This window comes from Chiloscyllium plagiosum, unplaced genomic scaffold, assembly GCF_037043375.1.
Source record: "Chiloscyllium plagiosum isolate Xiang-an unplaced genomic scaffold, Cpla_swu_hap1 HiC_scaffold_23, whole genome shotgun sequence".
NCBI classification, from domain to species: domain Eukaryota; kingdom Metazoa; phylum Chordata; class Chondrichthyes; order Orectolobiformes; family Hemiscylliidae; genus Chiloscyllium; species Chiloscyllium plagiosum.
This window is the reverse complement of record NW_028270161.1, coordinates 20,368,293-20,440,381: the sequence shown is the minus strand read 5'-3', so window position 1 is coordinate 20,440,381 and position 72,089 is coordinate 20,368,293.

Here is a 72,089-nt window from a genome sequence, read left to right as displayed (position 1 = left end):
ACAAGTATCCCCCGAGTCCCTTTCTGTTACAGGTTTCTGCAGTTTTTTCTCCATTTTAATAATTTCTGTGCTTTGTTCTCCCTTCCAAAATTAACAACTTCACATTTTCCCACAATATAGTGCATTTGCCAACTTTTTGCCCACTTACCTAACCTGTCAGTATCTCTTTGTAAACCATTTGTATCCCTCTCACAATCTGCCTTTCCACCTATTTTACTGTTATCTGCAAATTTGGCTTCAGACATTCACTTCCTTCTTTCAAGTCTTCTTTGGGCGGCACGGTGGCACAGTGGTTAGCACTGCTGCCTCACAGCGCCAGAGACCCGGGTTCAATTCCCGACTCAGGCGACTGACTGTGTGGAGTTTGCACATTCTCCCCGTGCTCCAGTTTCCTCCCACAGTCCAAAGATGTGCACATTAGGTGAATTGGCCATGCTAAATTGCCGTAGTGTTAGGTAAAGGGGTAAATGTAGGGGAATGGGTGGGTTACGCTTCGGTGGGTCGGTGTGGACTTGTTGGGCCGAAGGGCCTGTTTCCACACTGTAAGTAATCTAATCTAAAAAAAAAGTCATTAATATATATCGTAAGCAATCATGATTATAGAAATGGAGAAAAGCTAGAAATCTGCAATGCAAAGGGACTTGGGGTACTTGTTGACAAAATATAGAAAGCTAGCACACAGATAATCAGGAAGGCTAATCAAACGTTGGTCCTAATTATAAGAGGGTTGAACTGTAAGAGTAGGGAAGTCTTACAGACACTGTGTGATGTGCTGTTGAGACCCCATCTGGAGTGCCGAGAGCAGTTTTGGTCGCCTGATTTAAGGAAATATATCATTCATTGGAATTCACTAGAATGAACCCTGGAGAGTTAGTCATAAGAGCAAAGGCTAAACAAATTGAGACTCTACTCTTTGGAGTTTAGAAGAATAAGAGGTTATCTCATTAAAACATATAGGATTTTTAAGGGGCTTTACATGGTAAAAGCTGAGAGGATGTTTCCCCATGCATCCCAGCACCGATCCCTGCAGAACCTCATGGTTACGGGTCACTGACCTGAAAAAAACCTCTTATCCCCACTCACCATTTCCTGCATATTAGAAAATTCTTACCCACGTCAATATACTACCTCCAAAATCCTGTGCTCTTATCTTATGACTTAACCTTTTGTGAGGTACCTTGTTGAATGCCTTCTGGAAATCAAAATACAACATATTGACTGGTTCCCTCTACCCACTCATTGAGATTTCCTCAAACAACTCTAATAAATTGATCAGACACTATTTCCCTTTCATGACTCTGCTTGATTAGGTTATGATTTTCCAAATGTTTGCTATTACTTCCTTAATACTTTCCCAACAATAGATTTTAGGTTAATTGGCTTATAGTTACCTGCTTTTTGCCTCCCTCCCTTTTTGAATACAGGTGTTAAATTAGCAGCTTTCCAAGTCTCTGGTACTTCTCCAGAATCCAGTGTTCAGCCTCTTTTAGGGTCCTAGAATGCAAGCCATTAGGGTTGGGGACTTACTTGCCTTTAGCCCCATTAGCTTGTCTTGTACTACTTTAGTGATGGTGATGGTACTTAATTCCTCTCCCAACTTCCTTTTATAATATTAGAATGTTCGAAGTATTTCCCACCATATAGATTGATGCAAAATATCTATTTAAATCCTTTGCCATTTCCTACTTCCCATAAACTGTCTCCCCAGATTCATTTTTAAGGCACCTTTCTTCACTTTGAGCTTCATATATATTTAAAGAATCCCTTATTTTCAGTTTTTATATTCCTCATTACTTTGCCTTCATAGTTTATTTTCTCTATCTTTATTATCTTTTCAGTCCTCCTTTATTGAATTCTGAATTTATCCCTGTCTTTGGGGCTGTCACTGACTTTGACCTCCTTGTATGCTTTTTCTTTCAACTTAAATACTCTCCTTAATTTGCTTGGTTAGCTATCGTTGGTTTATTCCTCCCTTAGCATCTTTACTCCTACATTTTTGCTGAGGGTCATGAATTGCTTCTGCCACTACTTGCTTACTGTCATTATTGCTAATCCATCCACCTAAATCACTTTAGCTAACCCTATCCTCATGTAATTGTAATTCCCTTTGTTTAGCTTAAACACAGTTGTTTCCAACCCAAGTTTCTTACTGTTGAACAGAATATTAAATTCTATCATGTTATGTTCTTTACTTCCTAGGGCATCCTTTACTATGGGGTCATTTAAGGGATCCTTACCCGTTAACAGATCCAAGATAACTTGCTCCATGGTTGACTCCATGACATACCTGCTACAGGAAGCTATCTGTAATGCACTCAATTTTTTTTTGTCACAGCTACTCTTTCCAATTTGACTAGCCTAATCAATATGAAGGTTGAAGTCACCCATAATTATTACACTATTCTTTTTATCTGCTCCTTTATTTGTTGATTGAAAGCTATTCCCACAATATAGCCTCTGTTTGGGGGCAAGTACACTAACCCTACCAATATCTTCTTTTCCTTGCTGTTTCTCACCTTCTCCCAAACGGACTGTACATCAGGCGAAAGTGAGGATTGCAGATGCTGGAGATCAGAGTCAAGATTAGAGTGGTGCTGGAAAAGCACAGCAGGTCAGGCAGCATCCGAGGAGCAAGAAAATCAACATTTCGGACAAAAGCCCTTCGTCACCCGATCATCTTTCTCAACTGTCGTCATTTCACTTCTTATTAACAGTGTTACCACACCACCTTTTCCATCTTTTTTGTTTCTTCAAAAAGTCAAATATTCCTGAATGTTAAGTTTCCAGTTTTGACCTCCTTGTAACCATGTTTCTGTAATGGATATGAGATCATATTCATTTCTCATGATTTGTGTTGTCAGTTCATCCACCCTATTCTGAATGCTTCATGCATTAAAATACAAAGTCTTTACGTTTGTTCTATAATTGCACTTGTATGGTTCCTTGGTGCAGTATGACATTCACACCTTCCTTTTATTTTCAGATAACAATCAAACGCATAACTATTCTGCAAACTACCTTCTCCTTTACCTTTTCATTTTCTAGTTTTCCATGCAACGGAACAACCCACCAGCAGTACTGCTATTTTGTTTAAAGCCCTATCTACACCCTAATCAAGTTTAGGGATTAAATTTTCAAGGTTATACAGGAGGAGAGGTTACTTTATTGATTAAAAGTATTAAAATATAGCATTAGTAAGGAAGGATGTTGACAAGTAAATTAAATAATCGGAGACTCGATGATCAGAATTGAGGAATGAGGGTGAATTTAAATCTATAATAGGAATTGTGTATAGACCTCCTGATAGTAGCAATGAAGTAGCAGAATATATTATTTTACAAACTAGATCAGCTTTAATGGAGTTGCTTTAATGGAAAACTTTAATTTTCACATAAATTGGGAATTTCAGGGTAACCAGTCAGAAAGGTAGTCAATTTCTTGAGTGCATTCAATTTAGTTTTTGGAGAAATATGTTCTAAAACAACAGGCCATTTAGTAATGAATCCGACTTACTTAGTAATCTAAAAATAAGGAAGCATGCATCTAACTGTGACTGTAATGTTTGAAAAGGGGGAATGTAACACAGTTATGAAGATTCTAGATGTTGGTATGGTTAACAGAATGCAACAGAGACTGACAACAGCAAACTGTTTAAAATTGTTATCAGGTAAACTATTGAGGAAATAGTGGAATTTGTTCAAAAATGGATTTTAGTTTAATACAAAAACTGTATATGCCCCATGTGTGAATCCGCTACTCGCCAATTTATATACCCTCTGGTTGATTTTAAAAAACAGGTGAGAGATGACATAACACTAAAGGACAGAGCATATAAATGTATAAAGACTAGTATTGATCCAGAGGGTTGGTAATTACAGAAAAAAATGAAGGATGACGTAATAGGATAGTGAGAGCTTCGAAAAAAGAATGTGAAAAAACTTACAGGTGATATCAGGGTTAACACAAATAGTCTTTAAATGATGTTAGAAGAAAAAATGTAGATGAAGCTAATTTGTTAGTCTGCAGAGTATAGGAAGAGGATAACATCCCTAGGATTCCAGAGAAAGTTATAATGAATCAATGGCTAGAATTAAGAGATTATGGTTTGTATCTTAGGTGCATCAGTCAGGGGTAAATGTAGGAGAATAGGTCTGGGTGTATTACTTTTCAGAGGATCGGTGTGGACTTGTTGGGCAGAATGGCCTGTTTTGACACTGTAAGGATTTGAAGATATCTGATAATGTAAGCAAGGCAACAGTACTGGAAAAATAATAGCACTAAAAACCGACAAATTTCAAAAAGTGATGATTTCCAACTCTTCGCTTTAAAATAATTAGATGAAATTGTAAATGTTTTAGCCGTAATCTTGCAAAGCTCTCTCAATTCAGGAACTATCCCTTTAAATGCAAACTTACAAACGTAACTTCTTTGTTTAAAAGGGGTTAGAGAAATTACAGAATTGTTGTTCTGATATCTAGGATGGTGTAAATGAGAGCATGAAATTACAAAAAAAAGGGTTATTTTGTAATTAATCAGATTTATTTAATAATCTAATAATAAGGAAACATATATCTAACACTGCTCATAATAGACTTAATGAGGGGGTAAAATTTTAAAAGATGGAGTTCATCCATTTTACACTAATAAAGGATGTATATGAATATTATTTAAGTGTTGGTAAGCTTAGGAAAATGAAGGTGCAATGTGATTTAACAGCCCACGTACACTGATCAGTTTAATGTAACTGTCCAGTACAATAGATATTTGGAAAATCTAATGAAACATTTCCCTTTACAACAGGCAAACTAGAATATGGACTGTAAAGGGAAGAGATTTCACTGTAACCTGATTAGATCACATCTAGAATATTGTTATCATCCCCGGGTACCACACTTCAGACTGCAATGGATGCAGGTCGATTCGCCAGGTTGTGAGCAGGGCACTAAGATTTATTTATAAAGATTTGAATAAACCAAACTTCATTCCCTAAAATATTGAATAGTAGGGAGTGATTTGATTCATTTTTTAAAGATTTTGTAAACAAAAAATGATAGATTATGTAGCGCAGAACCTTTTCAGCCTGATGGACAAGTGTAACCTTTAAATCAGAGGAGAAGATATAAGAGAAGGTGGGTGCTAGTTGTGGAACTCTCATGCACAAAATTCAGCAGATGCTCCTCAATAAATAATTTTGTATTTGAGATTGATAGATGTTTACTAAACAGTGATGTTAGATAGATGGTTAGAGTTAAGATACGGATCAGTGAAGATCTCAGTGAATGGCAGTGTAGGCAAGATGGTTTAAATGCTTTCCCAACTTCCTGTGTTGACCTCTCTTGCCAATTCCCCTAAGTGAAACGGAATTTGACTGTGAAACTATCTGATAATGAATAGACAGATCAATCTGATATTCTGCAAATTTTACTTTTGAATTGCTGAAGCTTTCCCTCTTGCACTCATCAGAACAATTCGCAAGAACATCAATTCAAGGGGAAAACCAATATTTATACTGCATGAAAGGAGAGTGCTATTTGTGGTCAATTGAATTCTGATTGGTAGAGTGTTGCCATGGGAATATACCAATTAAAGATCGACAGCTGTCTGGCTCTGTTTAAATTTTAAACAGGCAGATTGACTCTAATTGATCAGCGCATTGCCTGAAGCAATAAATGGCTATTATCTATTTTGTGGAGTTTAAATAGATGCAGCACATGTCCATTCTTTTTGTTTGCAAAGACCAGGCCTTGCATTTTCATACTTAGCTTCAGTCCATGTAGGATTGCCACACTGTGAGCCCAACTGGCTATCCTAAATTGGTTGTTACCTTAATTCTACACACACTCATAGTTATCCAGCAATTGCAGAATCAATTGTAAAGTTGGATACAGTACTGTGAATTTTTAAAATATGGGCAGGTTGGATATAGACAGCACCTTGCTTATTGCAACCAGCTGAAGGGATAGGCTCAATATGATCTGGCCGTCTTTGGGACATGCAGGTCTAAATATCTGACATTACAACAATACTGAAATTCACATACCACATGACCTTTGTGGGTGATAGGCAGAATGTCCTTTTCGCTGGCAACAATTTTACTTTTTTTTGAACTTAAAGATAATTTAAATACATCTGTCACACTTAATGTGAGAGTAATTGGATTGCTCAACAAGTTTGAGTCTGAGAAATGAATATTCATACCTTTGATATTTCAGAAATAATGTGAGAATTCATCTTTGTTTTAGAATTAATGACACAATCCTGTTTTAATCCATCCTCTAGACATGCTGCAGAAACCTGATAAGCTTCATTGACAGCTCCTCCCAAACTCTCAATCTCTATTGCCTCGAAGGTTGAGGGTAGCAGGCACAGGCAAACACTATCACATCTTGTTCATATACACAAACCTGAATTAGAATTATATTGCTAAACTCTGAATGATGCTGTGTTGACTACCAGAACCTTTGACCTAAGATTATTGTGGGAGTACTTTCATCACACTGACTGCAGTGATTCAAGATGGCATGTCAATATCTCTGGCTCAGTAATTACTGAGGTAGCCATTTGACCTTAAAAATGATTTTGACACCATCAAAATCTTTGGCTAAAAAGTCTCATGTGAAAGAAGCCCATTCACTTTATCCGCAGTCCCCTGAATTGTACCATGACTTGTCAGCAGCAAGAGATCTTTGTGACGGGCAAGGCATATCTGTAAGCATCTAAACCAAGTCAGTGAGTTGCTATGGCAATGAAAAAAGTTACTCCTTAAATGCAGTTTATTCTTTCCTAGCCAATGAGACAAGGAAAAAAAAAGTAAAGGAATAAGACTCACAGGAACTTACAAGAAGGTATTGAACAGGCTAAATGGAATGGAAATTATTCATTCTGAGCATAGAATGATATCATCATATAGTCCTCACTTTCTCCTGATATAAACATCTGGTACAGAAAAGGCCCTTTGGCCCATCAAATCTGTACCACTGAAAGTATACTACTACCTGCACTAGTTACTTTTTTCAGCACTAGTACCATAGTTATGACATTCCAAGTGCTCATCCAAGTACTTTCTAAAGGTGGTGAGATTTCCCACCTCGACTACCCTCCCAGGCAGTGAATTGCAGGCCTCCAACACCCTATGGGTAAAACAGTATTTCCTCAAATTCCCCTGTAAACCTCCTGCCTTTCACTTTAAAATTATGTCCCCTTTTTGTTGAGCTTTCAACTAAGAGGAACACCTGTTTCTATTCAGCCTGTCCATGTCCCTCATAATCTTATATACCTCTATCAAGTCCATAATTTTAAGTTTATGTTTGACTTCAGAACACACATAAGAATTGAGAAAGGTCAAGTTCAGGATTGATCGTGAAGTACTTATACATTCAGAATGATTAATATCAGCAACAAAATCTGTGTCAGGAGTGAAGAAGCGTTTACAAATTAATTAAAGCACATTGTGATAAGAATCATGTTGGAAGGTCACCCTTAATTTTATATTTTATTGGAACTGGGGGAATGGGTGCACTCTTCTTGATATATCTACTACTTTAGTGTAAGTAATCAATTCTAACAAGTGGAGGATAGGGTAAAAGGTAATCAACAAAAGATCTTTTATGAGTCTCAGGTACCAAGCACCTCCATTCAACTGTGACCATAAAGCTTTTTCATCTCCAAAACCTTGTGCTACATTTTGTCAAGCGTTTGACATTTTGGGACAAAGACACTGCTTGTTCAGGTATAGAGGTATCTATTGATATGTGTAAATTTTGAGGTGAGAAACCATCTAAGTTACACAAACCACGAAGTATGAGCAAGCACATTCCACCTATGGTTAAATCAATGTTCAGTCAGCCCTGTAGCAGAGTCAGAAGGCAGCTTCAACTTCTTGGTCCTTCTATTGTTTCCACTTATTATTTTATGAGAAGTGGTATAGGGGCTGTCAGTGTAGATTTATGAGAGCACTTTGTTACACTGATCCTAACTCCCCTTGTACAATTGCTCAGACACATTCCACCTTTGTGTTCTCTTCCTAGCTTGGATCATCTCAACTCAAAATATATTTGTTATTTTTACAATGTGTCAGACAAGGACATTGCAACCATTGATGTGTTCAGAGTCTTACTTTAACCAGTAGCTCTCAGCTTCAGATGAGCAATACAATAATGACAGGGCATGGATGGATGCAGAAGTAAGCAAGTGAGTGGTTAGCTTTAACTCTTGGTTCACTTCCCTGTAACCTCCTGAATATGGATTTAAATTCAGTAAGACAGAGGGATGATGGTTTTACCTCAACTGATGGATACCTTGTGGTGTTGTGGATTGTCAATTTCTTTTAGGGAACACACGCACAGGTCTTTCACTATGTTCTAAATGTTTCCAAACCAAACTAAGCAGTCTACATTGTTAGAATTTCAGTTTGCTTGATTGAGATATAAACTTTCTCCTAGTGTGAACATTTAACCAATTTCAAGGTTCACAATTTTGCCATGATGGAGACCATCTTCACCATACTGAAAATGCTTAAAGTCAGAGTCCCAAGATCCACTGAACGCAACAACTCTCATTCTCACAGTGGTAGGACTTTGGGCAGGTTATAGTTCACACGAGTGGTATCTGGAGCTGGCTAGCCATTTAAATTACCAGAAGTATGAAAATATAGTGATGGCTACAGAAGCACAGATTGTCATGGAGAAAATGGGTGCATGGGCATGGGTATAGAGCATTATGTGGCATAGATTGGCATATTTGGGCATGGAATGAGGAAGTGAGAGCAGGAAGAATGTTTTAAATTTGAATATGAAACTTTTAGCACAGTGCTGGAGTATCCATACACACTTGCCACACAGCCTGCCATGAAACTTAAGAGCCTGTCTGTATTGGTTCCACCAGAGACACCTGGACCAACTCCTAATCCAGTCTAGCATCTCCTACCCCGGATTTCTCTTTTCTCTGTGCACCTGACCTGGGAATAAATGTTTGTGCTCTGGTTTTGGATAGCTGCGCTAATACATTATCCCATTCAACCTGCCAAATTCCCCTATCCACCACATACAGACGCGCACACATGCACACACACATACCCCCTTATCAGGGCCAATTTAGTGGCCAGTTTATTATGTATCTGTACCTGCTCTGGGAGTGTTTGATGGGGACTCTGTACAAAGTGTAAAGTGTACCACTTTCCAAATAAGTTTGATGTTTAAGTTTGATGATCTTTTGACAGAACTGAGTGTTTAGAAATCAGGAAAGTCAGGAGGACAGGCAAATGGGAAGGTCTTTGATGGTGTGGAAGGCAGGAGACGTTAAATTTAAAACGCAGGATATTGGGGAATGTAAAACCAAATGTAAAAAACAAAAGCTGTGAGTGTAGAGGGGTACACAAGAGAGTAAATCACTTCCAAGAGCTACCATTCAAAAGGATGGTGCAAAGGAAATGCTCTCAAATTAGTGAACTATGTTTAGTCATGAAGGCTGTAAAAAGCCTAGTCAAAAGGCATTTGGATAAATGTAGAAGACCAAGGACAGACAGGTGAGAATGTGAGGGGAGAATTAAATGAGAAGCAATAAGAAACTCGGGATTACCCAGTGAAACAAAGGTGTTCAGCAAAGTGATAACTCAGTTGGTGTTTGGTCATCTCAATGTAGAACAGATTGTCCCTTGAGCAGTCAATACCACATGCTAAATGGAAAGAAGTGCAAGTAAATCACTGTATAACTTACAATGAGTGTTAAGAGTCATGGACAGTGAGGAAAATGGGCAGGTGTTATACCCCCTGCCACTGCTTAGAAGGATGTTGAAGGAAACAGGAGAGGGTTTAGGGATAACTGAACAGTGGATCAGGGCAGGGAAGGAAATTGTTACTTTTGAATACTGAAAGGGGAGGAGAGGGAGATGATCCATGGTGTGCGGAGATTGGTGGAGTGAAAGGGGAGACAAGGGGAACCCCCCTCATTGTTCTAGGGCAAGAATGAAAGCAGAAATGTGGGAAATGCAATGGATATAGTTGACATAATCTCATGTTCTGAGACTATCTCAATTCTTTAATATATTTTCAAATCATCCTGTTCAGAGATGTTGTTACACACCTCCTGAAACAGGTAGGACTTAAACTTCAATCTCCCGTCTCAGAGGTTCCACTACATTTCCACTACACCACAAGAACCCTCAAAATTTTTTGTTTTAAGTTAAGCAATGAGAATTAGATGCGAGTACTTAAATAAATGAAAGGTAGTTCTCAGTCTCACTCCACCCACTACTCATATATATAGAATTGTGATTTTACTGACCTCATGCTTGGCTATATTACCCTCTTGTCCTCTAGTAAGAACCCAGAAGGTTTGTGAAAGAAAGCTTCATATAAATCATTCACTCTAGAACTGAACCTCCACACAACCTGCAGAAATACTGAACAGAATTTAAGAAAGTTAAAAGCTAGCAGAACTACCTGACTGCACTAAGTGTTCTGAACAAGATATAATGTAACCTTTTGGTCCAGCAGCTAGTGTAGTGGTTGCCTGGAGACAAAAACAAATTTGAATTAGTTTGAATTCAGTATATTGACAATATTAAAAGGCAATGACAATCTGATGCTTTGGGAGTATAAGACAGGGAAAAATTGAACACTTGTGGGAGACCAACAGATGTAGGCTGCTAGTAAGAACTCTATGAGAGGTACCTGTCAAGAGAAGGAGTTTGCACAGAGAAAAACATTGATACGGACCTAGAGACCAAATCTACAGAGGAAGATGTAAAGAGAAGATTCAACCACTGGCTGGTATTGAAATTTGAATTTTTCAGTAAATCTTATTCGGGGGGGTTTATTGGATTGGTATTATAGAAAGGAAAGTAAAAGGTAGGTTAGAGGAAGGAGTTGCAAATAGTTGTTAGTTAATTATTCTCCGATATACTTTAAGAAATAAAGTTGTTAATTTTTACTTTAAATAGTTCTTGGCCTCTCGAATTTTCCCAGATTACCGCATGGGATAAATCTTTTTTGTGTTGCTGGTTTAAAATTAACAGAAGGGGTTTACCCTGACACATAACAATATCTTGGAGTTAATGGGAATGGGAATTTAAATTTCACCCTTGATTATCATGACTCCACTCTGTAGATCTGTATTGTCCATGAAGTTGTTGGATGCTGTGGTATAAAAGCAAATCAATGAACACATTGGAACCAGAACTCAGTTCTCGGAATGCACTCAGTGTTACTCCAACTTTTCAATTAATGTTGGATTGGTCATAGCACTGCATTTTTACTGTCATACCCCTCGTATTTACATGGAGAGCCTGAGGAATACAACAGAATTTCAGGAGAAAACAGAAATTGCAAGTGTTTTGAGACCAATTCTGAAGAAGGGATCACGGGACCTGAAACATTTACTCTGTTTCCTCTCACCAGAAGCTGACTCTCCAGCAATTTTTGTTTTTCTTTGTCCAGGTGTCCAGCATCTGCAGTTTTTTTTGTTTTACAATTTCAGGAGAGTTATTTACTGTTTCTTATCTTCCTCACACCCTGACAAAGCAGTCAAATAAACAAGGCAGCCTGGAATATGTTGGCAAATAGTGAGGATACAAAGTATCATCCAGAGTGTGGGGTTGCTTCTTGCGTCAAAGTAGTGGACCCTGCCAGTACACCTTGATGATGAAGCCTATATCTCCTTACCAGCTTCCAACTGACAGTGACACAACAAAGTGGGCAGAATTTTTCAGGCCTGCCCAAAGCACTTAGAAAGACTGTAGGAGCCAAAAACAATTCTTAAAATTTTGGAATTAAGTTCTCAGAAAAGCTTTTGATGGTCAAGATCAAATTTTGCATTAATTAGCATCTGTGATCATTCATTAACAGCCCGGCTGACTAAAATTACAAACACAAAAGCAAGAAATAAGTGTGTTCAGAAAGACATGCACCTAATGGGGTAGTCTTCTCATTGGAAGCTCTGGTGAGTATAAACCTGTCCAGCAACCAGGATGCATCATACCCAAGTCTATTTTTTGGCAACTGCCTATGTGGAGTTTGCATATTCTCCCTATGTTTGTGCAGGCTTCCTCAGGCTGCTCTAAATTGCCCATAATGTTCAGGATTTGTAGGTTCGGTGCATTATTCAGGGATAAATGTAGGGGAATGGGTCTGAGTGAGTTACTCTTCAGAGGGTTGGTGTGGGCTTGTTGGGCCAAATGGCCTTTTTCCACACTATTGGGGTTCTATGGTGAAAAAGATTGTGTCATTGACAACATGCAGCAGAAACAGGAGTTTGCATGTGTTCTTGTACAGCTCAAACACCCAAAAATGAGTGCATTGAAATGATAACCAAAAAATAATTGGTTGTGCAGTCACTCGGTTGACGATTTTATACTAAAATGAAACATTCACTGCAGCATAAATGTTAACAGGCTCCAGGCACTGATAACACTGACATCTCAACCAGCTCTAATGGTGCATTGAGTTCTGAGTTAAAGAAAGGCTCAGTCTCAACAACATTGGCGGTTTTAGTATTAATTGTTAATGGCCATTCGGGAGTATTCATTGGCCTGTGTATTTGTATCTTCAGGACATGGGGATGGAGTCATTATGTATATTGTTTCCAAGTTTGCAGAGTTTTCTCGTAGGGAATAGTGAAGGCTGAAGGTCGGTTTAGCTTGGATGGTTGGTTTGCAAAGCAGTGTGATGCCACATGTATAGGTTCAATTCCCATCATCAGCTGAGGTTACCATGAAGGACACTCCTTTTCAAACACCCCGTCCTGATCCCAAATTGGGAAGCATTGTATTAACATAAGTGGGCATTCCGAGCGAGATGTCGACGCTAGCTGAGAGGCATTCCTGATTTGAAGGGAAGGTTTGATTTCTAACATATAAATTTAATGTTCCTTTTTTTTTGCTTTCATTGAAATTTATTTTGTTGGCTTTACTCCAATAACCTCCTGTTCAGTTTCTGGGCCTGAGCATTAAAATGCAGTGATGCAGAAAAATATGGAGGCTGTGCATATGTTCCTCAAGCATTAATCAGTAAGGGGCATTTATCTATTGCAGAAATGCAGAGGGCTTATACAATACTAGGTGTCTTTTCAAACTCATACATATGATTTAATGTCTCACTTTTCTGAGGTCATGTTCTTCCTAGAGGGCAGCAGAGAATGGTAGCCTCGGTGCTCCAGGCGCAACTCCACATGATACTCATGTGGACACCCATGGCACCCGTGACCTTTTAAGGTTAGGTATAAGAATAAAAGAACAGAACCAATCAGAAGCCTTAACAGATAGAAAGAGATCACATTAAAATGGTACAAAGTTTATATTTGTGAATAGTGCTTGTTTCTACATAAATATTGAATTCACTTGGGTTACATGGATATCAGTTTTTAAAAAAAAATTCCTTTCTCTTGCTGTAACTGGGTGATACCTTAACAGCCACAGCAGAGCTTGAGGAGGCCTTTTGACTGCTTTTATTTATAGCTGAAACGTCTTCTTCTCATGCCCGAAACATCGATTCTCTGCTCCTTGGATGCTGCCTGACCTGCTGCGCTTTTCCAGCAACACATTTTCAGCTCTGATCTTCAGCATCTGCAGTCCTCACTTTCCCCTGCTTTTATTTATAGTCATTCATGGAATGTTGCTGGCTGGGTCAGCATTTATCCATGCCTAATTTCCCTTGAGAAGATGTTGGTGAGCTGCCTTGAACTACTGCAGCCATTTGCTGTAAGTAGATCCACAATTCAGAAGAGGTTTCCATGATTTGACACAGCGACACTGAAGAAACAGCAATATATTTCCAAATCAGGTTGCTGATTGACTTGGAGGGAGGGAAACTTAGTCATGGTGGTATTCCCATATATCTGCTTCCCTAGTCCTTTACGTTGATAGATTGCTAGCTTACTTTAGATGATTTTGGCTGGAGTCCTTGGGAAAACACCTCCACCCTCTTTATGATCTCTAGTACCTCTATCAGATGTTCCCCTACTGCCAATGTAGCTCCCTCAGCTGATTAGTGGCTGGGTCCAGAGGCTCATCATCTGTAGTAGCTCAGAAAGAGCCTGTTTTTCAGCAATATTCTGACCATCAGAAATCTTGCCTGTAACTTACTGCACTAGCTCTCTTGTCAACTCACTGCCTGTTCCTCAGACTTGGGTAAGCATTACGAAACAATAGCATGGGTACAGAACTCTTTCCCTGTCTTCATAGATGTCAAATTCCAGAGCTGCAAATGTTTGTTTTAACATTACTGGTAAGATGCATGTGGTATGGGGCATGCAAGGAGTTAAAGGTTCTGAATGAATGTTGCATCTGTTTAATCAAAACATTAGGTAAAAGCGAATAAAACATTAGATGTGTGTAACTGACATCAAAACCACCTTTTGTGGCTGTGTTCTTTCCCCCTGCAACTCTTTGGTAATAACGTATCAAATGTATAACGTGTCCTTGTTGAGATAAAACGTCAGTGAATTGATGACGCATCAGCTGCTATTATAGCTCCTTTTATTTTTTTAACTGAAAGCTGACAGATGTGTGAAAACCATAAGCAGTGCGACATTACCAGTTTTAGTTAGTCTGAGACAAAGCCAGTGCATATGAGGCATCTGAGTTGCCTGGCACCCTACCTTGTGTCTGACAGCCCTCTGTAGTGTCAAATTTATAGTGTTACACAGCCTCCTGACTGTGAGTTAGCACTGAATGAACATTGCTACTTTGGTGGATAACACATGCTTTTGCAACACTGGAGTCAGATTATCTTGAGCCACCACTAACTGCTGACGATGGAGCCACTCCAGTCCAAGCTGTCTCTGTTAGTTGAGATGGCTTCCTGTTGCCATCCCTTCTCTCCCATACACTGTGGGAGAATGTCTAGGAAGGTATCGCTGAAGTATGGAACCACTATGACAGATCCAGAAATAGATGGGACTGACCAACAGACGTTGAGTAATGCCTTGATTTGCAGATAGTGAAATGGTGTCTGGGTGCTTTAAATATGAGATGCAAAATTTGGAGTTCAGAATGTCCTAGCGGTGAGTGCTTCCTGCCCAACTGCCCATTAAAGTTTTGTTTTCTACTTGGTATGGCTATGCAATGAGCTGAGAAGATGAAAATGCTACAGTCTGTAATAAAATATGTGAAAGTTTTGGAAGCATTAATGGGATTGAGCAAAGTCAACATGAGTTTATGAAGGGAACATCATGCTTAACAAATCACCTGAAGTTTTTTGAGGATCTAACTAATAGCATAGATAAGCGATAGAACTGATGGAGGTATTGTAGTTGCAAAATTAAAGCACATGACATGAGAGTATTATATTGATATGGATCAAGAATTAGACAATAGACAAAAGGTGCAGGAGTAGGCCATTTGGCCCTTCGAGCCAGCACCACCATTCATTATGATCATGGCTGATCATCTACAATCAGTATCCTGTTCCTGCCTTATCCCCATAACCCTTGATTCCACTATCTTTAAGAGCTCCATCCATCTCTTTCTTGAAAGTAACCAGAGACTTGGCCTCCACTGCCTTCTAGAGCAGAGCATTTCATACATCCACCACTCTCTGGGTGAAGAAGTTTCTCCTCAACTCTATTCTAAATGGCCTACCCCTTATTTTTAAACTGTGTCCTCTGGTTCTGGACTCACCCATTAGTAGAAACATGTTTCCTGCCTTCAGAGTGTCCAATCCTTTAATAATCTTATATGTCTCAATCAGATCCCCTCTCATCCTTCTAAACCCAAGAGTATACAAGCCCAGTCACTCCAATCTTTCAACATATGATAGCTATGCATTCCGGGAATTGACCTGGTGATCCTACGCTGCATTCCCTCAATAGCCAGAATGTCGTTCCTCAAATTTGGAGACCAAAACTGCACGCAATACTCCAGGTGCTGTCTCACCAGGGCCCTGACCAGCTGCAGAAGGACCTCTTTGCTCCTTCAGTCAATTCCTCTTGTTATGAAGGCCAGAATGCCATTAGCTTTCTTCACTGCCTGCTGTACCTGCATGCTTGCTTTCATTGACTCATGTACAAGAACACCTAGATCTTGTTGTACTTTCCCTTTACCTAACTTGACTCCATTTAGATAGTAATCTGCCTTCCTGTTCTTGCCACCAAAGTGGATAACCACACACATATCCACATTAAACTGCATCTGCCATGCATCCGTCCACTCACTTAGCCTGTCCAAGTCACCCTGTATAGGAGAACCTCGATTATCAGAACAAGATGCACTATTTTGTTCGGATAATCGATTATTTGGTTAATTGATTAAATGCCTTTCTTCTGGTGCTCAGAGCTTTTAAAGTCTGCTTCCATTCAGGAGACTGCAGCAGTTTACAGCATGTGAGACCCCGCTCCCAGAAGCACCCCCGCCCAACACCGCCCGCATGCTGCCCTCCCCCCGACCCAGCCAACACCGCCTGCTGCCCGCCCCCCGTCCTGGCCAACACCACCCTCACCCACCCCCCGCCCCCTTCCAACACTGTCCCCCGACCCATCCAACACTGCCCCTCACCCGCCCCTGTCCAATACTGCCCCCGCCTGCCCCCCACCCGTTCATTTCTGCCCCAACCCCCAACCCCACCCAACATCGCCCCCGCTCCCAACCCTGTCCAACAGTTTTATTTTGGGCAAAAGCCTTTCATCAGTAACTCCAGATGAAGGGCTTTTGCCCAAAATATCGATTCTCCTGCTCCTTGGATGCTGCCTGATCTGCTGTGCTTTTTCAGCACCACAGTCTTTTTTTATGTAATGGTAACATTAAAAACTCTCTTCATCCTCTAATTGCCCTACAAGCTATACCTGCCCAGGTGGATTTAACAAAATCACATGTCACTATTAAGAAATGTAGGGAAGATCTTCCTGGTGTCCCAGCCTATGTTCATCCTTCACCCAACATCGCCAAATGAATTAAACGGTAATTTAGTCCTTTACTATTGGCGGAATCTTCCTAGGTGAAAGTTGCCTGTCACATTTCACTAGTGACTACAATTTTAAAAACTATTTCATTGTCTGTGAAATACCCTGAAGTAATAAAAGATGCCATACAGATGCAAATTTGTCCTACTTTCTTAATCTTATTGCATACTTCATCAAATTATTTGACAATATTATCTAAAGATGTGCAACAAAACAATCCCTGTTGTTCTGTGAGGGATTGTCTGCCTGTGAGAAATTAAAAAAGCAAAAAAGCAAAATAAAACCTACTCTTAATTCACCATGGTACAAATTGATTAGCAGTCACCTTTTTCACAAAATGGAGACTAATGTGGCCCAAAAAAGACAAACTGCTACCTTCACTGATCTTTCTCTCACTGAATTAATCCCCATGCCTCTTTTGGAAACTATGTACATTTTTAATTACTTCTCATTTCAAGTAGCTCTATGAATATGGTGATTGGTTTAAAAGCTCATATTATTGCGTTCTGTCAATAGGAGCTCTCCATTCAAGCTTTGTTTCCTTCACCCTCTGAAGCCTGACCATATCCAAGGAGCTATGGGGCAGCAAAGGCCAGGCAGCTTTATAGTAACGATGCATCATAGAATAAGGTCCATGTGAATAACAGTAGTTTAAAAATAAATTAAATCTTTTCATCTGGATGCATGACATATGTGCAATGAGATAGATGAACTAGAGTCATGAATGGAGATAAATAGTTGAGATTTAATTGCCATTACAGCAACATGGTTTCAAGGTGACCAGAGTTGAGAAATAAATATTCCAGGGTGAAAAAGATTTGAAGAGCCAGGTAGAATTAAAAAAAGAGAGGGAGCCCTAATAATAAAGGATGACATGAAGACAACAGTGAGAATGGATCTTGGTTTAGATGATTAGGAAAAAGAACCAGTAACAGTGGACATTAGGAATAACAATAGTCAAAAGATGCTGAAGGAAGTAATTTATAAACCCACAAACAGTCATCATAACATTGCACAAACATTCAGAAAGAAATAAATTGACATGTAACAAAGGCAGTATAAAATTCATGGAGGTTTTAATTTTCATAAAGACTGGTAAAGAGGTTTAGAAGCTGAATTTGTAGGATGCTTTTGTGACAGTTCCCTAAAATAATATTTTGTGGAATCGTGTAGGAATAAAAATAATTCAGTTCTTACTATTGTGCATTGATGCAGGTGTAATGAGCAATCTCATTGTAAAATATCCTCTTGGGAGAAAGCAATGGTCCAACCACTTTATGCCCAGAAGAGAGGAAGAGAGTGAACTTAAATTCTCTTTTTTTCTTATAAAGATAGTATTTTGTTTCTTAAGCATTTCCAGAAAATTCCAGGAATTACCAGGGCAATGGAATCTGATCTTCTTGTACTCCAGCCAAACCAATACAAATAGTGGATGTGATGACTACCTCCGCCAGTTCTGAAAAGGAGACCATCAAACACCATTGTTGCTTAACTTGGTGTAAATGATCCCACAGTTAATTACCACAAAACACAAAAGTTTCTGATGAAGGGGCATCAAATTACCTCATTAGTGGAGTGTCTCAATTTGAAGCTCCAGTTAATGATGGGATCACCTTTAACTGTACAGTTTTGAATTTGTTTATCAATCTGCTTGTAACAGAATAAGAAGCTCCAGGCCTGGCCATGTTCCTGAACATCTGCTTCTAATCTCAATATCTCTCAAAAGTCTGATTCCCAAGAAGAGACACATAAAGTGAACCAATTCCCAGTTTATAAAACAAGATCTTCATTAGCAATTTGACAAAGTGAGTTCTTATGGAAGAGACATCTGTGCACAAACAACTGAAAGAATCTAATTTAAAATTGACTTAATGGACCTTCTAAGTAACATGAACTATTTCTGATAACTTTGATTTTACATCTTTGGTAATTTGTAACTTATTACTTTCTCTTCTTTTTACTTTGTTTTAACCCCTAAAGAATTTGCTGTGGGATATTTTAAATTGTACTTCTCAAACAGGGTGTGGGAAACACACCAGTGCCTATTTTTAAAAGGATGAAGATAATAAGACGATAAATCAAAAGCCACCTTTGCAGTGGACAGAGAGGAGACAATAAAAATAATGTAATTTACTTTTCTCTCCTGTCTGTGGACATAATTAAATTCCATATTAGGTTTGAAAGTGACATACTCTAGTTTTAAACAGCACATTTAAAGAAAACCAATTACATAGGTATGAGGCAATACTTGGCTAAGGTTGATTGATTAAACAGACTAAAAGAAATGAATGGTGGGAAATATTTAAAGAAACAATTCAAAATGTTGAACAAAAGTACTTTCCAGTAACAAAAAAGACGAAACAAGTTTGATCCATCTGTGATTTACCAGTGAAACTAAATATGGCATGAGATAAAAAGAGATGGTTTATAATGTTGCAACAAATAATAGGAGGAGAAAGTGAGGACTGTAGATGCTGGAGATCAGAGCTGAAAATGTGTTGCTGGAAAAGCGCAGCAGGTCAGGCAGCATCCAAGGAGCAGGAGAATCGACATTTCGGGCATGAGCCCTTCTTCAGGAATGAGGAAAGTGTGTCCAGCAGGCTAAGATAAAAGGTAGGGAGGAGGGACTTGGGGAGGGGCGTTGGAAATGCGATAGGTGGAAGGAGGTCAAGGTGAGGGTGATAGGCTGGAGTGGGGGTGGGGGCGGAGAGGTCAGGAAGAAGATTGCAGGTTAGGAAGGCGGTGCTGAGTTTGAGGGATTTGACTGAGACAAGGTGTGGGGAGGGGAAATGAGGAAACTGGAGAAATCTGAGTTCATCCCTTGTGGTTGGAGGGTTCCTAGGCGGAAGATGAGGCACTCTTCCTCCAACCGGCGTGTTGCTATAGTCTGGCGATGGAGGAGTCCAAGGACCTGCATGTCCTTGGTGGAGTGGGAGGGGGAGTTGAAGTGTTGAGCCACGGGTTGGTTGGTCCGGGTTCCCAGAGGTGTTCTCTGAAACGTTCCACAAGTAGGCATCCTGTCTCCCCAATATAGAGGAGGCCACATCGGGTGCAGCGAATGCAATAAATGATGTGTGTGGAGGTGCAGGTGAATTTGTGGTGGATATGGAAAGATCCCTTGGAGGGAAGTAAGGGGGGAGGTTTGGGCGCAATTTTTGCATTTCTTGCAGTTGCAGGGGAAGGTGCCAGGAGTGGAGGTTGGGTTGGTGGGGGGTGTGGACCTGACGAGGGAGTCACGGAGGGAGTGGTCTTATCGGAACGCTGATAGAGGAGGGGAGGGAAATATATCCCTGGTGGTGGGGTCCGTTTGGAGGTGGCAGAAATGACGACGGATGATACGATGTATATGGAGGTTGGTGGGGTGGTAGGTGGGGACCAGTGAGGTTCTGACCTGGTGGCGATTGGAGGGGCGGGGCTCAAGGGTGGAGGAGCGGGAAGTGGAGGAGATGCGGTGGAGGGCATCATCGATCACGTCTGGGGGGATATTGCGGTCTTTGAAGAAGGAGGCCATCTGGCAGTCTGGATACAGAATTGGCTGGCCGAAAGAAGACAGCGAGTGGTAGTGGATGGAAAGTATTCGTGGTGTCCCGCAGGGATCTGTTCTTGGGCCTCTGCTCTTTGTATTTTTTTAACAAATGACTTGGGTGAAGAGGTGCAAGGGTTGTTTAGTAAGTTTTCCGAAGACACAAAGGTTGGTAATGTTGTAGATAATGTTGATGGCTGTTGCAGGCTATAACAAGACATTGACAAGATGCAGAGCTGTGCTGAGAAGTGGCAGATGGAGTTCAAACTGAATAAATGTGAAGTGATTCATTTTGGAAGGTCAAATTTGAATGCTGAATACAGGGTTAAAGACAAGAATCTTGGCATTGTGCAAGAACAGCAGGGTCTGGGTGTCCATGTACATAGATCCATCAAAGTTGCCACTCAAGTTGATAGGGTAATTAAAAGATGAATGGTGTTTTGATTTTCATTAATGGGGGATTGAGTTCAAGAGGTTTTGCTGCAGCTCAATAAAACCCTGGTTAGATCACTCTTGGAATATTGTGTCCAGTTCTTGGGTGGCATAGTGGCTCAGTGGTTAGCACAGCACCAGGGTCCCAGGTTCAATTCCAGCCTCGGGTGACTGTCTGTGTGGAGTGTGCACATTCTCCCCGTGTCTGCATGGGTTTCCCCCGGGTGCTCCGGTTTCCTCGCATAGTCCAAAGATGTGCAGGTCAGGTGAATTGGCCATGCTAAATTGCCTGTAGTGTTACGTAGATTAGTCAGAGGGAAATGTGACTGGGTGGGTTACACTTCGGAGGGTCAGTGTGAACTGGTTGGGCTGAAGGGCCTGTTTCCACACTGTAGAGAATCTAATGTAAATCTAATGTTCTGGTCACCTCATTGTAGGATGGATGTAGATGCTTTAGAGAGGGTGCAGAGAAGATTACCAGGATGCTGCCTGGATTGAAGGGCTTGTCTTATGAAGAGATGTTGAGTGAGCTATAGCTTGCCACACTGCAGAGAAGAAGGCACTATTACCACTTGTAAGAGTGATTGTAGCTGCCTAATCTAAAGCAGGACAGTAATTGTGACAATTAGCAATGGAGGTGTGTTTCACTGAAATGTGTAGATTTGGGCTGTGCTGAGAATTGGGGCAGAGGGCAGGACAATTCAATTTGCCCCATATTTCCCTGCACGGTATATTGGTACAAATGAAAATGAATCATTATGTGGAATTAAACAAAAAATGTTGGCTAGTGATGGTGATGTGGACAGCTGTCAGACGAATGGCTTGCTCGTGCTGCCTTTGTTCCCACCAGGACGCAGCGTGCCACAGGACTTTTCTGTCTTCTATGTGTTGACTATTCCAGCAGATACAGACTGCCAAAATACAATTTATAAACTGAAAAATCAGTGGCAATTACCAGATCTGAAGTCCAATCTGTATAGATCATTTCCTCCCTCCACTCCAAGTTTCACTGCTCTGGTAATGATTGTAGGGAGCGTTGGTTTGCACGACATGGTGCGGTCAGCAATTCATCAGGCAGATTTAGTGGGTGAATTTTATTCCACTCTCGCTCTCTCCCTCTGGGACATTTATCACATTATTCTAATTGGTATGCAGTCAGGATCATCCCAAACTATCGAACGTGTCTTCAGGGACTCACTTACCTGCCAGGGCTTTTAAACTTTTAACATTTAAGTTTTCTTTTAACCTTTAAATTTGAGCAAATAAATCAAAGTTATTTCAGAATGAAAGCCTGAGTTAAGCATTTCTTGAGCTGCGCAGTTCCTACAATCAGTGTTTTATTGATTCCGAGAACACTGTCTTTATTGTACATCTGCCTTCGGGTTGTTCAGTGGTCCTCGATCCTGGGAATGGTGGGGTGAGATTGATGGGGTTAGGATCTGTATCAGGTTTGCTCTTGGAGGTGTTCAGAGGCAGTAGCCACTTAGGTTTTGATCTGCTGAGAGGCAGTAGGTTCACTGTAAGAAGCAGCAATCCCTTGCTCATGAAGGACGGTTCACTTGAGTGTAGAATGTGGACGTGATGTATGTGGTTAATTACCAAGGTTCTGGCCCTCTTAGCTGTTCCTCTTTCTGCTTCACTTCCAGCAGATGTACCAGGTGATCTGAATCTGTTGTAAGTGGTGCTGAATGGAAGATTAATTTTTTCAGTGTCAGAATCTCACTTATTATGATTTGTCCAGTAAAGGATGCGTAGCTGGGAAAATATGACCATTGATCTCCCAGACATTTTCCTGTCACTCCCGGTTAAATTCCAGTCCCTTCTTCAGCACCGCACTGGCTGTGGGAATCTTGGCAATCTATATACCTGTCTGCCCTCAGCATATGATTCCCATTAGTCTCAAAGCTTTGGGATGTGTCAGGGTTCCATCCCGGTGTTTATCATTTAAGCTGTTAACAGATATAACATTAATGATAAGAGTATAGAACCTCTCGAGTGTAAAATGGAGCAATGAGACAACCAGAACATTCCATCTTTGGGTCAAAGGGAATGAAAAGCTTGGTGCTGGAAAAAGCACAGCAGGTCAGGCAGCATCCGAGGAGCAGAAGAGTTGACGTTTTAGACATAAGCCCTTCATGGAATGTGGAGGGGGAAGGGGGCTAAGAGATAAGTAGGGGGGTGAGGGTGGGCTGGGTGAAGGTAGGTGGGATGGTGATAGGTGGATGCGGGTAAGAGGTGATTGTGATAGGTTGATGGGGGAAGGTAGAGCAGATAGGTGGGAAGGATGATGGACAGGTAGGTCAGGTCAAGAGGGCAATGCCGAGTTGGAGGGTTTGATCTGGGATGAGGTAGGGGTTGGGGAGATTTGGAAACTGGTGAAGTCAATGTTGATGCCGTGTGGTTGTAGGGTCCCGAGTTGGCGGGTGGCTTTGATTTGGCTGTTGAGGAGACCCTAGATTTTCCTTGTTCTGGTGGGACTGGGAGTTGAAGTTGGTGGCTACAGGGTGGTGGGGTTGGTTGGTATGTGCAGACCAGGGATGTTCCCTGAACCACTCCATGAGTTGGCACTCGGTCTCCCCAGAGACCAACGTTAAGAGCAATAGATGCAGTAAATGAGGTGGGAAGATGTGCAGGAAAATCTTTGTCAGATTTTAAATGATCCTTTAGAGCCTTGGATGGAGGTGAGGATGAGGTGTGCTGCAGGTTTTGCACATCGTGCGGTGGCAGGGGAAGGTGCTGGATGTGGAGGGTGGGTTGGTGGGGAGTGTTGACCTAACGAGGAAGTTGCGGAGAGAATGGTTTCTGTAGAATGCAGACAGGGACGGGGAAGGAAATATATTTTTGGTGGTGGAGTCTGACTGTAGGTGGCGAAAATAGTGGAGACTAATGCACTGTATATGGACATTCGTGAGGTGGAATTTGAGAACCGAGGGGTTCTATTTTTGTTGTGGTTGGGAGGGTGGGGTTTGAGGATGGAGATGCGGGAAGTGGAGGATGTAATGGAGGGCATTGTTGATCACGTGGGAGGGGAAATTGTGGTCCTTGAAATAGGAGGTGTCCTTGAGTGGAATTGCTCTTCATGGGAGCAGATACAGTGGAGGCGGAGGAATTAGGAGTAAGGATTTTTACAGGAGTGGGGGTGAGAGGAGGTGTACTCAAGGTAGCTGTGTGAATTAGTGAGTTTGAAATAGATGTCCATGTTGAGTTGGCCACCAGAGACAGAGATGGAGAGGTCCAGGAAGGGAGGGTGGTGTTGGAGGTGGTTCATATGACCTTGAGGTCAGGGTCGTAGGTATTGGTGAAGTTGATGAATATGGGGAGATGAGGGAAAGGAAAAACATTGTCAAGAACTGCTACTTCAGGAAACTGTTGTCTTTATCTGGTATGGCCTACATATGACAGGAATGAGGTTGACACTTAACTGCCCTCTGGGCAATTAGGGATGGGTTATGAATGTTGGCCTGGCCAGTGATGCTCTCTTTCCATGACGAATTTTTAAAAAGTAGGAGGAGTAACAAAGAAGCTCAATACTTGTAGCAGCAGATACAAAACCCAGTGCATAAAGAGGACAAAATCATGCCCAGAAAGCAACAAAGGGCACACCCTCAGCATTCAGAATACTGCTGAAGAGGAAGCTACATGAACATGCCAAACAATCAATGTTACAGGTGACTGGACTAATCAAACTTGGTGTCACCAGTGAGGTCAGACATTGTAACACTGCTCACCGTGTCCTGCCAGGACCCACTCAAGTTGCCAAAGCCTTGGCTCTTTCAAAGAATGATGCAGTGGTACACCAGCTGGTAGTTTATTCACTTTCAAACAAATGGAACTTTGCAGGTACATAAGATTGGCAGGATTTCCAAAGATGCAGGATACCATTGATTCCATCATGTGGAATCAAGGCACTGGGTGAGTAGCTGTTGAGATTCATCAAAAGGAAGTGCTTATGCGATGTGAATGAATTGGCATTGTTTGTTCTTCACAATGTTTGACTTTGAGTCTTGCTGATAGATTGGTAATCACCCTGTGACTTGTTTTTCCTCAGAGCTGGTTTGGAATCTAGACATTGTTCCTGTCCAAACAGAAATTGCTGGAAAAGCTCAGAGGGTCTGGCAGTATCTGTGGAGTTAATGTTTTGGATTGAGTGAGCCTTCCTCAGAAATTAAGTTTTTCTAGAAATTTATGTTTTCGTACCTAGAAAAGATATACCAATTGAATTCTCACATGAACCAAAAGTTCCAGCATGTCAGCCTTCCTCTTCTTCACACATTGTAACATATAGTCCCTCTTTTACTTTGTCACTGACACAGAGCGTTTGGTCAGGAACAATCTCTGGATTCCAAACCAGCTCTGAGGAAAAACTCAAAGTTCTGAGGAAGTGTCAGTTGATCTGAAGTGTTAACTCTGATTTTTCTCCACAGATGCTGCCAGACTTGCTGAGCTTTTCCAGCAATTTCTGTTTTTGTTTCTGATTTACAGCATCCACTGTTCTTTTGGCTTTTATAACTTTTCTAGGTTCAGTTTTAGTCAGATTCAGACAGTAGCTGTTCACTAAGGTGAAATAGCCTAATGAAAGGAGGCAGCTGCCTGATTGTGGCAGTTAGAATTTAAGCACCTCAATTCCTTTGTCTAAATGAGGTGTTGATCTCTGTAGTTAAGAAGTGACCCTGAGCTGCTCCATACAAGAGTGGGATTTTCTGCATCAAATGAAATAAGGAAGAAGGCTGTGGGGGTGAAGTATTGGAAATTTGGTGCCAAGGGAGATACAACTGCTAATTAAAGTTTACTGCAAAAAGTAAACTTTCTCCAGAGTAAGAGTTGAGTGGAAGAGGATAGAGATATGGAGTGAGAGGCCTGCCTCAGTAAGACCAATGGTGGAGTGACAACATGAACCACAACATGACATGAGTACAAGAAAAATGCTAGTGTCAAGGATTGGTGAATGTTTCTGGTGTTTAAAGTAAAAGTAAGGTTGTCATCATGTGTTTGTATTCCAGTGTTTTATTTTAAAGAAAACCTAGCTAGTTAACTAGAAGGATGTTCCTGATGATCAGAGAGTCCAGAATTAAGAGTGACAGGATAGGGGAAAGGCTATTTAAGATAGAACATAGAACAATAGAACAATACAGCACAGAACAGACCCTTCGGCCCACGATGTTGTGCCGAACATTTGTCCTAGCTTAAGCACCCATCCATGTACCTATCCAATTGCCGCTTAAAGGTCACCAAAGATTCTGACTCTACCACTCCCACAGGCAGCGCATTCCATGCCCCCACCACTCTCTGGGTAAAGAACCCACCCCTGACATCTCCCCTATACCTTCCACCCTTTACCTTAAATTTATGTCCCCTTGTAACACTCTGTTGTACCCGGGGGAAAAGTTTCTGACTGTCTACTCTATCTATTCCTCTGATCATCTTATAAACCTCTATCAAGTCACCCCTCATCCTTCGCCGTTCCAACGAGAAAAGGCCTAGCACTCTCAACCTATCCTCGTACGACCTATTCTCCATTCCAGGCAACATCCTGGTAAATCTTCTCTGCACCCTCTCCAAAGCTTCCACATCTTTCCTAAAGTGAGGCGACCAGAACTGCACACAGTCCTCCAAATGTGGCCTAACCAAAGTCCTGTACAGTTGCAACATCACTTCACAACTCTTGAATTCAATCCCTCTGCTAATGAACGCTAATACACCATAGGCCTTCTTACAAGCTCTATCCACCTGAGAGGCAACTTTCAAAGACCTATGAACATAGACCCCAAGATCCCTCTGTTCCTCCACCTCACTAAGAACCCTACCGTTAACCCTGTATTCCGCATTCTTATTTGTCTTTCCAAAATGGACAACCTCACACTTGGCAGGGTTGAACTCCATCTGCCACTCCTCAGCCCAGCTCTGCATCATATCCAAGTCCCTTTGCAGCCGACAAGAGCCCTCCTCACTATCCACAACTCCACCAATCTTCGTATCATCTGCAAATTTACTGACCCACCCTTCGACTCCCTCATCCAAGTCATTAATAAAAATTACGAACAGCAGAGGACCCAGAACTGATCCCTGCGGAACTCCACTTGTAACTGGGCTCCAGGCTGAATATTTACCATCTACCACCACTCTCTGACTTCGACCGTTTAGCCAGTTTTCTATCCAATTGGCCAAATTTCCCTCTATCCCATGCCTCCTGACTTTCCGCATAAGCCTACCATGGGGAACCTTATCAAATGCCTTACTAAAATCCATGTATACTACATCCACTGCTCTACCCTCATCCACATGCTTGGTCACCTCCTCAAAGAATTCAATCAGACTTGTAAGGCAAGACCTACCCTTCACAAATCCGTGCTGGCTGTCTCTAATCAAGCAGTGCCTTTCCAGATACTCATAAATCCTATCCCTCAGTACCCTTTCCATTACTTTACCTACCACCGAAGTAAGACTAACTGGCCTGTAATTCCCGGGGTTATCCCTATTCCCTTTTTTGAACAGGGGCACAACATTCGCCACTCTCCAGTCCCCATCTCCAGTGAAGATGAAAAGATCATTGCCAACGGTATTGCAATTTCCTCTCTTGCTTCCCACATAATCCTAGGATATATCCCATCAGGCCTGGGGGACTTGTCTATCCTCAAGTTGTTCAAAATGTCCAACACATCTTCCTTCCTAACATGTATCTCCTCTAGCTTACCAGTCCGTTTCATACTCTCCTCTTCAACAATACGGTTCCTCTCATTCGTAAATACTGAAGAAAAGTACTCATTCAAGACCTCTCCTATCTCTTCCGACTCAATACACAGTCTCCCACTACTGTCCTTGATTGGACCTACCCTCGTTCTCGTCATTCTCATGTTTCTCACATACGCATAAAATGCCTTTGGGTTATCCTTGATCCTATCCGCCAAAGATTTTTCATGCCCTCTCTTGGCTCTCCTAATCCCTTTCTTCAGGTCGCTTCTTGCTATCCTGTATCCCTCCACTGCTCTGTCTGAACCCTGTTTCCTCAACCTTATGTAAGCCTCCTTCTTCCTCTTTACAAGACATTCAACCTCCCTCGTCAACCAAGGTTCCCTCACACGACCATTTCTTTCCTGCCTGACTGGTACATACATATCAAGGACACGTCGTATCTGTTCCTTGAAAAAGTTCCACATTTCCACAACATCCTTCCCCGACAGCCTATGCTCCCAACTTATGCTCCTCAGATCCTGTCTTACAGCATCGTAATTACCCTTCCCCCAATTGTAAAACCTACCCTGTTGCACGCACCTATCTCTCTCCATAACCAAGGTGAAAGTCACAGAATTGTGGTCACCATCACCAAAATGTTCACCCACTAACAAGCCCATCACTTGTCCCGGTTCATTACCGAGTACCAAATCCAAAATGGCCTCCCCTCTGGTCGGACAATCTACATACTGTGTTAGAAAAGCTTCATGGACACACTGCACAAACACCGCCCCATCCAATCTACTTGATCTAAAGAGCTTCCAATCAATATTTGGGAAGTTGAAATCGCCCATGACTACTACCCTGTGGCTTCTGCACCTTTCCAAAATCTGTTTCCCAATCTGTTTCTCCACATCTCTGCTGCTATTGGGGGGCCTATAGTAAACACCCAACAAGGTGACTGTACCTTTCCTATTTCTGACTTCAGCCCATACCACCTCTAAAGGCAGATCCCCCTCGAACTGCCTTTCTGCAGCTGTTATACCATTTCTAATTAGCAACGCCACCCCCCTTCCCTCCTTTTTTACCACCATTTAGGACTGAGATGAGAAATTTCTTTACCCAGAGCATACTAAGCCAGTGGAATTCTCTGCCACAGAAAGTGGGTGAACCAAAAAATTCTTTCTTTTCAAGAAAAAGTTAGATATAGTTCTTGGGGCAATGGGATCAAAGCGTATGGAGAGAAAGCAGGAACTGGGTACTGTGTTGGATGATCAGCCATGATTTTATTGAATGGCATTCAGGCTTGGGGCTAAATAACTAACTCCTTTTTTTCTATGTTGCTATGTTTTTAAGTGTAAAATAGATATTGTTTTTGTTTTAAACAATATAATTACTGCGATTTTGGAAAAGGTTTGTAGCTCAGGTCAAAGTTCAGGTTGTAAGTTTGCTCGCTGAGCTGGAAGATTTGTTTTGAGATGTTTTGTTATCATGCTAGATAACATCATCAGTGAGTCTCCGGTGAAGCGCTGGTGTTCTGTCCCACTTTCTATTTATGTGTCTTGGTCTTTTGAGGTTGGTGGGGTTGGTAAATGGGGTCCGAATCGATGCGTATTTTGATGGAGCTCCAGTTTGAATACCAGGCCTCTAGGAATTCCCATGTATGTCTCTAGCCTCTCCCAGGGTGGATGTGTTTTCCCAATTGAAGTGGTATCCTTCTTCGTCTGTATGTGATCGATATTAATGATAGTGGGTCATGTCTTTGGTGGCTAGTTGGTGTTCGTGTATCTTGGTGGTTTGTTTTCTGCCTGTTTGTCCAATGTAGTGTTTGTTACAGTCCTTGAAGAGTATTTTGTAAATGACATTCGTTTGTTGGTTGTTGGTACAGGATCCTTTAGGTTCACCAATACCAACAACCAGCAAAACGAATGTCATTTACAAAATACCCTACAAGGACTGTAACAAACGCTACTTTGGACAAACAGGCAGAAAACTAGCCACCAGGATACACAATCACAAAAAGCCACCAAAAACATGACCCATTATCACCAGTATCCTTAGACACAGATGAAGAAGGGCACCACTTCGACTGGGACTACATCCATCCGAGGACAGACTAAACAGAGACACACACGGGAATTCCTAGAGGTCTAGCATTCAAACCAGAACTCCATCAATAAGCAGATCGATTTTGACCCCATTTACCAAGCTCTGAGAAAAAGAACTGGAAATGATATCACCCTCGTTAACAGACCAAGACATATAAATAGAAAGTGGGACAGAACACCAGCGCTTCATCGGAGGTTCACTGATGATGTTACCTAGCCTGGTGACAAAACATCTGAAAACAAACATGCCAGCTCAGCGAGCAAACTTACAACCTGAATATAATTACTGCAAAACTGTTTGCTCATGCAGGAGCATATGAAAAAGCAGTTAAATCTCTAAGTTCAAATATTAGTATTAAAAACCTAACATGCAAATATAAAAAAGAACTGTTGAAGAGGAACTTGAAGTAAAATTGTAAACGTTTAAAAGATTGGCAAACTGGAAAAAAAACTTGAGGTGAACACGCACAGTTGGCATTCATCATTGTATCACTGGTGTCAGCATAAATTTTGATACAGGAAAGTGGAAACAGCAGGGAATCCAGAGAAATTAATTACATCAAATATGATAGTGATGGTAGGGCGAATTTATTTTGTGATCAAAGACTGGACACTGTGATTGCAGATGTGGTATTTAAGTTGTGATGATGCTGATCCTTTAACAAGGTTATGTTGTCCTTGTTTTCTTTTCAGGTGGTGTTAAAAACACAGGTTCCAAAAAGTGTGCCAATTTGATTATAGCTAACAGATACTGCCTCAGAAAAAAAAACCTTGTACAATGAAATGTGAATGGCCAGTTCTCCCAGCCAGCTTTTCTTTGGTTTGTTTTGGTTTTGGCAGTCAGTCAGTTGTAAAGCTTCTGGACCCAAAGAAGTAAGTCCATGCTGAATCTCTATCTGACGTCTCTCTTTAAGACCCGGTGTTTGATGATATCTTTTGTGCGAAGGGCTGGGATTGTAGCAAGTATTGAGAACAACATCATTAAGTTGGTATAATCCGTTGGGTTTTCAGATAGGTTGTTATTCGGTATTCTGTTCTCTTTGTTTGTGTTGGAAACGGTTTTAAGAGATAGGATTTATAATCATCTGGAAAGGAATAATTTGATTAGGGATAGTCAACATAGTTTTGTGAAGGGTAGGTCGTGCGTAACTAACCTTATTGAATTCTTCGAGAAGGTGACAAAACAGGCGGATTAAGGTAAGGTGGTTGATGTGATGTATATGGAATTCAGCAAAGTGTTTGATAAGGTTCCACACGTTAGGTTATTACACAAAATATGGAGTTTCAGGATTGAAGGTGATTTTGTGATTTGGATCAGATATTGGCTAGCTGAAAGAAGACAGAGGGTGGTGGTTGATGGGAAATGTTCATCTTGGAGATCAGTTACCAGTGGTGTACTGCAAGGATCTGTTTTGGGGCCACTGCTGTTTGTCATTTTTATAAATGACCTGGAGGTGGGTGTAGAAGGATGGGTTAGTCAATTTGCAGAAGACACTAAGGTAGGATAGTGCCGAAGGATGTTGCGGCTTACAGGGGGACATAAATAAGATGCAGAGCTGGGGTGAGAAGTGGCAAATGGAGTTTAATGTGGAAAAGTATGAGGTAGTTCACTTTGGAAGAAGTGACAGGAATGCAGAGTACTGGGGTAATGGTAAAATTCTTGGCAGCGTAGATGAACAGAGAGATCTTGGTGTCCAGGTACATAAATCCCTGAAAGTTGCCACCAGGTTGATAGGGTTGTTAAGAAGGCAAATGGTGTGTTGGTGTTTATTGGTAGGGGGATTGAGTTTCGGAAGCATGAGATCATGCTTCAGCTGTACAAGACACTGGTAAGGCCGCATCTGGAGTATTGCATGCAGTTCTGGTCACCGCATTATAGGAAGGATGTGGAAACTTTGGAAAGGGTTCAGAGGAGATGTACGAGGATGTTGCCTGGTATGGAAGAAAGGTCTTATGAGGAAAGGCTGAGGGAACTGAAACTGTTTTCGTTGGAGAGAAGAAGGTTGAGAGGTGACTTAATCGAGACGTATAAGATAATCAGAGGGTTAGATAGGGTAGATAATGAGAGCCTTTTTCCTTGGATGGTGAAGGCTAATATGAGGGGACATAGTTTTAAATTGAGGGTTGATAGATTTAGGACAGATAACAGGGGTAGTTTCTTTTCTCAGAGACTAGTAGAGGCGTGGAATGGCCTGCCTGCAACAGAAGTAGTCTTGCCAACTTTAAGGGCATTTAAATGGGCATTGGACATATGTATGGATAATAATGGAATGGTATAGGTTAGATGGGCATCAGATTAATTTCACAGGTCAGCGCAACATCGAAGGCCAAAGAGCCTGTACTGTGCTGTAATGTTCTATGTTCTACGTTCTTTGTGTTTCATTTGGTAGTCTTGTAAATAAATTCTGTTCTATTTAAAGCTTAAGTGGTTTGACCAGCTGCATCACTCCTGGAATATCTATGTTACACTGGCTTAAAACAACTAGCAACTTGGGGTCCAGGCTACTTTCATGAAATGGAGACCCAGGGAATTGCATTTGAGGAACCTTGGCCCCTGCCATTGTAGGACAGTTATGACGTTCTTGCAAGCTGTGTCGACGAGAGTGGAAACAGCAGGGCGGATAAGCAAACTAACCATGTCACCTTGGTACAGGCAGCCATTGAAATGGGGAGTAAGTAAATAGCAATATTTTAATGGTAGAGGATGGCATTATTAGGGAGATAGAAACTGTCAGCTGTGAGTAGGAGTCCCAAAGGCTGTGCAGACTGCTCAGTGCTATGTTAAAAATATCCTGGGGCTGGAGAAGGATAAGGAATGGAAGAGGAAGGATCCAGTTGTTGTCATTCCAGGTACCAATGACATTGATATGAGTAGGAAGGAGGTACTCCTGGAAGAATTTGTAGAGTTTGGAGCTAAATTTAAAAAGCAGAACCTCAAGTGTATTAATCTCAGAATTACTACCTGAACCATGAACAAACTGATGTAGGTAAATTGTCAAGATGTTAGTATGTGGCTCAAACACTGGTGTGGATGGAATGGCTTTCAGTTCATGGGCTATGGCTCCATTACTGGAGTAGAAAAGAGCTGTAGTGTCTGGGGACAGTGCAGTAGGAAATTTACTTTTACATTTTATTTTTGAGAATAGAGGGAGCTCTTTATTGAGTTTAAAATAAACTAGAAGGACCTTTACTCTCTGTCTATGCCTGTCCTGGGAGTGTTTGATAGGGGTGGTATCGAAGGAACTTTACTTTTGATTAAAGAGTAGAAAGGAGCTGTTCCGGTGGAACAGGTTTCACTTGAACTATATTGGGAACAGTATCCTAGTAAAGTGAATAACTGGGCTGTAGAAAGGATTTTAAACTAACTTTGGAACAGGGAAATGTGAAAGATTTGGAACAGAGAAATGTAGGTGTGCCAAGCAAAGGGATAGGGCAGCATTACAGGGCAGCTTTTTTGGATAATGCTATTCAGAATGGGATAAGAAGGGACAGTGTGTGCAGAGGTAGAAAAACAACAGAAAAATAGGTTTACAGTGAAAAGTCAAACTTAATGGCTCTTTACTTGAATGTGCATATGTTTTGGAACAAAATAAATAAATTAATGACACAAATAGAGGTTAATGGATCTGCCCTTATATAACCATTATGGAGGCAGGGTTACAAGGAGATCAAAGATGGGAACTAAATATTCAGGGGTATATGACTTTCTTTGGAAAGAACAGACAGGAAGGAAAGGGTGGTCAGGTAGCTTTGTTTGTATGGAATCAGTAAAAACAAGAAACTATCTTCGATTGTAAGATGTGGAATCATCTGCTTGGAGATAAGAAATAACAAGGGAAGATATGAATGGCCCTCTACGGCAGATATTTGGATCATCTATAGACCCTCTAACAGTAGATATTTGGTTGGACAGAAAATCAGAAAATAATGTTGGTATATGAAAAGACAGTATGTTATTTATGGGTGACTTAAATCTTCTTGTAGATCGAGAAAGACAGGCTGACAGAGGTAGCCATGAGGAAGAAATCTGTGTATGCAGGACCACTGCCTGGAACAATATGTTGTGGATCTAACCATAAAGCAGTGTATTTGGATCTTGTAATGTGTAATGATGTTGGAATTGAAAATGCTATTGGAAACAGTGGCCACAGCATAGTAGATTTGGCATTCAGTTTGAGAGGAAGGAGCTTGAGTTGGAAGAACAGTGTTAAACTTAAATAAATGTAATTACAAAGGAGTGAGGGCAGAGGTGGCTGGAATGGACTGGGAAAGGAGTTTAGCAGCAAAGACAGATGAGGAACAGTGGCTGATGGTGAAGAAAATCATTAATGGCTCACTCTCTGAATATTGGCATATTATTCAGCATTTCCCCTGGCTCCATAATGCAATTTTAACCCTTTATCTTAAATGTATACTTCAATATAACTGCCATCATTGAAAGCCCCTCTTCCTTTTTATTTTTAAAGCTGGATGATTTCTCTCATTTCTGAACTCAAATTTCACTTGTGGAACTGTTAATTTTAACCTGCGTCTTGTTGTTTGGTACTTATAATCTGCTGACTCTGCTGACATTCTCATTGTCTGCCCCTTTTCACAATTACGTAAAGTTGGAAACATTACACCTTCTGCCCACATCAAGCTTCTCGGATTCAGTACTGAGTTTGCCTTCAGCTCAATGAGCCAAAATCACTTCTCATGCTTATTTTTGATGTAATACTTTAAGGAAGATTGTGTAAGAATTAAAAAGTGAAGGATTTATGTCTACCTAACGTTCAATCACACTCCCCAAACAGCAACAGATAACTTTGAATTGTGATGCTATGTGGTCAAACTGCTAACTGTGTTCTAAACATGGCCTCTCAGTGACTGTAATTTCTTTAGACTAAAATCTGCTTCAGATCCTTACAGTTATTCAATCAGCTTTCTTAGTGACAGCTTCCAATTGACTGGAAACTTTGAGTGCAATTAATAATCATGCTCCAATCCTCTTCCACCTTTGCTAATGGACACCTATTCATTATGAATATATTTCATGTTCCCTGATTTATTCACCATTTTCTTACATTTATCTGCATTAAGAGCCATCTACTTAATTGGTTCACATCCCTCCGAATGCTGTTTATCTCTCTTACATTTGTCACACAGCTCGGTATGATCAGCAAATTTTACTATTATAGGAACCAGTAAGCTTCCCTAAATAATTTCTAAATAGTCTAGCTTCTCCTGATGGCTCAGCAAATTTATTCAGGCAGTAGCTCAGCAAAGAACTCAGTCAATCTCCAGTCTCCATCAGTAGAGAAAGATCAACTGGGTGTCTCCTCATATCAGGTGGGCATCTAGCAGTGAATACTGGATAAGGATAGGATTGCATTTACTTGCAACACCTGTTACAATTGAATAATCCTAGACTACGAGCCAATCTGAGCAGTTACTCTGAAGTTTGCAAGCAAGCCAAATCTTCAGGTAAACATCAGTGATGTTTTTAGATGGCTTTTGCTCTCATGTAGTTTTGAAGGATCACCTTGTGGGACAACATGTAGTATCCTGCATTTGAGTCAGAAGCTGTGGGTTCAAGTCCCACACTAGGACCAAGGAGACTGCATTCATCACAGCCAAGCTGGTTGAGTATCAACTTGTAAATTCTTCCAATATATACTGATGGCAGCTGGTAAGAAGGGGAGAGATTCCTGGTCAGAATCTGCAGAATCAATTAGGCAAATGTGAGGAGTACAGATGCTGGAGATTACAGTCAAGAGTGTGGTGCTGGAAAAGCACAACAGGTCAGTTAGTGTCTGAGGAGCATGAGAGTCGACGTTTCGGGCAAAAGCCCTTCATCAGGAAAGAGGCTGTGAGCTGAGGGATTGTTGAGATAAATGGGCAGGGAGTGGGGCTGGGGGGAAGGTAGCTGAGAGTGCAACAGGTAGATGGAGGTGGGGGTAATGGTGATAGGTCGGAGAGGTCGGAAGGAAGAGGGACAGGTAGGACAGATCATGAGGGCAGTGCTGAGCTGCAAGATTTGAACTGGGATAAGGTGGGGGAGGGGAAATGAGGAAACTGGTGAAAGCCACATTGATGCCATGGGGTTGGAGGGTACCGAGGCAGAAGATGAGGCGTTCTTCCTCCTGGCATCAGGTGGTTAGTGAGTGGCAATGGAGGAGGCCCAGGACCTGCATGTCCTCGTCAGAGTGGGAGGGGGATTTGAAGTGTTTGGCCTTGGGGAGGTGGGGTTGGTTGGTGCGGGTGTCTCAGAGATGTTCTCTGAAGCGCTCTACGAGTAGGCATCCTACCTCCCCACTGTAGAGTAGACCACATCAGGAGCCACAGATAGAGTAAACAACAAGTGTGAAAGTGCAGGTGATACTTTGATGGAGGTTGGAAGGCTCCTTTGGGGCCTTGGATGGAGGTGAGGGGGAGGTGTGGGCGCAAGTTTTGCAATTCCTGCGGTGACAGGGGAATATGCCAAGATGGGAAAGTATGTTGGTGAGGGCGTGTGGACCAGATGAGGTAGTTGCAGAGGTAATGGTCTTCACAGAAAGCAGATAGGGGTGGGGAGGGAAATATATCCCTGGTGGTGAGATCAGTTTGAAGGTGATGGAAATGGTGGAGGATGATGTGATGTACGGAGGTGGGTGGGGTGGAAGGTGTGGACCGGGGCTTCTGTTCTTGTTGCGGTTGGAGGGGTGGTTTCCAGAGCAGAGGTGTGGTACATGGATGAGATGCGCACGAGGGCATCATCAGTGGGAGAGGAAATTACAGTCTTTAAAGAAAGAGGCCATCAGATGTGTTCTGTGGTGGAACTGGTCCTCCTGGGAGCAGATGCGGCAGAGGTGGAGGAATTGGGAATAAGGGATAGCATTTTTACAGGAGGCAGGGTGGGAGGAGGTGTAGTCCAGGTAGCTGTGGGAGTCAGTGGGTTGGTAGAAGATGTCAGTGTTGAGTTGGTCACTGTTGATGGAGATGGAGAGGTCCAGGAAGGAGAGGGAGGTGTCAGAGATGGTCCAAGTGAATTTAAGGTCGGGGTGGAATGTGTTGGTGAAGTTGATGAACTGTTCAACCTCCTCATGGGAGTACAAGGTGGTGACAATGCAGACATCAATGTAGCAGAGGAAGAGGTGGGGAATTGTGCCGGTGTAATTACGGAAGATGGACTGTTCCATGTAACACATAAAGAGACAGGCATAGCTGGGGCCCCTGTAAATGCCCGCGGCTATCCCTTTCAAGTGGAGGAAGTAGGAATAGTCAAAGGAGAAATTATTGAGGGAGAGGACCAGTTCAGCCAAACGAATTAGAGTGTCAGTGGAAGGGTACTGTTGGGGACATCGGAAAAGGAAGAAATGGAGGGCTTGGAGGCCCTGGTCATGGTGGATGGAAGTTTAGAGAGACTGGATGTCCCTGGTGAAGATGAGGTGTTGGGGGCCAGGGAAACAAAAAGTCTTGGAGGAGGTGGAGAGTGTGGGTCATGCCCCGAACGTATGTGGGGAGTTGCTGGACCGGGGCGATATTATAGGCCATCTCCTGTAGTTACATCAGCACCATTCCCCACCTCTTCCTCCACCAGACTCTTGAACCAGTTCTGCAGAAGGCAATCATAAACCATGGCAGAACTTTGCCAAACATGACCATGTACCAACACAAGAGTCACTGCCATATTAGGCATGATACATGAAGAAAGAGGAGGGAAGTTGTTCATGAACAGGATTCACAGCCACTATTCCCGTCTCAATTAAGTCACCTCTCAACCTTCTTCTCTCCAATGAAAACAGCCTCACTTTCTTCAGTCTTTCTGCGTAAGACCTTCCTTCCATAGCAGGCAACATCCTAGTAAATCTCATCTGAACTCTTTTCAAAGTTTCCACACCCTTCCTATAATGCGTTGACCAGAACTGCACACAATACTCCAGGTGCGGCCTTACCAGTGTCTTGTCCAACTGAAGCATGACCTCATGCCTCCGAACACACCATATGTCTTCTTAACAACCCTATCAAACTGGGTGGCAACTTTCAGGGATTTATGCACCTGGACACGGAGAGCTGTCTGTTCATCTACGCTGCCAAGAATTTTACCTTTAGCCCAGTACTCTGCATTCCTGTTACTTCTTCTGAAATGAACAACCTCACACTTTTCCGCATTAAACTCCATTTGCCACTTCTCAGCCCAGTCTGCATCTTATTTATGTCCCTCTGTAACCCACAACATCCTTCGGCACTATCCACAACTCTGCCTACCTTAGGGTCATCTGCAAATTTGCTAACCCATCCTTCTACACCCACCTCCAGATCATTTATAAAAATGACAAACAGCAGTGGTCCCAAAACAGATCCTTGCAGCCCACCACTGGTAACTGATCAACTACCACACTCTGTTGGTGATGGTACCACCCTCTGTCTTCTTTCAGCTAGCCAATTTCTGATCCAAACTGCTAAATCACCTTCAAACCTGAAACTCCTTATTTTGTGGAATAACCTACCGTGTGGAACCTTTTCAAATGCCGTACTAAAGTCCATATACATCACATCAACCACCTTACCTTCATCTACCTGTTTTGTCACCTTCTCTAAGAACTCAATAAGGTTTGTGAGGCATGGCCTACCCTTCTCAAAACTGTATTGACTACCCCAAATCAAACTATTCCTTTCCAGACGATTATAAATCCTATCTCTTATAACCTTTTTCAACACCTTACCCACAACCGAAGTAAGGCTCACTGGCCTATAATTACCAGGGTTATCCCGACTCTCCTTCTTAAACAGGGAACAACCTTTGCTATCCTCCAGTCTTCTGGCTGTACTCCTGTTGACAATGATGACATAAAGATCGAAGCCAAAGGCTCTGCAATCTCCTCCCTAGCTTCCCAGAGAATCTGAGGATAAATCCCATCCGGCCCAGGGGTCTTATCTATTTTCAGATCTTCCAAAATTGCTAAAACATCCTCTTTGCCAACCCCAATCCCATCTAATCTAGTAGCCTTTATCTCCTTATTCTCACGAACATTGCCCTTTTCCAATGTGAATACTGATGAAAAATATTCCCCTATGTCCTCATATTCCACACACAACTTTCCACTACTATCTTTGATTGGCCCTGATCTTAATCTCGTCATTTTTTTGTTCCTGATATACCTATAGAATGTTTTAGGGTTTTCCTTGATCCTATCTGTCAACGGCTTCTCATGTCCCCTCCTGGCTCTTCTTAGCTCTCTCTTTTGGTTCTTCCTGGCTAACATGTAACTCTCAAGTGCCCTAACTTATTCTTCACATTTCATCCTAACATAAGCCTTCTTCATTCTCTTGACAAGAAATTCAACTTCTTTAGTAAACCATGGCTCCCTCTCTTGACAATTACCTCCCTGCCTGACAGGTACATACTTATCAAGGACCAGCAGTAGCTGTTTCTTGAATAAGCTCCACATTTCAAGAGTGTCCATCCCGAGGAGTTTTCTTCCCCATCCTATGCATCCTACATCTTGTCTAATCGCATCATAATTGCCTTTCCCCCAGTTATACCTCTTTCCCTGCAGTATGGACCTATCTCAGCCAATTATTATTGTAAACATAACTGAATTATGGTCGCTATTACCAAAATGCTCACCTACCTCCAAATCTAACACCTGGCCGGTTTCATTCCCCAGTACCAAATCCAGTATGGCATCGCCCCTTGTTGGCCTGTCTATAAACTGTGTCAGAAAACTCTCCTGCACACATTGAACAGAACTGACCCACCTAAACTACTTGAACTATCGTATTCCCAGTTAATATTGGGGAAGTTAAAGTCTCCCATAATGGGGATCCAAGATGGCAGCACCACAACACAAGCGGAATGAATTTCTAACCCACCAAACCCAGACCATCGCGATATCCTTGGACTCTAGAAAGGTGTGGAGTCCCAGGAAACTGTGAATAATTGACTTACCTGCCTTATTGCCATCTAGGGATGCTGAAGAGGGAGGAGGAGAGTCCGAGACCAGGCCCACAGCCCAGCCTGCAGGATCCTTGGACTCGATTACCTACCAGGTCCTGGTGAAGGATCTCACAAAATCTAGCAAGGTGTTGGGTAAGCAGATAGAGGAGAAGCTGGCCCCTATCTCTACCGTGCTGCAGAAGCATGAACAGCAGCTGGGAGACCTGAAAAAAGGGACGGATGAGGTTGAACATAGAGTCACAGTGGTGGAAGCTGATGCCAGTTCCTCCAAGGATAGGATCCAAGCCCTGGAGATGCAGGTCCCAATTTTGCGTGACCAAGTGGATGATCTCGGGTAGGGGCAGGAGAAAAAATATTCAGATTGTCGGTCTGCTAGAGGATAAGGAAGGTGGGTGGCTTGTGGAATTTATTGAGGACTGGTTGTCGAAATTCCTTAACTTGGAGGCTGGCCTGAGAGCTTGAAGATCAAGAGGGCTCACTGGGTCATGGCACAGAGATCAGGTCTGGATCAACGTCCCCTTGTACGGTTTCATCATTAAAGAGAGAAGGAGAGAATTGTGAAAGCTTCTCGAGAATGCAGGGGAAGGATCCGAAGGCTCTAATTCATGAGAGCTGTAAAATCATGCTCTTCCAGGACTTCTCAGCGACAGTGATCCAGAAAAGAAAATCCTATGACGGTGTCAAGAGAAAACTGAGGGAACTTGGGATCCAGTACACTGACGTATCCGGCAATGCTCGGATCACCTTAGATAGATCCATCCATCTCTTTGACACGTCAGAGAAGGCAAGAGACTTTGTGGGCAAATTAACCTAATCTGAACAATTTAGAATGTACAAATAGTAGTGTTATTTGGATTTGTCTTTGTTTTTGAAACACAGAGGAAGTCCAGTTGGAGCTTTCTTTTCTTATTTTGCTTTCTATTGGTAATAATCTAGTTTACATTATGTTTTGGCAGTGGTTGAGATGTGTACTTTCAATTTCTAAGTTAAGTTATACCAGAGGATGGGTGGGGTATTTACCCCTTTTTTCCTTTAAAAAAACTTTTTATTCATATTGCTATTCCATGGTGTACTTACTTTCTTTTCTGCTTGTATTTGTGGTGCAGCTCTAGCTAGGAGGAGGGAAAATGGTTGGGATGGCTAGATGCCTACTTATGGGCAGTTGTCCCGTTTGGGCAGGGGGAGAGTTCCCCTATTCAGCGCCGTTGACACTTTATATTTTTTGGTTGGTGGGTGTCTGTAGGCATCTCCAACCTACAGACATGGATTTTACATTTTTTTTCCAATCCTCACAGATGTCACACCAAGATTGATTTTCTTTACCTGGACTTGGTGGCATCTTGTACGATTGGTCATATTACCATCTCCGATCATGCTCCAGTTTACCTGTTGGTTAAGATTAAGGATGTCGAAATGGGTTCGAGGCACTAGAGAATGGATCCCTTTTTCTTCAAGGATAATACGTTTGTGGAGTACTTCTCTAGGGAATTTCGGGTGTTCCTCGACATTAATTCAGGCTTGGTTAGTAGCCCATCGACCTTTTGGGAAACTGTCAAAGCCTATGCCGGGGGTTAGTTATTTCATATTCTGCCAGTAGGAAGCAGCAGAAGGGTGAGCAGCAACGCCTCCTCAAAGCACGGTTGAAGGCAGCAGAGCAGGCTTACTTTGACAGACCCTCGTTGGTCAAACTGCAAAGGATTATGGCACTGTAGTCTGCATTGAATTCCGTGCTCATGCAGACGGCAAAGAAAGAGCTTACTTTTGCAAAGCAAAGATTATATGAGCATGGTGACAGGCCAGGCAAATACTTACCATATCCTGCCAGAGAAAAGAGTGCCCCTCAAGCCATTAGGGAAAGGTCTGGGAACCTAACATGTGACTCCAAAAAGATTAATGTGGCATTCCAGAAATTTTACTCTAAATTATACCAATCTGAGGGTTGTGAGGAGGGGCAGGCCAAAATGGAATAATTTTTTAAGGATCTGGAGCTCCCGGGCATGACCTCTGAACAAGAGTCCTTTCTCAATGCCCCCTTATCAGAGCAAGAGGTGAATCCGCTTCATTGTGGAAAGGTGCTGGTCGTGATGGACTTCCAAGTGAATTCAATGAAGAATTTATAAACATACTGTCAGGCCTGATGCTTAATATGTTTAATGACTCATACAGCCATGATTGTCTCCTGCCATCTCTGAGAAAGGCCAATATTTTGCTTATTCTTTAAAAAAGGGAAGGTCCGGAGGTCTGTACTTCATACAGGCCCATTTCACCCTTAAATGTGGACTTTAAAATCCTCTCTAAGACTCTCGTGTTAAGGCTGGAGACTGTGTTACCTTCTATTGTTAAAGAGGATCAGATGGGCTTCATAAAGGGCTGCAGATCCTCCAATAATATTAGGAGGCTGCTTAATGTAATTCAAGCATGTCCACAACAGTCAATACAGGGACTGGTGATTTCTCTAGATGCAAAGAAGGCATTTTTATACTCTGGAGCGTTTGGCTTGGGTGAAGTTTTTATAAGATGGGTAAAGGTTCTCTACAGTGACTCTCTTGCTGCGGTTATCACCAATGGGGTGTGATCCAGCAATTTTAATGTTTTTAGGGGCGGCCGGCAGGGCTGTTTCCGTTCGTCATTGCTTTTTACATTGATGATTGAACCATTGGCGGAGGCCATTTGTAGGGATCCTAATATATCAGCTCCAAAGGTGGGGTCAAAATTACATAAGATTTTGTTGTATGCGGACGATGTTCTAATTTTTTTGTCAAATCCAGCAGTTTCAGTGCCTTGCCTGATACAATGCATTCACGTGTTTGGTGCTTTTTTGGGGTACAAGATTAATTTTGCAAAATCAGAGGCTATGCCTGTTGGTGGTCATACGAAGTTGCTACATCTTGAGGGCGAATATCAATTCCCATTTAAGTGGTCATAGTGGGGTTGTGTGTATTTGGGCATCTTCATTACTCCAGTTCTGGATTGGTTGTTCAAAACCAATTTTGTTCAATTATTTGACAAAATCAAACAAGACCTTCAAAGACAGCAGACGCTTCCAGTCTCGTGGTTGGGTTCGCTTATTAAGATGAATATTTTCCCCCATTTGCTATATCCTATACGGATGCTCCCTCTGATTTTCAATAAGCAAACATTCAGGAAACTGAACGGCTGGTTCAGCTCCTTTATTTGGCATTGTAAGTGTCTTCTCATTAAATTAGCTAAACTGCAACTGCCTCACAGATTGGGGGGAGTGGATCTTCTGGACTTTAAAAGTTACCAACTAAGCTCGCTTTCATCTTATGAGACTGATTAGGCTTTTGGGGACCCTCTTTCAAGATGGTTAGATATCGAAGCTTCCCAGGCAAGGTGCCCCCTTACAAGCTTGCTGTTTCTGGACAAAATGAGGACAGTTAGGAAAAATTGCTGTTACCCAATAGTTATCAATACTGTTAAAGCATGGAGGGCAATTTGGCAGAGCGAAGGCAATGTTGGCAAAATATCTTCTCTTACGCCTATATTGAGTATGCTGGGTTGATAGATTCAGGATTCAAACATTGTGTCTTGCATGGGTGATTATTTGAGGGAGACACAATGCTGTCCTTTGATCAGTTAGCATGGAAATACGAGCTAGCTAACAGGAACCTCTTTTGTTTTTTTTTCAAGTTAGGGATTTTATTCAAAAAAAGACGACACTTCTGACTGACCCCTACAAACCTGATATAGAGAGGAGGGTGCTCAATGCTAAGAGTACACTTTCTGTCAGTATGTTATGTCATCAATATCATCCTCTGCAGGATGTGGGAGAGAGAGAGCTACATGTTGAGGTCTTCTCAGAGGCATGGGAAGATATTTGGGAAAATGCAAGAAAGATATCAATTTGCAATAGGACCCAACCTTTATACACCTGGGAAGAATCTTCAACTATAAAGATTAGATTAGATCTAATCTAATCTAATCTTTATAGTTGAAGATTCTCCCCAGGGTCCACTTGGCTCTGGATCGTTTGTCAAAATTTAAACCAGGGGTATTTTCAACATGTCCCAATTACAAGGTTTGTACGGGCACTCTTGCCCATTGTCTCTGGTCTTGTGATAGGCTTCAAACTTACTGGAGCGCTGTGGTGGGTGCAATGGAGGGGATTTTAGGTGTAAGGGTGGAGAAGGACCAGATCTCTCTTCTTTTGGGCCTGGCCAGTGTGTTCCCTGCAGATGTGCCTAAGAAAAAGCTTTTCAACATCCTCACCTTTTGTGCAGGAAAGAATATCTTGCTAGGTTGGATATCTGAAAACCCCCCGGGCCTGTCGGGTTGGTGGAAGATTGTTACGGAGCATATCCCCTTGGATTTTCTCACAAGTATGGTACACCACAAAACTGAGAATTTCTATAAGACAGGGCAGACCATTTTGGAATACTTGGACACAGATTTATCTGCCACACTAATAAGGGCTTTATATAACCGTAACAATTATGCTTTATGAATCCAATATCCAAAGACGAGGAACTGTGAACGTATGAGTGTCTTGTTTGGCTGAGCTGAGTTATTACTATTTATTAGTTTGTTGTTAGTTATTATTTATTTAGTTAAATAGCTAGTTGGGTTTTTTTTATCATATATTTTTCTATATATATTTATACATTTGTACATGAGGGCGGGTTGGGTCTTTTTCACTGATTCTTTGTTGTGTTCTTTTTTTATACTGTTGAATTGTATTGTTTCGTATTTGTTGTAATCTTAAAAAATCAATTTTTTCAATAAAAGTATATATTTTTAAAAAGTCCCCCCATAAAACTACCCCGTTACTCTCACTCCTATTGAGAATCATCTTTGCTATCCTTTCCTCTACATCCATGAACAATTTGGAGGCCTATAGAAAACTCCCAACAGGATGACCTCTTCTTTCCTGTTTTGAACCTCAGCCCAAACTACCTCAGTGGATGAGTTCTCAAACGTTATCTCAGCTGCTGTAATACTACCCTTGATTAACAGTGCCACTCCCCCGTCTTTTTTACTGTCTTCTCTGTTCTTGCTGAAACATCTAAATCCCGGATTTTGCAACAACCATTTCTCTAGCCATGTCTCTGAAGTGGCCACAACATCGAAATCCCAGGTACCAATTCATGCTTATACTACCTTATTCCAGATGCTCCAGGCATTGAAGTACACACATTTCAAACCAACATCTTGATTGTCGGTGCTGTCTCACGACCTTATAAACCTATCCCTGACTTCACTACCCTCAACCTTCTTTACGCTGGAACTACAATTCAGGTTCCCATCCCCCTGCTGCATAGTGTAAACCCTCCACCCCCACCCTACCGAAGAGCACTAGCAGGTATCCCCCCCCCCAGATATTGGTACCCTTCTGGTTCTACCTGTTTGTAGAGATCCCAACTTCCCCAGAAAGAGCTCCAATTATCCAAGAATCCAAAACCCTCCCTCCTGCACCATCCCTGCAGCCACATGTTCAGCTCCACGCTCTCCCTGCTCCTCGCTTCACTAGCGCGTGGCATGGTTTATTCCAGCTCTAAGTTTCCATCCTAGCTCCCTGAATTTCTGCCTTAGATTCCCACCTTTCTTCTTACCAAGAAGGTCTTGCAGTTTTTTTGTTCGTTGCTATTTTCTATTGATCAATGTTTTGTTTTATTTCTTGCTTGAACCATAGAGCTGAACTATAATAGAAACATTGCAACACAGAAGTGGACAATTCAATCCGTCATATTAATTATGATGCAAATCCCATTCTAATCCCGAATTACAGTATCTGGTCTGAAGCCGAGGAGTGCTTCAGGAACAATTCCAGTTTATTTTAAATGAGTTGAGTGTTTCTGCTTCAAACATTGAACTGGGCAGCAAAGTTTGAACATGCACCTCTGAGTGAAAAAGCTTTTCTACATGTTCTTTCTGATTGAGAGAACGGCGGCACGGTGGCACACTGGTTAGCACTGCTGCCTCACAGCGCCAGAGACCCGGGTTCAGTTCCCGCCTTAGGCGACTGTCTGTGTGGAGTTTGCACATTCTCCCCGTGTCTGCACGGGTTTCCTCCGGGTGCTCCGGTTTCCTCCCACAGTCCAAAAATGTGCAAGTTAGGTGAATTGGCCATGCTAAATTGCCCGTTGTGTTAGGTGAAGGGGTAAATATAGGAGTCTGGGTGGGTTGTGCTTCGGCGTGTCGGTGTGGGTTTGTTGGGCCAAAGGGCCTGTTTCCACACTGTAAGTAATCTAATCTGAACCAATCACCTCAAATCTCTGTCCCTGGTAACTTACATTTCCATTAGGGAAAACAGGTCTTCCATATCTTGTAATGATGGGATTTGAATTAATAATTGAATAGTAATGATCATAAATCCATTGTTGTCAAAACTGGTTCCCTGATTTCCTTTTAGAAAATGAAAACTGCTATCCTTTTCTGCTACAAATGATTCCACTGCAAACTCTCTGAAATGGCCTAGCAAGCCAATCAATATCAAACTACTAGAATAATTTTAAGGGATGAAACCAGATGGACAACCTGGCATCAACCTTGCCACAGGATTCAGGTATCTCCACTGTCTTGACTCTACATAGTCCTAACATGTGAGGTCTAGTCCCAAAATTCAGTGACTAGTGTCTCAGAATGGAAAAACAACAGTTTGAAATTGTGTGGTACAATTTTGTGAAATAACTGTGTCCCAGGCACCACCATGGGAATGGGTTGTCCTTGGAGTAATTGAAATTGACTCTAGCTCATATAAGGTCTCGTGGTATCAGATCAAACATGGGCAAGGAAACATCCTGCTGATTAACCCATGAACTGACCAACCTCCCATTGGCCAAACAATCATGTTCACACTCACTTTGAGAAAGCACTGAGTAGTAAGGATGCAGAATGTACTTGGTGGGGGATTTTGGTGCTGCCTCACAGCATCAGGGGCCTTGGTTCAAGTCTAGCCTTGGGTGACTGTGCAAACTCCATGCAGCCAGACATCCTCCCTGTGTCTGTGTGGGTTACCACCAGGTGCTCCGGTTTCCTTCCATAGTCCAGAAATGCGCAAGTGGGTTGGACTGGATATGTTAAATTGTCCATATGTCCAGGAACATGCAGGCTAGGTGGATTAGCCATGGAAAATGCAGGCGACAGCAATAGAGGAGTGGAATGGGTCTGGATGGGATGTTTTTCTGAGGATCAGTGCAGACTTGATGGGCTGAATGGCCTCTTTCCACGCTAAAGGAAATCTGTGATCTATGAAGATAGGCTTGACCGCAGCAATACTAACTGAGATGGTCAAGTCCTAACGGACATGTCTGCTAGACCGGGTCTGTGTCAACTGGTGATGGAACCCAGATTCTGGATTAGTGGTGCTGGAAGAGCACAGCAGTTCAGGCAGCATCCAAGGAGCTTCAAAATCGACATTTCGGGCAAAAGCCCTTCATCAGGAATAAAGGCAGTGAGCCTGGAGTGTGGAGAGATAAGCTAGAGGAGGGTGGGGATGGGGAGAAAGTAGCATAGAGTACAATGGGTGAGTGGGGGAGGGGATCAAAGTGATAGGTCAGGGAGGAGAGGGTGGAGTGGATAGGTGGAAAAGGAGATAGGCAGGTAGGACAAGTCCGGACAAGTCATGGGGACAGTGCTGAGCTGGAAGTTTGGAACTAGGGTGAGGTGGGGGAAGGGGAAATGAGGAAACTGTAAGTCCACACTGATGCCCTGGTGTTGAAGTGTTCCAAGGTGGAAGATGAGGCATTCTTCCTCCAGGCGTCTGGTGGTGAGGGAGCGGCGGTGAAGGAGGCCCAGGACCTCCATGTCCTCGGCAGAGTGGGAGGGGGAGTTGAAATGTTGGGCCACAGGGCGGTGTGGTTGATTGGTGCGGGTGTCCCGGAGATGTTCCCTAAAGCGCTCTGCTAGGAGGTGCCCAGTCTCCCCAATGTAGAGGAGACCGCATCGGGAGCAACGGATACAATAAATGATATTAGTGGATGTGCAAGTAAAACTTTGATGGATGTGGAAGGCTCCTTTAGGGCCTTGGATAGAGGTGAGGGAGGTGGTGTGGGCGCAGGTTTTACAGTTCCTGCGGTGGCAGGGAAAAGTGCCAGGATGGGAGGGTGGGTTGTAGGGGGACGTGGACCTGACCAGGTGGTCACGGAGGGAACGGTCTTTGCGGAAGGCGGAAAGGGGTGGGGAGAGAACTATATTCCTGGTGGTGGGGTCTGTTTGGAGGTGGCGGAAATGTTGGCAGATGATTTGGTTTATGCGAAGGTTGGTAGGGTGGAAGGTGAGCACCAGGGGCGTTCTGTCCTTGTTACGGTTGGAGGGGTGGGGTCTGAGGGCGGAGGTGCGGGATGTGGAGGAGATGCGTTGGAGGGCATCTTTAACCACGTGGGAAGGGAAATTGCAGTCTCTAAAGAAGGAGGCCATCTGGTGTGTTCTGTGGTGGAACTGGTCCTCCTGGGAGCAGATACGGCGGAGGCAGAGGAATTGGGAATACGGGATGGCATTTTTGCAAGAGGTAGGGTGGGAAGAGGTGTAAACCAGGTAGCTGTGGGAGTCGGTGGGTTTGTAAAAAATGTCAGTGTCAAGTCGGTCATCATTAATGGAGATGGAGAGGTCCAGGAAGGGGAGGGAGGTGTCAGAGATGGTCCAGGTAAATTTAAGGTCAGGGTGGAATGTGTTGGTGAAGTTGATGAATTGCTCAACCTCCTCCGGGAGCACGCGGTGGCGCCAATGCAGTCATCAATGTAGCGGAGGAATAGGTGGGGAGTGGTGCCAGTGTAATTACGGAAGATCAACTGCTCTACGTAGCCAACAAAGAGACAGGCATAGCTGGGGCCCATACGTGTGCCCATGGCTACCCCTTTGGTCTGGAGGAAGTGGGAGAATTCAAAGGAGAAATTGTTAAGGGTGAGGACCAGTTCGGCCAAACGAATGAGAGTGTCGGTGGAAGGGTACTGTTGGGGACGTCTGGAGAGGAAAAAGCGGAGGGCTTGGAGGCCCTGGTCATGGCGGATGGAGGTGTAGGAGGGATTGATATCCATGATGAAGATGAGGCATTGGGGGCCAGGGAAACGGAAGTCTTGGAGGAGGTGTAGGGCGTGGGTGGTGTCTCGAACGTATGTGGGGAGTTCCTGGACTATGGGGGATAGGACAGTGTCGAGGTAGGTAGAGATGAGTTCAGTGGGGCGGGAGCATGCTGAGACAATGGGTTGGCCAGGGTGGTCAGGCTTGTGGATCTTGGGAAGGAGGTAGAACCAGGCAGTGCAGGGTTCCCGGACTATGAGGTTGCAAGCTGTGGGTGGGAGATCTCCTGAGGCGATGAGGTTCTGTATGGTCTGGGAGATGATGGTTTGGTGATGGGGGGTGGGGTCATGGTTGAGGGGGCAGTAGGAAGGTGTCCTCGAGTTGGCATTTGGCTTCAGCGGTGTAGAGGTCAGTGCGCCAGACTGCCACTGCACCCCCTTTATCCGCTGGCTTGATGATGAGGTTGGGATTGGAGCAGAGGGATTGGAGGTCTGGGCGTTGTGAGGGTGAGAGGTTGGAGTGGAGGAGGGGGGGTAGACAGGTTGAGTCGGTTAATGTCCCGGCGGCAGTTGGAAATGAAGAGGTCGAGGGCAGGTAATAGGCCAGCGATGGAACGCTGTGCTTGACCCCATCTACTCAATCTTGCTTCCACTGTACACCCATGACAGTATTGGGAGAAATGACCTCTGTGCATTCTTTGTGGGATTGAGGCACTGTCTTCACATTGAGGATATCCTCCATCCAAGTGCACCTTGGAGGTGGTACGCTCTGCTGCTACCAAGTACCAGTAGTGCAAGAAGTGAATGGTATCACACCTTTAAACAAGCTTTTCTTATACCTGCAATTTTCAAAACCTGACAGCATTCTCGTAAATCTCTTCTCTACTCTTGACAGCAATTATGGTGTTCTGGTCTTGATTTGATTTATTGTTGTCACGTGTACCTAAGTACAGTGAAAAGTTTTGTTTTGCATGCAGTACGGGCAGATGGTAACATATAGATCATTGGGTGTTTAGACAGAGTGAGGCAAACATGGTTACAGTTGCACAGGAGGTGCACAAAAACAAGATCAACATTAGATTTGAAATTAGAGAGGTCCACTCAGTTTAACAGCAGATAAGAAGCTGTTCTTGAACAAGTCGGTACAGGTGTTTAAGTTTCCTGTGTCTTCTGCCTGATGGAAGAGGTTGGAAGAGAGTATTACCGTGGTGGGAGGGGTCTTTGGCAGTCTTTCTGTGGCAACAAGAAGTATCGACAGGGTTCATGGATGGGAGGTTGGCTTGTGAGATGGTCTGAGCTATGTACACAACTTTCTGTAGTTTCTTACAGTCTTAGGCAGAGCAATTGCTGTACCAAGCCATTGTTCACCCAGGTAGAATGCTTTCTATGGTGCATTGGTAAAAGTTGGTGAGAGTCCTTATGGACATGCCAAATTCCTTAATCCTCCTGAGGAAGAAGAGGTGTTGTGCCTTCTTCACTGTCACATTGAAGTGGGATGTTCAGGACAGATTGTTGGTTATCATAACTCCAAGGAACTTGATGCTTTCGATCCTCTGATGTAGGTGGGGCATGTCCTCCTACTCTCTTTCTGAAGTCAATGATCAGTTCTATAGTTTTGCTGAGGGAGAGATTATCTTTGCACCACGACACTAAGCATTCTATCTCCTTCCTGTATTTTGTCTCATCATTGTTTGTTTGATATCCGGCCTACAACAGCGGTGTCATCAGCAAAATATAGATGGTGCTCACATGAAATTTGGTCACAGTAGGGGGCTTAGTACATAGTCTTGTGGGGTGTTGTTGTGGAGGAGATGCTGTTGTCTATCTTCACTGATTGCTGTCTGTGGGTCAGGAACCTGAGGATCCAGTTGCAGAGGGCAACGCCGAGACCTAGGTCTCGGAATTTGGACATTAGTTTGATTGGGATTACAGTGTTGAAGATGGAGCTGTAGTTGGATAAGTAGAAGCCTTATGTAGGTGTCCTTGTTATCCATATGTTCCAGGGATGAATGCAGGGTTGATATGAGCCATGACTAACCTTTCTAAACATTCCATGATTGTGAAGGTCAGAACCAACAGGTGGTAGTCATTGAGGAACGTTGCATGTGTTTTTTGGTGCTGGGATGATGGTGGTCATCTTGAAGCAGGTGGGGACTTCCTATTGTAGCAAGGAGAGGTTAAAGATGTCAGTGAATACTCTCGCCATCCGGTCCGTACATGACTCCGTCTGGGCTGGTTGCTTTCCTTGGGTTCACTCTCAAAAAGGCCAATGTGACATCTGCAGCAGTGACTGTGGGAATGGGTGCATCCAGGGCTGTTGGGGCAGGTGACACTGCGCCATTGGCACTCTGCTCGAACTGATCTTAGAAAGCATTGAACTTTGGCTTGAGAGGCTTCGGTGAGTAGCTGTTCAGCAAAAAGTACAGTTCAGCAAAAAGTACAGTTAATTTTGTCTTTAAAAGTGAGAACAAGAGGGATCCTATCCTTGTTCTGGGAGGGCAGAGAGTGGGTGAGGATTGTGGCACGGAGATGGACCACATGCTGTTGAGAGACCTATCAACAACTGTAGGTGGGAAGCCATGGTTGCCTCCACTGCATTTGTTCCGATGAGGCCACTTTCCAAAGCAGTGCTCTTAATATGTGCTCCTTCTTCTTCAACCATGGCTTCCTACCTACAGTTGTTGACAGGGCTCTCAACAGCGTGTGGTCCATCTCCTGTGCCATGACCCTCACCCACTTCCTCCCCTCCCAGAACAAGGATAGGGTCCCTCTTGTTCTCACCTTCCACCCCACCAGCCTTCACATGCAAAGAATAATCCTCCGCCATTTTCGCCACCACTAAACACATCTTCCCTTCCCTCCCCCTGTCTGCATTCCGTAGAGATTGTTCCCTCCGGGACAACCTAGTCCACTCCTTCATCTCACACGGCACCTTCCCATCACACCTAACACCTCTCCCATCACACACGGCACCTTCCCATGCAATCGCAGAAGGTGCAACACCTGCCCCTTTACCTCTTCTATGTTCACCATCCAAGGCCCCAAACACTCATTTCAGATTAAGCAGCGTTTCACTTGTATCTCTTTCAATTTGGTCTATTGCATTCGTTGCTCCCAATGTGGTCTCCTCTATATTGGAGAGACAAAATGCCGACTGGGTGATCGCTTTGCTGAGCACCTTCGGTCTGTACGCAGTCAGGTCCCGGACCTTCCTGTGGCTTGCTACTTCAACACACAACCCTGCTCCCATACCCACATGTCTGTCCTTGGCCTGTTGCAATGTTCCAGTGAAGCTCAACACAAACTGGAGGAACAGCATCTCATCTTCCGACTAGGCACGTTACAGCCTGCCGGTCTCAACATTGAATTCAACAACTTCAGATGATTATCCCATCTCGACTCCTCTGTTTTCATTTTGCTCCGTAATTTAATTTCATTTTTTAATTTATTTTTTAAAATATTTTTCCCACTGTTCTGTACCTCTTATTTCTTGATTGCCTCTCTTTCTCTCGCTCCCCATTCTCTCCTCTTCCCCCTTTGCTACCCTTCTCCCCTGTTTTCCATTTTGCCTGTGTTTCTCCCATTCCCCCCATCCCCACATATTCTCACATTCCCCCCATCCCCCACATAGCACTGGCTTCAGCCTTGGTTATTCACAGCTCCTAATCTCCCTATAATCTCTCTATGCACTGTCATTATCACCTCTTTATTGCTACCTTTGCTTCTGGAGCCATGACTCACCTTCTCTCAGCCCAGTATAAATACCTCCCTATTTCTCCCTTTTTTTAGCTTTGACAAAAGGTCAGTTAGACTCGAAATGTCAGCTCTTTTCTCTCCTTACTTAAGGGAATTTATATTTGCCAGGATTTGGTGTTGGAGAGACTGTTAGGTCTGAAGGTTGATAAGTCTCCGGGGCCTGATGGTCTGCATCCCAGGGTACTGAAGGAGGTGGCTCGGGAAATCGTGGATGCGTTGGTGATTATTTTCCAGAGTTCGATAGATTCGGGGTCGGTTCCAGAGGATTGGAGGGTGGCTAATGTTATACCACTTTTTAAGAAAGGTGGGAGAGAGAAAGCAGGAAATTATAGACCAGTTAGTCTGACCTCAGTGGTGGGAAAGATGCTGGAGTCTATTATAAAGGATGAAATTACGGCACATCTGGATAGTAGTAACAGGATAGGATAGAGTCAGCATGGATTTATGAAGGGGAAATCATGCTTGACTAATCTTCTTGAATTTTTTGAGGATGTAACTCTGAAGATGGATGAGGGAGATCCAGTAGATGTAGTGTACCTGGACTTTCAGAAAGCTTTTGATAAAGTCCCACACAGGAGGTTAGTGAGTAAAATTAGGGCGCATGGTATTGGGGGCAAAGTACTAGATTGGATTGAAAATTGGCTGGCTGATAGGAAACAAAGGGTAGTGATAAACAGCTCCATTTCGGAATGGCAGCCAGTGACCAGTGGGGTACCACAGGGATCTGTGCTGGGACCGCAGCTTTTTATAATATATGTTAATGATATAGAAGATGGTATCAGCAATAACATTAGCAAATTTGCTGATGATACAAAGCTGGGTGGCAGGGTGAAATGTGATGAGGATGTTAGGAGATTACAGGGTGACCTGGACAAGTTAGGTGAGTGAGCAGATGCATGGCAGATGCAGTTTAATGTGGATAAATGTATGGTTATCCACTTCGGTGGCAAGAACAGGAAGGCAGATTATTACCTCAATGGAATCAATTTAGGTAAAGGGGCAATACAAAGAGATCGAGGTGTTCTTGTACACCAGTTAATGAAGGTAAGCATGCAAGTACAGCAGGTAGTGAAGAAGGCTAATAACATGCTGGCCTTCATAACTAGAGGGATTGAGTATAGAAGCAAAGAGGTTCTTCTGCAGCTGTACAGGACCCTGGTGAGACCACACCTGGAGTACTGTGTGCAGTTCTGGTCTCCAAATTTGAGGAAAGACATTCTGGCTATTGAGGGAGTGCAGCGTAGGTTCACGAGGTCAATTCCTGGAATGGCGGGATTACCTTACACTGAAAGACTGAAGCGACTGGGCTTGTTTACCCTTGAGTTTAGAAGACTGAGAGGGGATCTGATTGAGACATACAAGATTATGAAAGGATTGGACACTCTGGCAGCAGGAAACATGTTTCCGCTGATGGGTGAGTGCCGAACCAGAGGACACAGCTTAAAAATACGGGGTAGACCATTTAGGACAGAGATGAGGAGAAACTTCTTCACTCAGAGAGTGGTGGCTGTGTGGAATGCTCTGCCCCAGAGGGCAGTGGAGGCCCAGTCTTTGGATTCATTTAAGAAAGAGTTGGATAGAGCTCTCAAGGATAGTGGAATCAAGGGTTACGGAGATAAGGTAGGAAGAGGACACTGATTAGGAATGATCAGCCATGATCATATTGAATGGCGGTGCAGGCTCGAAGGGCTGAATGGCCTACTCCTGCACCTATTGTCTATTGTCTTACAGATGCTGCCAGACCTGCTGAGACTTTCCAGCATTTTCTCCTTTGGTTTCAAATATGTAGGGAGACTGGGAAGACTTGCAGGAGCAATACGTTTGTCATAGTAGGGGATTTTAATTTTCCTAACATAGACTGGAACTGCTATCGCATTAAGAGGTGGAATTTAAGTGGTTCAGGAAAGTTTCTTCGAGCAGAATATAGAGGGTCCTACATGGGAAGGGGTAAAAACCTGACCTACTCTTGGGAAATAGGGCAGGACAGATGGCTAAGGTGACAGTGGGTGAGCACTTTGGGAACAGTGACCACAGTTCTATTAATTTTAAAATAGTTATGGAGAGGGATAAAACTGGTCCATAGGTTGAAGTTCTAAACTGGGGCAAGGTGAATTTTGAGGGAATAAGATAGGAAACTGCAGGGATTGCTTGGAGTAGTTTGTTTGTGGCAAAGGGACCTCTGGCAAGTGGGGACCCTTTAAAGGTGTGATAGCTAGAGTTCAAGGTCTACACATTTGAGGGTGAAGGGTAAGGTTGGCAGGAGTAGGAAACCCTGGATTACAAGATTGAGGCTTTGATCAGAAAAAAGGAGGCATGGATCAGGAAAAGGCAGCTGGGACCAAGGGAATCCCTAGAGGTATATAGAGAATACAGGAGTTTACTGAAGAAAGGAAATAAGGAGGACAAAAAGAGGCACAAGATAGATTAGGATGAATCCAAAGAGATTCATTAAGTATATTAAAGGAAAAAGAATAACTAGAGAGAGAATAGGACTCCTCCAGGACCAAAGTGGACATGCATGTGTGGAACCACAGGAGATGGGTGAGGTTCTCAATGAATATTTCTCCTCTGTCTTTATTGTGGAGAAAGACATGAATACTTGAGGAAGTTAGTGGTGATATCTTGGGGACAGTCCATATCATGGTAGAGGAGGTGTTGGACATACTAGAATGTATGAAGGTGGTTAAATCTCCTGGTCCAGACCAGATATATTCAAGAACCGTGCAGGAGGCTAGAGAAGAAATTGCGGGGCTCTGGCTGATATATTTGCACCATCGTTAGCCATGAGTGAGGTCCTGGAAGACTGGAGTGTAGCAAATGTAGTGCCCTTATTCAAGAAGGGCTGCAAAGAAATATGTGGAAACCATAGACCAGTAAGCATAACACCTGTGGTAGGTAGGTTACTTGACAAGATTCTGAGGGATAAGATATACATGCACTTGGAAAGACAGGGTTTGATTAGGTGTAGTCAGCATAGCTTTGTGGATGGGAGAACATACATTAAATTTGTTAGGGTTCTTTGAAGTGACTGGGAAGGTGGTTGAGGGCAGGGCAGTAGACATAGTCCATATGGATTTCAGTAAGTCCTTTGATAAAGTTCCACATCATAGGCATTGATAGGGTGAATGCATGGAGTCTTTTCCCAGGGTTGGGGAATCAAGGACTCGAGGGCATCAGTTTAAAACTCCATTTGCCATTTCTTGGCCCACTTCCCCAGCTGACAAGATCCTGCTGCAATTTCTGATAACCTTCCTCATTGTCAACGATACCGCCAATTTTAGTGTCATCTGAAAACTTCCCAATCATGCCTTATACATTCTCATCCATGTTATTGATATAGATAACAAACAGCAATGGGCCCAGCACTGACGCCTGTGGCACACCACTAGTCACAGGCCTCCAGTCCAACAAGCATCCTTCCGCTATTACCCTCTGCTTCCTATCATCAAGCTAATTGTGTATCCAATTTGCCAGCTCTCCTGTGAGCCTCCTGGAAGGTTAGTTCACATGGAATGGTAGAGGTAGGACAAGCTAGGAGTTTTTCTTTAGGGCGTAGGAGACTGAGGGGGGGATCTTATTTAAGTGTATAAGATCATGAGAGGCATTGATAGGGTGAATGCATGGAGTCTTTTCCCAGGGTTGGGGAATCAAGGACGAGAGGGCATTAGTTTAAAAGGGGAAAGAATAAAAGGGAACCTGAGGGGCAACTTATTTACACAAAGGATAGTACACATGTGGAATGAGCTGCCAGTGGAAATGGTTGAAGAGGATACATTAACATGGCATTTGAACAAATACATTCTTGGAAAAGGTTTAGAAGGATAATGGCCCAAGTGCAGGGAAATGTTGTTAATGTGGATGGACATTTTGGTTGGCATAGACCAGTTTGGGCTGAAGGGCCTGTCTCCATGCGATAGGGCTGTATGGCTTTATCAGGGAGGAGTGTGTTATTGTCTGCTTCATTTTCGATCCTGTTGTGTCGTGTGGGTCTCACCACAGGCAGTGGGTGTGCGTGCAGTTAGTTTGGGCCTCTAACTTGGTCCGGTACTGTCTCTTGGCATCTCTGATGGCCTTGTGGAAGTCGTATCTGGATTTCCTGTAAAGGTCTTCAGTAGGCAATGGATTTCCCGGTTCATCCAAGGTTTCCGTTGGGGAACATACGGATTGATTTCTTTGGCACGATGAAGTCTGTGATGGTGGTGGCACATCTGTCTAGGTTCACATGATAGGAACTATACACATTCAGTCTGTGACCTGACCAGAGTCTTTTATTGTTCCAGCATTGCATCTCTGCTGTTGTATTAAATACCTCACCCAATGAAGGAGACTATTCTTTATACCTTCTTCACCACTTTATCTGACCTACAGGGATTTTTGGACACAAACTCCAAGATCACTGACTTCCTCCATTCCTCTCAAAATCCTCCTGCTTCTTGTGCATTGAGTTGCATTTGGGGAGAGCAAATAAAGCATGATCTCACACCTCTGAATGAGATTTCATTTACCTCTTTTCTATCCACTTAATCAAACCATTGTTATCATCATGCAGCCATATTCTTTACTATCAACTTGGTTAGAGACAAAAACACTGCAGATGCTGGAATCCAAAGTAGTCAAGCAAGAGGCTGGAAGAACACAGCAAGCCAGTCATCAGGAGGTGGAGAAGTCAACATTTCAGGTGTAACCCTTCTGCAGGACTGGAGGTGAGTGTAGATGGCCCTGCAGATAAAGGGGGTGGTGGGGTGAGGATAGGTGAAGACAGGCAGAGGGTATGACATGGTCGGTTGATGGGACGGATGAATCTAGTAGATGGCTGGGAGGAATGGAAGGGAGGGGAAGAGGCAAGGCAGGGAGTCAAGGCAACACCTTATCTTCCGCTTGGCAATCCTACGGCCCGGAAGACTCAACATTGAGTTCTCCAATTTCAAATAACCTCCCTTCCCATCTCCTGACTCCCTTCCAAGCCTCTCCCCTTCCCTTCCACTCCTCCCAACCACCTACCGGATTCAATTGATCAACCAGGTCATACCCTCTACCTTTTTACACCTATCCCCACTTCACCACCCTGGCCCAGCCAACCCCTTTATCTGCAGCTTCCCCTACACCCAACCCCAAGTCCTGAAGAAGGGTTACGCCTGAAATGTTGACTTCTCCACCTCCTGATGCTGCCTGGCTTTCTGTGTTCTTCCAGCCTCCTGCTTTTCTACATCTAACTACCTGGCCAGTTTTTCTGTTGTCTGCAAACTTCCCTGTCATGCCTCACACATTTAAGTCTGATTGTTAGTAGATATTACAAACTGCAAGGGACCCAAAACGGAGCCCGGTGGGACATCACTGGACTCCCTTTCCATTCACAAAACATCTGTCAACCATTACCCTCAGTTACAAGCTTCCTCTTACTTATTGGTTAATACTTTGTTTGGTGTTCGCTGTCAGTGAGCCTATAAAATATTCCCATCTATGTTTTTAGTGCTTGTTATTCCAATAACAATTCTGCTTCCAAAAAAAATCATTACTTACCACAATCCTCATTTTCTTATTGAGGATACCCTGCCTCGTATCTCTTTTTGTTTGCTTGAAAGCTGAAATATCTTAAATTTTGTTCTCAAATGTAGTCACCATGCAACTATGTTTCTGCAATGGCTATTAAATAAAATAAATGAATTAATGGCACAAATATATATATATATATCAAATGCTTTGTGCATCAAAAGAGGCTTAACTTAGCCATTTTTCTTTGGTTTGACTTCATTCAATGATGTATGGTTGCTAGTTTAAACCTTTGTTCTTTTACTGTCCCATTCTGTTTTCTTTTACCCAAATAACGAAACAAATCCTCTGTTGCCTTGACTTTTCTCTCAAACTTGCTTTGCCTCACTACCCCCACCCACCAAACCTCACCTTTTTGAGTTAAAAGCCTTTGTACAGTCCGAGTTATTTAATTAAACAGACATTTGTCCCAGCCAGTTTAAATAGAATCCATACTGAAGGAATATCTCCCTCTCTCCTTACTATTGGTTACAATGCCCCATGAATCAAACACATTTTCCACTATTCTTTTCTGACATACATTCAGTCTCTGATTTGTTTTACCTGCTGCTAATTTGTGCTTAGGCAGTTATCCATAAATTTTTACCTGAAGTTCTGTGTATTGACTTGGATTCTGGTTCCCTTTTAAATTCTATTAGCAGAATCTTGTGAGACTCATACGTCATGGAAACAGACCATTTGGTTCAACCAGTCCCTTCTGTACCTTTTTTTTGCTATGGCACAGTCTATGATACCCTCAATCCACCTGTTGCATTTCAAGTTCTTCTGCAGCTGCAAGGATTAAAATCACAGCCACACTCCTTTCATCCCTTCCACTTGAATTGCCTTCTCTACCTTTTGTGTCACAGTTTGCTCATCCGGCCTGCAGACTTGTCTTCTGTCACACAGACAACAAAAACCTTAAACCTTTTAGACAAGGCAGAAGTTTGAACTTCCTTCATTGTTACATATACAATCCCTTATCTGCCTGATACACATTCTCACCCTCTTGTCTCTGTCCATTAAACAGGCCTGTGTCACTTACCAATTAAAGGGATGTAATTGCCTATGTCTTCCCACCTGCAACCCCCAGCACCTAATGCTCCACAGTCTGCAACTCTGACTTCAGCTCTCAATAATTCCAAGCTGAGTTTCCTTTAAAATGCAAGCACTTACTGCAAGTGAGATTATCCACAGTCACAATGCTCTTTACAAACTCCCACAGGCAGAAGTTGCAATGCATCACCCACACCATCATCCCTACCTAATTTTAAGAATCATAGAGCTGGAAAGCATGGAAACAGACCCTTCAGTTCAACTTGTCCATGCTGACCTAGGTATCCCAAATAAATCTAGTCCCATTTGCCAGTATTCAGACAAATCGCTCTCAAACCCTTCCTATTCATTTACATATCCAGATGCCTTTTAAGTGTTATTACTGTACCACCCTCCACCACTTCCTCTGCTAGCACATTCCATACACACACCATCCTCTACATTAAAAAGTAGCCCCTTACATCTATTTTAAAAAAAAATCTTACCCCTCTCACCGTAAACGTATGCCCTCTAGTTTTGGACTCCTCCTCACACCCACACCCCCCACCCCCACCTAGGGAAAAGACCATGTCTATTTACCCTATCCATGTACCTCGTGATTTTATAAAATCTCTAAAAGGTCACCCCTCAGCCTCCGCTCCATGGAAAATAGCCCCAGCCTATTCAGCATCTCTCTATACCTCCAACCCTGGCAATACCCTTGTAAGTCTTTTCTGAACCCTTTCAAGTTTGACAACATTCTTGCTATAGCAGGGAGACCAGAATTGCGCACAGTATTCCATGTTTTCTTTAGTTAACTAGTTTACATGTATCATCAATTTAGCTTTAACTACTTGATTTAGTTTTAAGTTGTGGTTTGATTAAATTACGCATTTAACCTGAAACACAAACCACTGTAAGTATTGAAAGCACAAAACAACACCTCCTTGCCCCACTGTACCAAATGTCCATGCCCACCCTCAATCCTAACTTTTAGATTCTATTTATGATACACTCCATTTATCAACACTCTGAGGGAGACTTACTCCATTTCTAACCTAGAAGCATTTGCTTTAAGTGTCAAGCATGCTTTACTTTGCATATAGCTCATGCTAAACCTGTCCTTGGATCTGACTGGATTTAGTTTCGAGAAGTTTTTCTGCCTCCAATGGTGCTCCACCTGCCTTAAGAGTGTTCAATGAGACAATACAGACATTACTGTACCTCACCTCTATACCTGAATTCGGAGTGTTTGATGGTAATAGAAGCATTTGCTAACACTGACGGGCTTCAGTTAAGCAAGAACATCTTGCGTGTAAAAATGACTAATTAGATATTTGCACACCAGAAATAGCGGAGATATTCCTGCTAATCTATATATTTCTGGGATTTTGGAAGAACAAACTCCATTAGTTTCTACACACAATAATTTGATTGCAGAGAGTCTCAGTTCTCCAAGACTTTACAAAACTTGAAGGTCAGCCAATTTCCCCTGGTGCTGGTAATGAGAATTGTCTTCTTGCTGCTTATTAGCTTAAATAAACTGTTACCAAGCTCTCCTTTTGCTTCCCTTTGAGACTAATTTTTGTTACAATGAAGATTTGCATCTCAATTCCCAATCTCCTGCTTTTTATACACCAGAAGTCTCTCAACACCAGGTTATAGTCCAACAGGTCTATTTAAAATCATTTCACCTGTTGAAGGAGCAGCATTCTGAAAGCTTGAGATTTTTAGTAAATCTGTTGGACTATAACCTGGTGATGTGTGACTTCTGACCTTTTCCACCCCAGTCCAACACTGGCATCTCTACATCATGGCTACCATCTTTTTACATGCAAGTATTCTTTCTCCCCTCACCCTGCAAAACTTAGTTGGAATGGCTGTCCCAATTAAATATGGAGCAAATATTTGCAACAGGTATAGCCCATTAATCGTACAATGTAAACTGTCTCAGTTGAAGAAAAAGTGTTAGCAGGAAATTAACTATATGCTAGAACACTGACTTTTCACATGTATGGGCAGGTTTATCCCTATTGCGAGAGGTCCACTGTTGATGGCATGTACATTTGAATATTGTCCATCACATCTGGAGCTTTAGTCTTAACGTAGTGAGTGAAGGTTTTCTCTTCCTAATGCGCATTGCCATATGTCAGAAGTCGTCCTGTGCCCAAACAGCTGAGTCTGAACGTCATTCCATCTTTGCACATTGGAGTTAGTAAGGTAAAACATTCTCACTCATTCAGAAACTGCATTTGAACATTGTCATCTTCTCCCATGCAGACAATCTTTTTTTTGGTGGCTGTTTTAGATTTCTTAATCAACATAATTAGTTCAGACAGTAGTCAAAGATTTCCCAGCAGACATGATTCTTCGCTGTACGATAACCTTTTAAAGTGATATTCATTCTGAATTATTTTCGTATTTTTCCAAGTGCTATTGATTTTAATACATAGTTCTTCAGAAAACAGCAATTTAAGCCTACTTAACTTTCAGTATCAAGATGGAATGTTTGTTGAAAGCAATTTAAGTGTCTCCCTTTTTATCTGGTATTTCGAGCACTCGAATGTGTCAACCATGAGGTACATGTAAGGAATCAAAGTCAACATTTACTTTAGTGCATTCTATTCCTGCCCATCTTTCATACTATGGGAAAGGGGGTGTTTGCAAATTCTTCTTTTCATCATTTCATAAATTAATTGCAAACACCTATAATGAAGACCATTATCAAGTTTGAAAAGAATAGGAGGGCAGATGGGTTGAGTAGTGGTGGACAGTTTATGCCTAGCTTAGGTTTTCAGAAGCCTGTAGAAAGTTGGAGAATGTAAAGACTTGTGAGGAGTAAGACTCATGTGAAGCACTGATACAGAAAAATTGCAACAAATATCACATAAACACATTATACTACACTTAACGAGATTAGAGTCACACACGTGGAAACAGACCTTAACTCCAACCAGTCCATGCTGAATATAATCGCAAACTAAGCTAGTCTGACCTTCCTGCTCCTGGCCCATACCCCTCCAAACCTTTCCTATTCATGCACTTATTCAAATATTTTTTAAATGCTGTAGTTGTGCCCACATCCACTCCTTCCTCAGGAAGTTCATTCCAAAGGTGAAGAAACCTGTGTTTTTAAAGAAATTGCTCCCAAGTCATTTTTATTTTTAAAAAATCTCTCTCCTCTCACCTTAAAATGTGTGTCTTCGTCTTGAAATCCCCCATCCTAAGAAAAAGACACCTGCTATTCACTTCACCCATGCCACCCTTGATTTTATAAACTTCTAAAAGGTCACGTCTCAATCTCCTATGCTCCAGTGAAAAAAGTCCCAGCCTTTTTTTATAACTCAAACCTTCCATAGCTGGTGGCATCCTGGTAAATGTCTTCTGAACCCTCTCCAGCTTAATAATATCCTTCCTATAACTGGGTGATCAGGACAAGATACAGTATTCCAGAGGAGGCCTCAACAGTGTCCTTGTGAACCTCAATATGACTTTCCAATTCCTACACTCAAAGGACTGAACAATGAAGGCAAGCATGCTAAATGCTTTTTTAATCACCCTGTCTGTATCTGACACAAACTTCAAAGAATTATGTACCTGCACCCCTCGGTCCCTCTGCTATACAATACTACCTGAGGCCCGACATTAATTGTACAAGTCCTTCCCCTGTCTGTTATGCTAACATACCGTACCTCTCATTTTATCCAGCTTAAACTCCTAAATTGGCTATGAGGCAGGAAACAGAGGCTGATGGTAGACGGATGTTCCAGTGACTAGAAATAGCTTCCTATAGGTTTTGCAGGGCTTGGTTCTGGGGCTGTTGTTGTTTGTGGTATATATCAATGATTTGGACTTATGTTGGAGCCATGATCAAAACAGTCTTGGATGATATGAAGATTGTTAGCCTGGTCAATAGTAAAGATGGTAGCCACAAACTGCAGGTGGATCTTCAAGGGACTGGTCAGGTGGGGAGAGTAGTGGTAAATGGAATTCAAACCGGGAAGTGTGAGATAATATACTAACAAAACAAAAGATTGCACAATGCATGTTAGGATCTTGGAAAGTACTGAAGATCAGGGGGACCTTGATATCCATAGATCTCTGTAGTTAAGAGGGCAGGTTGACAAGCTTATTGAGAAGACATAAGGGATGCAGCCTTTATTAGCCAAGACATAGAGTACATATTGGTTAGGCCACAACTGAAATACTGCAATTCTGGTCACACATTATAGGAGGGATCAGATTGCTGTCCAGGGTATGCAGGGGAGATTGACTGCAATGCTGTCTGGGCTTTGAGGAAAGATTTGCTAGGCTATGACTGACTTCCTTGGAATAGCAAAGTTTGAGAGACGATCTAGTAGAGGTCTATAAGATTGAGGGGCATAGATAGGATGGATGGGAAGGCTCTTTTTCTGTCAGCTGAGGAGCCAATAATACATAGGTATAGGTTCAGGGTAAGAGGTAGAAAGCTACAAATTAGAATTGAGGAGAGCTTTTCAGGGAGGATAGTGGGAATCTGGAACTCAGTGCCTTAAAGTATGGTTACAAACTCTCAACAACCAAACATCATTTACATATTTACTTGTGTTGCCATAACCTTCAGGGCTATGGGCCAGAAGTGACATTACTATATTCAGATCCTTGTTGACTAGTGCACATGTGATGGTTCTCCTTTTGCATTGTAATTATTAAGTCTGGGGTGCACTTTGGGCCATTGCATCTAACCACAATCTGAAAGCTCATGGTTCAGCATATGCCCCCACTCTACCATTACTGTCAAGCGGGGATCAACTCTGGTTCAATGAAAATAGCAGGAAGGCATTTTGGGAGCATAACTGCATTAAAATGAGGTGTCAATCTGATGAAGCTACAACTTGCATGCCAAACAGGGGAAGCAACATGCAATAGACAGGACAAAAATAAAACCACAACCAATGGAACAGATGTAAACCGTACAGTCCTACCACTATTCCAGTTGTGAACAGTGGTGGACAATTAACCAACTAACAGGAGGAGCAGGGTTCTACCTATATGCCCATACTCAATGATGGAAAAGCTTAGACATCATTACAAATATAACTACAATATTTAAAAGGCATCTAGATAGGTATATGAATAGGAAGGGTTTAGAGGGATTTGGCCAAATGCTGGCAAATGGAACTAGATCAATTTAGGTTATTTGGATGAGTTGGACCAAAGAGTCTGTTTACATTTTGTACAGCTCTGTGACTAACAGACAGGCGAAGCATTTTGTATTAATCTTCAACCACGCATGCCAAATGGATAATCAATGTCTGCCTCCTCCTAAGCCTCCCAGCATCACAGATGTCAGTTTTTAGTCAATTTGTTTCATTCCACATGATATCAAAAAACAGCTGAAAGATCTGGGTACTGCTAAAAGAATGGGCATTGATTTCACACACCTGGTCAAGTTGTTTCAATATGCTACAACACAGGCATCTAAACAATAATATGAAAAAAATTTCCAGGTATGTTCTGTATACACAGTAGGATAGATCCAACCCTGGCCAATTATTACCCTATCCATATACTCTTGGTCATCATCAAAGTCTTAAATGGGGTCATCAACAGTGTTATCAAGTAGCACTTGTAAAAGAATAACCTGCTCTCTGATGCTCAGGTTCTCCTAGGGTCATTCAGCTCCTGAGCTCATTTCAACCTCGGTACAAACATCAACAAAAGAGCTGAACTCCAAAACTGAGGTGAGAGTAACTGACCTTGACATGAAGGCTGCATTTGACTAAGTGTAGGAGCTTTAGCAAAACTCGAGTCAAGGAAACATCTCCACTGAATACAGTCATACAGTACCTGCTACAAAGAAAGATGGTTGTGATTGGGGGTCCATCCTCTCAGTCCAAGGACATCACTACAGCTCCTCCATCGTCAGCTGCTTAACTTCAACATGAAATCAGAAGTGGGGATTGTGCAGTCATCAGCAAACCTGCTCAGCATCATTAGGATCTCCTCCAATCTGAAACAGCCCTTTTATGTATAATCATCTAGGCTTGGTGTGTGTAGGAATTATGCTGAAAATGTGTTGCTGGAACAGCGCAGCAGGTCAGGTAGAATCCAGGGAACAGGAGAATCGACGTTTCGGGCATAAGCCCTTCTTCAGGAACCATGTATAACTTGCACCAATTGCAGGCAATAATTAGATTTATTTATTAGAGATAATGTTTACTGGCATCACTATCGCTAAATCCCCACTACCAAAATACTGGCAGTTATCATTGATCAGAGAATGAACTGGACCATCCATTTTAATACTGTGGCTACAAGAGCAGGTCAAATCCTAGGAATTCTGCAACAAGTAATGAACTAACCTTCAGTCTGCACAATGTCTTTGCACCAACTGCTGTACAAAGCACAAGTTAAGACTGTGTTGGAATATTTGTGGGCGGCACGGTGGCACAGTGGTTAGCACTGCTGCCTCAGCGCCAGAGACCCGGGTTCAATTCCCGCCTCAGGCGACTGTGTGGAGTTTGCATGTTCTCCCCGTGTCGGGGTGGGTTTCCTCCGGGTGCTCCGCTTTCCTCCCAAAGTCCAAAGATGTGCAGGTTAGGTGAATTGGCCACGCTAAATTGCCCGTAGTGTTAGGTAAGGGGTAAATGCAGGGGTATGGGTGGGTTGCGCTTCGGCGGGGCGGTGTGGACTTGTTGGGCCGAAGGGCCTGTTTCCACACTGTAAGTAATCTATCCAATCTATCTATCCAATCTATTTCCCCTTGGGTGGGTGCATTCAAAAAGCAAACCTTTCCCCAAGTCAAAGCAGCCCACTTGATTGGGACTCCATAGATCATCTTCGCCATTCACTCATCATTGAACAATGGAAGCAGTGTATAGCATTTGCAAGATGGATTACAGCACCTCACCAAGCCTTTTTTTTTTGACAGCATCTTCCAAACACAGAATCACTATCACCTTGAAGAATAATGTAGGTCCATGGAAATATAAACACGTGAGACACCCATCCTGCCTTAGAACTATATCACAGCTTCTTCAATGTCACTGGGTCAAAACTCAGGAATTACCTTTCTTAACAGCACCTTTTGGATGCCCCTACATCCCAAGGACTGAAGCAATTCAAAAGGCAGCTTGCAACAACTTCCTCCAAGGCTGTTGGAGATGGGTGCTAAATGCTGGCCTCGCGAGTAATACCCACATGCCATGAACAAATAACTAAAAATCAGCTGACAGAAAAGACAAGGACCCTCCTGATGTGCACAGCTGAGTACAAACATGACAAATGTAATTATTTTACTGAGCGATCGATGGAACATTACTATCATATTTAAGATTCCCCGTTCCCCAAAAAGAGATTGTGTCAGTGACTTGACTAAGTATAGAATAGGCAAGTGATTAACAGCCTGAATAAAACAACGGTCACCTCACCAGAGATTCTTGAAATGCAAGTTTGATTGCTGCCTAGCTGTGTAGGCTGAGAATGATGGAGCTGAATTAACCACCAGAGCTATAGTCATTAATCTAAGAGATTTCAATTTGTGCATTTTAATTCTACTTTCTTGCCCTGCAGGAACAACAACACCCCCCGGCCTGGAAACAGGAGCCAGCAATCAACAATGTCTACTGCTAAACAAAGACATAAATGAGACCAAAAAAATGCTATCAATTCAAAGAGATGCTTGATTTGACGGATGGGGCTCAGGGAAACACGCGTGGGTGAGAGATTTTAAATTATCTCTTCTACCGTACAGCAGCTTTGTGATGAATGGTCATCTCAGCAGATGTTATAAGAAAATCGTAAGTATGACTCATGGGAGAGTAGAGCACATGAGGTATACAGCTGAGAGGAGATTTGATAGAGGTGCTCAAAATCATTTGGGGTTTAGACAGAATATGTAGAAATTTTCCAAGGTTGGAAGGGTTACAAATATCAATACAAATAACAATACAAGGTGAATAACAAAAGGAGATGAGAAATTTCTTTTGCAAAGTTAAGAAGATTGTTTGGAATTGTCTCTTTCCATCCACATATAAGGCCCATGTGATTTCATTACCATAGCAATAGGCATTGGCCAAGGAAGAGCTCAGAGAGACATACTTGTAGCATGAACTGACAGGGTTTCCTCGATGTTACTGAACCCAACGTAAATGAATCAGTTGCACTAATCTGAGAGAAACTGGAGATGGAGGCAGTAGTCCTGCATTTAGGCAGATAAAATGCTGACCTAATTGTTCATGCAGAATACATGTAAGAGCTTGAGCTTAGATAGAAGAGACAGAATTTAAGGGCGGAAAATTCACTTTGCCTGGGTTGAGGAGAAGGAACTTTCAAAATAATTCTCTCACAGTGAAAGTTTAATTTTTAAGATTAAAAGCTACCTGATTTGAAAAGAGAAAAACAGCTTTTGGGAACTGAGGATAATGTGGAATTGGTTTGTGTTGAACATGAAACATAATCATGGTGGGAGTTTTCTGGTCATTTTAGAAGTTATCTGGGGAAACATTTATGTAGTTTAAAATAGTGTTTAGTCAGTTGTGCTTTTTAATTTGCTTGCTGCAGTGGTGCAACTTTAAATCATATCTTGAGGTTCATCTAGCTAGTCACCAGAATTTAAATATTTTTAAAGTTTGGATCTCTCAGGATTGTGACACTTGATGCAGTGAGTGGTTAGTACTTTTGTTCCAGAAAGTATGATGGAGGCAGATCCATTGTGATTTTCTGAAGGAAATTGGATAAATACCTGAAGACTAGAAACTCGCAAGAATACAAGGAAAAGTGGGGCACTGGGATCAACGAAGTGCTGTTGCAGAGAACTAGCACAGATATCTTGGGCTGAATGACTTCCTTCTGAGTCTTGACTATGAATTCTGAGCAGAAATAATGAGGTTGTAGAGACGAGAGTGTGATAGGGAGCAGAAGAACCAAAAGGTCAGTGACCTCACTTGGACTCGGGAGTGGACAATGAATGTATAAGAAACCAGCAAGTCTCAGGTTAAGTCCCATTACATTGTGGGGGACTACCAGCACACATCAGTAGCTTTTAAGGTAATGTGCTGGATCCCAATAGATACCATTTCATCTCATGGTGGGGTGCTGGATTTCAACAGTGGAGTTGTGTAATCAAATCCGTGGAGCAGCAATGTCTTGGATGTCTGAAAGAATCCAGAATGCAGTATAAACCAACATGTCAAAGTCCCTCAGCAGATCCAATACAGACAAGTCAGAATACTCAATTGATCTGATAGGAAATTTCAAGTATATCTTATTAGACGATTTGACTCTTATGATACATTGTTAACTTTTCTGCAGACCTCAGCTTTGATTTAACTGAAATCTTTCAATAAATGATTACTTCTTTAATCTTTTGGTCATGAACACCCACCCACTTTATACATGCTTTTCGTTTTGTTTTACATGCCCATACTGTACATTCAAATTAAACCTATCCTTGTCCACCTCCCAGATGTTAATATTTCTCAAATTGCTCATCACCAGCACAGGATTAGTCCACTACAATTGTTGTACCCCACTGTTCCCTTACAACCTGTGTAACTTGCTCCAACTCTATGATACTTAGACTAGATACACATGTCACAGGTGAAAACCGGGTATGTACTAGCATTTATGCTTTCATACTTTCGAAGGAGATCACTATCAGTAATTTTCTACTAGCCAGGAATGAATTGTGCCTTTTAAATGGCAAAATGTCTTGGTGGTTCACAGGAGCAATCAAATTAAAATGTATACAAAGCAACATCAAAGACACAAGAGAAAAGGTGACATGAAGGTTGTAGGAAAGAGGTAAATCTTAAGGATTCCAAGCTCTGGAATAGTCCTTCCCTTACTCATCTTATCTCCACTTTCGTCTGCCCTCCCTAAAGATGTTCCTTTATCCTTCCTCTTTGATCAAGACTTTGGCCACTTGTTTTCAGTTGATGTAATTTGGTAACGATTCTTGTTTGTTAGTCACTTCTATGAAATGCCTTGAGATGCATTACATTACCGAATTAAAGAGACTACAAACATATTCCTTCAACCATGATGCAATCTGCTTACCTCACTCCACCATGCCATTTACCATTCATCCACTCCATTGCTAAGTTGTCAGTCATAAAGCATCTTGCTGATTTTGTGAATGTGTCATCTTTGAATGTAGAAAGCTAGGTTTCAGATTCTTGTGAGGCAATTGTAGTATCCTTACCCCTGGACCGGAAGATCTGGGTTTGGAGATTTCACCAGTTATAGAGGTGAGTTATGAGTTGATTTAAAAAAATAGTAAGTTTTAGGATGTTAGCTTTAAAATCTTTGGGGAGATGTGGGTGGTGGAATTTAGATATTTTGATTGGGAGGGCTAACCTAGGTGAAAAGACAAGTTGGGAGAATTGAAGGAAGGGCCAATCTCTGTCAGGCATCACTGATTGAAAGGTAGGTAGAAGCAGTGAACAGAGGCTCCAATAATCCACCTTAGCTACACAACATCCACACAAAACTGTTTGAAAGTTGGGGTGGGGGATGCAATCTAGGAGTTTACCCTTCAAGGTAAAAGGATGATACAGAACAGGTGGTACCAGTGTTGAGTCCTGGTCTGACCTGAATAAGTCAAGATCATATTAGGATTGTAAACCCTATTTCTGACCCACCATTGGACAAAATTAACATACATTTACCTTCCCCTGATTTTTCTAAGTAATCTTCCAATGGAGGATTCTACAGAATTTAAGCAGAATCTATGTCTCCTTTTTTAAACCACTAACAGTAAACCCTGTAAGTAAAGAATTTAAATGTCCCAAAGCCTCCTTGAAAAGCTATGGAGAGAATGCAGGTGTGAAGGGGGAGGGTGGAATGACAGGTTGGTAGGCATTTGATGTGTAGGTTTACTGGCGATAATCTGTTTGGATTGGGGCAAGTTAGACTGAGTTATAGTTTAGGGAAGTTGGTGAGTGTAGTCAGGTGGATACATGTGAGGAGGCTGATCAAAGAGTCAATGGGTAGTTAAATGTTAATTGTACAGTCTAATTCTGAGGTAAGTTGTTTTTCCTGTCTAACATTTTCCTGGGTAACAATCCAGGGAAGTAAATTGAAACTAGAGGTCTCCAACTTAATTCAGAACCAGGAGTCTTTGTGGATGATTCTGGAGAATCAGACCTTCAAACTTCTCAGAAGGTTCCATGGAGTGAAATGACTTGCATGTCCTGGTTTAGGGAGCAGAAAACAACCCTTGGTTTTCACTCTTGATCTTTACCTCGTGAATACAGCTGGAAGAGTTTGTGTGTGTGTGTGTGTATGTATGTATTACAGTATTTACCTCACCCAGAATGAATAAGAGGCTTAAGGTGGGAAACCTTATGGGGAGGATGAGGGGTGGAATTAGCTTGTAGGAGTTCTGGAAGTAATGGACCATATAATCCAAGGAAACTTCTTCAATTTTTATGCAGTTCAAATATTTGAAACAGTGAAGTATGAAGTCAGTGTATGCTTTCATCACTAATTACAGTGTTCACAATGTAACTTACTGTTAGAGAGAAATGGTCCTGCTTTATGATTTAACCCATTGAACATTATCTACATTTTATACTAAGTCCTACAATTCACATTGCAACAGCATGGGACATTTACCTTGGTTGCAGACTGTTATATTAAATTGTGGTCACCTGTTTAACATGGAACCCTGGACTAGTAATTGCTGGGCATCTCCTCTGTGACTGTGCCAATATCTATTGGAGACCACCTCAAGGAGAATACCAATCTTTGCCAGGAATGTCATCTGGGTATATGCCAATATTTGCCAGGAATCTCCTCCATAGAGTGTGCAAATATTCTTGAAGTATGTCCTACACATAAAAGTTTGGAGTATGGCTGAAGTGACATTCAACTCTGTTCACCTGAAATTGCACATTAGCAACTATAGAAATTACAGTATAAAGTACTTCTTTTAGATATACAGCAGGAATGGTCAAATGTTTCATTTCTGGTCTAAGCTTAAATCAGCCAAGAGGCTGGACTGGTACTGTAATTGACTCCTGTTCCTGATTTTCACCTGGTAATGCATGCTGAAGTCATGTGCATATGTGGGTGGATGTTACTTGAGCACAGATTTAAAACTGGTTGTGGTGTTTCCTAAAGGGAAATAGCACATCAACATTCTGTCTATGCACTCATTTAGGCAAGCAACCAGATTGTGGATCTGTAACTCAGCACGAGATTGGCCTCAGGGGAGTGGGTTGAAAGGAGAAGGAAAATGATGAAAGTGAAGGAGGAACTGAAAAGCCTAACTATATTTTTTCTAGCAGATAAAAAGCTTTAATACAATCCACTCCCAGAACACTCCTTGAAAACCTAATCATATTCAAAATGACAATTCTCTTCACATGTATTCCCCTCCAATGGGTTCCATGCTGCAGTCCAGTGCTGCTCACTGTTATATGTTCTGGTTTCCCTGCTTGATATGCAGAAGCCCTAGAGAGAGTGGAAAAGAGCAGCAAAGCTAACAGGGCTTTACCCTGCTGTATGAATAAAACAAATCACGCAGCATACTGCATTATTACCACATGACTTGCTGTTTGAACTGAACTGTTAGAGCAGTTGCTCTAACCCTCCATAGGGTGAATGCTGTCACGGTCTTACTGTCAACCTCTCATTACCTTTAGAGGCTTCATACTCTTTCCCTCCCCTAGCTAAGGGTGTGATTTTTCAGGGCTGGTCAGGATGATAAAAAGGACTTCACCAGCTTGTGAATACAGATCACTCCATCAGCAATCTGTTCACCTCGACTATACAATTTCCTTTCTGTTTTTCTCTCAGCTTTCTAGGTGATTTTAGATCATTCGTGGGATGTGTGCATCACTAGCTGGCCAGTATATATTGTTCATTCATAATTGCATTTGAAGGCAGTGGTGAGCTGCCTTTTTGAACCACTGCAGTCCATGTCTGTGGATTGACCCACAATGCTATTATGGCAAAATCCTGGAATTCCCTCCCTAGCAAGAATGAAGGATTGGCCATATTTCTAAGTCAGGATTGGAATTGGCTTGGAGTGGAACTTGCAGGTGGTAGTGTTCCTTTCCAGATGGAAGTGTTCATGGGTTTTGAAGGCACTGACTAAGGATCTTTTGAATTTCTACAGTACATCTTGTAGACTGCCTCTACTACGCATCAGTAGTGGAAATGTATTTGTTTGTGGATGTGGCGCTAATCAAATGGGCTGCTTTGTCCTGGAAGGTGCCAAGCTGCTTGATTGTTGTTGGAGCTGCACTCATCCAGGCTAATGG